At 42.5% G+C, this 72,089-nt stretch overlaps 1 protein-coding gene and 1 pseudogene across 1 annotated transcript; both read right to left on the minus strand.

Annotated features, from left to right (window-relative positions):
- Positions 1-22,987: 22,987 nt before the first annotated feature.
- On the minus strand, positions 22,988-52,974 carry LOC126456192 (prostaglandin reductase 1-like). The gene is made up of 3 exons (XM_050091949.1): positions 52,750-52,974; positions 30,235-30,582; positions 22,988-23,440 (listed from the first exon to the last, which is right to left on the minus strand). The coding sequence occupies exons 1-3, from the start codon at positions 52,948-52,950 to the stop codon at positions 22,988-22,990; spliced, it is 1,002 nt and encodes a 333-aa protein (XP_049947906.1). The 5' UTR covers positions 52,951-52,974.
- On the minus strand, positions 37,539-37,656 carry LOC126426552 (5S ribosomal RNA; annotated as a pseudogene).
- Positions 52,975-72,089: the final 19,115 nt, after the last annotated feature.

The following is a 72,089-nucleotide window of genomic DNA, read 5'->3' on the forward strand; positions in this document are numbered from 1 at the left end:
GGATCAAAATAACAAGAACAATTAGCATTTTATCGATAAAATTGTCTTAGAGAAATAACAGTCAAATCAGTATGTGACGAAGGGGAGACTAGGCCTGCAGAACTTAATCAAGACTGTAACAGACCAGATGCAATAAACAATAAGGCAAGCAGCTTCTTGGAGAATGAGAAACGAATAAGTTATTACACGAAGCATTAAAGGCTCAAGGCCAGTTTCCAACCACAATGAACGACAACTTACCTTTACAGATTAGGTGCGTGGACTATTTGCAACAGGCACGTTATGCAGGCGGAGTCCCTCTGGAATGGTTGCACGCGACGATCTGTGTCGCCCGATGTCTGGGTGTCCTTTCCGGATGGCAGATGTGTAGACCTGACAGCGCGAACCTCTCAGCGACCCAAGCAAGGGTAACTAACACAAGCAAGGAAGCCCAAGGCAAGAAAATATATTAACAACTAGGATTGGAGGCAGACCTAGGATACACAAAAACTTATTGGTCTAATTCAGGGGAGGTATACAGCAGTCTGTCACAATCCCATTAGTTTTTATTATATTTGCAAATCTATATTTCGGCTATAGATAACCATCTTCAGTGCAATTTCGTTACAGACACCTTCTGCCTATATGTCTGCAAGAACAAAATACCGCGAGTCTGTTAAGTTGTAATTAAAATGAGCTGAAGATCGCTGTTTATTGCTGCAATCTGGATTGCTAGAGTAACAAAAACCAATGGGATTTCGACTGTGTGCCTTTCCTTTGTTACAGTCTACGGTCGCTGTGAACAACGATTCCTGATGAAATCAAACTTGCCTTGTTGGTCTAGATACAAGAGGGAAAATCGTGTTAACTGCACGGTGGGGTACGTCAGATTTGAACTACACTGCGCTTGCATGTGACACAAATTTGAACAATCGCCATAAATGCCTGGACGTTACTACCTGGAAACCTCAGTAAGGTGAACAAGCTCACAAGCACGATAAAGCGCAATTATTCTGCTGACTAGGCAACAGAAAACATTTACAGAAATCTGAAATACATAACTTGCAAAAAAATATTAGCTACGTCACAAATTCACACCACTAAGACCTGTGATGCTGCGCAGAACGTTACATGTAAAATTCCACAACGTAAGGCAAGGCAAATTAAGCTTCTAAAGCTTACAGTTTACCACAGTTCCAGGAGGCAGTGCAGGAGGAAATGACAGGTCATGTGAACCCAGCGGAAGAAACTTTGATCAACATTAAAAATACATTTACAAATGGCCAGATAAAACGAATGACACAGAAAATCCAAAAGCACCCGTTCAAAATTCGCTACCGGAATAGCGCAAACAAAATATTTCGATAAGACAAATCATTAACTTGTATCACATAGCACAATATACACGCCCATTATTAAAGAAAATGTATACTTTTGAAAACAATAGGAACCTGGAAGAGGTAAAGGAATTCATAAACAGAATCAAGAACATAGGCCTACCAGACACAGCATATCTTATATTAGTTGACCTCACATAAATGCACACTTCGATTCCCATAGACAGGACTATCAACATCTTCATACAAGGACTAAAACAACAGAGTAGCACACCAGACAGACACAGTGATGTAATAGCAACCATATTCATGACAAAATTACTCTCTGTTCAACAAAGAATTTTACTACAGACAAGGAGGACTGCTAATTGAATCACTGTTTCAAGCCTCTTAACCAATGCATTCATGAACAACTTAAGGAACAAGACGTTCACACATTTAAAGATCCTAAAAAATAAAAAGTTATGTACTGGTACCATTATGTCATTGACATAATATGCCTGATCTATGAACCACATACACACATGAAAGGTCAACACAATGAAATTAACTACATAAAAAAATTCACATGTATCAGTAACAAAAACAGACAACACACTACAGTTTTTGGTTATCACCATACAACATACAAACAACTCTCAAGACTTCACAATGTTCAGGAAACGAACAAGTATGAGCAGCATCATTCATGGTCAATCAAACCACCCACTGGCATACAGACAAGGAAATTCCACATTGATGCTCCACTGATTAATCCCACAAGTAAACTGTACAGCACATAGGTACTAAACACAATAAAACACATAGCGAGGAAAATGGTTATGGTAATCATATGATAGACAAACTGAGCCAAAAAATATACGTATATATTGAAGTAAAATGAGTGAACAGGTCATATGATAGCTTACAAACACAAAACCCAACACTCAACAATGACCATGTACCAGACACAACATTACAACAACCCACACTCACCCACACCCAAAAATCCGTATATTCACTTACAATAATATAATAGTTTACAGATAGGCAACCATTTAAAGAAACAAGGACTTCACATAGGATACAGGAAAGGCAACACAGCACAGGAAAAGCTCAGAATACAGACATTACCTGCAGATAAAGTCAACGGATCAGGCATACATGAACTTACGTGCAACCCTTGTAAATATACATAAGACAAATATGCCTGATCTTTGAAACAAGATATTCACAGCTCTTTAAAGCTCTAAAAAGGAACAGCTCCCTTAGCAGATTTGCTGACCATGTAATAGCACACGGTCATCACCCAAGTAAAATACAAACACATTAAAAAACACCGATGTCTATAAATTGCAACAGAAAAAAATTTCCACGTACCGAAAGCATTAGGAGGAGGAAAGCAGATTATGAACGACTTCACCACACTAAGCAAAGAAATACTGTTTAACACATTAAAGGAACTCTACAGAAAATGAAACACCACAGGTGAACACGAGCACACACACACCCACTCAAAAACACACACACACACACACACGGAGAGAAACAGAGGAATTTGACGCCAAACTCTCTTTAAAACATGTGAAAGCTAACTGGGACAAGGTTCGCGATAACAACCTTTACACTGTGTTTTGTCGAAGTGAAAAGTTTATTTAGGAACGAAAGTCGGCCAACCCATGGGATTGCTGATGAAAGAGGATTTGCCAAAGCAAAATCCGAGTCATCGCCAATATCGGCGCGAAACATCTTCACACGACAGAATTACGTTTATATACAAAGTGATGTGTCAGCTCACCAACCAAATTCATATTAACATCATTTAGTTGCGAGTGACACTCTTACTATTACCTAATATTGTACAGAGCGTTCTCAATAACCCTATATCGTAAAATAAAGTTAATGACAACAATGGACAAATACTGGTTTTATGGCTACTTTTATAGATAAGTTATCGCTTAAAACATGTTCACGTTTCACAGATGACACTAAATAAAACCCACAAACGATGACTTGAAGGTACTGGAACGTGATTTGATCTATGTGAAAAACCAGTGTTTTGCACATCACGCAGTCAAGTAATTTTAACGGCAGAATTTGTGAACCAAATTTGAAGTAATTACTACGCTTGGCCATTGACGCAGCGTCAGTGTAGGGTAGAAGTGTTGTGAATCACGACTGATTTGACGTTATGCTTATGGAGTTTGGTGTTTAACAGTCCATTATGTTAAGCGATGATTATGTAGGGAATATTTAATTTGTAGAAACAGTACTCAGATATGTGTCAATGTGGTCTCGATTCCTGCAGGATAAGCTACAGTGATATCATAAGAGAGCACACTTTCTAGGTTGGTGCCCATTTCAACAAAAGCGTACTTGGCATGTGACCGTGTCCCAGGTTAAAAAACTACCAACGTTTTACTTGCTGCTACGCATTGCTGGAGGACGCTGTCCTAGCGAGTGGAACGTTGGCGGTGTTACGTGTAAAGCACGATAGCCGTTAATCTGTGGCAAGTCTGAGACACAGTCGGAGCACAACTCGGGGCTCCACAGCAGACGACGGCAAATGATCTCATGTAGACGCAACGACGCCGTCAATGTTGTAACACGAGGGCCTATTGCAAGGGGAAGAGAGACTTCATTCAGGGACACACACGCGACCGCGGACGCACAGGCTGCGGCTAAGATCGGGTCACATTGGTGTTGACAGCTGAAATCAGCTTGACAGGAGCACGTTGAGAGCGGGTTTCACACTGTGCTCCACAGATGGGGTTGTCTCTGGACGTTCACCATCCGCTGTGACCGCGAGATAGGGAAAAACTCCTGCCTTAGCAGCACAACAGCTGCTCGTTTTTCATGGGCGATTTTTGCGTCCAGTGCGAAATTAAAGTTTACCCCAAAATTAGTAAATATTGAACCATATGCTTCACTGACGAGCTAGCAGGATCATTTGAAGTAGGAAAGATGGAAGATTTTGCATGTCAAGACGCACCTTCGATATCCGCATTACTTTATAAGTTAGTGTAAGTTAAATGTTATAAATAATTCATGAACTATTGAAGTGAATATCTCGGCAACACATCATGCGATTTCAGCAACCGAGAATTCTATGGATACATCTGGTAGAACTGTATGGTTCTGTGAAAGTAGATTTATTAAAAATTTTCACGTATTTCAATGAGAAGCCTAAAAGTTGATTTTGCGTAATTAAAAGCAGCTTTTCTTACTAAATAAATACAGAAATATTAATAGCAGCAGCAGTACTGTAAACTTCAGATATCTAGGAAACTATTTACGGTATAATTTAGATTGTTTGTTAGTATTTACATTTATAAATCCGAAAATGGAGGAATACCTTAGAAATTATTGTTTATAAATGAACTATGTCTGGTGAAAGGAAACAGAATAATATTTGCCGGAAATTTCTGTGTGATTTGATGTAGCGTATGTGTATAAAAGGTTAATTAAGGTTTTCAGCCATTTTCATGTTCAGTAGTTTAACTGACTTTAGTGGTGCGTGACCGAGGTTTCCTGGGTGAACAGCGGCGTTTTGGATGGGAGTCTAGGTTCGGATGCCATTGGAGACTGTGTTAGTGTGTCCAGAAAGTTTTATCTGATGAGTGGTTGTAATGGTTCTTTATTTACGTGACCATTACGGCACTCCAACCTCAGTTCTCGATACCAGTAATATCGTACTACTTTTCTGTGAAGTAGCAGACATATCTTTGTGACAATATTCACGTTTGGTTTTATTAATGTATAGGTACTCCGATGTATCGATTTATTACAGTGATATGGTTCTTGTGTGTATTCATTTCTGTGAGACTGTCATAATCTTTGACTTACTTGTAACCGTTTTGGCGCGAATGCGCACAGAGCAGTCTTTGTTTCACTTTGCAGAAGTTAAGTTGTTATTTCGCTTTGTAAAAGAATAGTCAAGTCTTGTGTTTGGTTAAAGTGGAAATTAAATATATGAAGATTGACACAAAACTGTTTTCTTGACGATGTGACAATTAAGAAGAAGTATATGTGAATTTACAAGAAGTTTAATAAAAATGTGGATCGTGAACACTAAGTCAAAATTATTTCTACCATACCATTGTTCTGACCTGGGACTGTTTGATCATTAAGAATTTCCTGAAAAATGCATTTGTTGGGTCTTCAAATATTGCTAAAATACAAATATAGACCTTCTAGCAGTCAAAGTGGAATCACCCTAGAATCAACAAGATGAGCCATAACTACTTCGACGAAATCTATGTGGGAAATCATTCAAGATAAGCGCCAAAATTAATGACTTTTTTTCTACACTGACTTCATTATTTCCATTCTGACGATACCATCCACATTCAATAACTTTGTTGTTGCCCAATAAAGCGAACATATGCTGCGTGAGCAACATTATTAATCTGATTTCTAACCGACTTTGCAAGTGGTGGTATTGTTAGACGGTGAAACAGCCGTTAGTTCACATTTATGATTTATTCAGAATTCCTACTTACGGACATGGAAGTTTTTCTGCATCTAACATACTTATTTTTCTGGCTGCATGTGATGCAAGACGTACTTACAAGGTTTCAGTGTGCGGCCATTGCGGAATTTATACTTTGAGACACTGTGGAACTTCAATCGTTTTGTACAGATAACTAACGCAATTAATCATGGTTTATTCAACCGCATCCAAGATCATAAAAACTTGGTCAGGGTCTGACATTAATTTATTGTGAAATGTGACTTCCGGTTTTTCTATGTTCTTACTGGAAATAAGGCCAAATTTGTGGATCTCAAAAAAATACGCGAGTGCCCATGTGATTTTTCTGTGTGAGCTTCTGCCTGCATTTATATTAAATACCTTCGCGGTAGACTGACTAAATGGATACATTGCGCCGAACATGCCGGCACAGTAACTCAGCGTGTTCGGTCAGACGGCTGCGTGCTCTCTGTAATAAAAAAACTGAGTCCAAGAATCAACGATCAACTTGAACGGATGTCTTGTGACGTCCGTCCAGACCAAACGCAACGAACTATATCGAACAAAATGAATAAAAAAAAAACCGTGAGTTGGCGCCCCGTAGACGAAACATAATTAAACTTGTTAGTCCAACCACATTTACGGGGCCCATTGAAGTGCTTTTGTTGTGTAATGTGTGGGCAAATCTTATTGTGCATACGGAATCACCGACATTGTACTGTGATTGAACGGAAATGTGTCGCTTGGTCAGATGAATCACATTTCTTGTTAAGCAACGCTGAAAGTCCTGTCCAGGTACGCCGTCATTCAGGCGAATGGCTGTCCAAAGCTTGCAGCGCACGAGAGACATAAGTTATTTACTACGTTTCTCTTTGGTTGACTATTCTCGTTCACTCAGAATTTAATGGTAGTCATATTTAGGCGGGAAAGGTCCTGATCAGCTTCTGTAATGTGATAGGTGGAATAATTTTTGGAATTGTTAACATTTTAGCATTTTAACAGAGTTAATACTGAGCATGACGCTGATAAAATATATTTGTTTCTTCTTGAGGGTCTTTTGCGTATTTAAGTTACTCAGAAGTCACTTTGAAGTCCTGCATTATGAACGGTGCATCAAGGGGCTTGAATTTGCCTCCTCCCTTCCCTTGCCCCTTGCTATCAACCAATGCATGCCGTTTCATAGTTTACACCCAGCTGTGTAAATCTATCTCCTTGAGGATGACTATGCTAGTAAATTGTCAAACATATCGACGGTATTCACCCCGACATGTGACACATTTTCACACATCCCGGGTGACTGCTCCTACAACAAGTAACTTTGCTGCAAAGTACTGCGTGCCTTGCGAATCGATAGACCGGCGGAGGAGGTGTCTATGTTGCGTCGCACGTCATATCTTGGTCCGTTCAGTCTGCGAGAGCCAATGACAGCACAGGCTAACAAAATTCACTGGTACACCTACACGCTCTGAACGTCGAAATTACGCATTGGTTTCAGGGTACTGCTTCGATGTGGGTCAGATGTTCTGGTGGAGGATGATGGTCTTTTGGTGCTTCATCATGCTGTACGGTAAAACTGGGTAAGACTGATGCCTGTTGCAGGCGCTAGCCATGCAAATAAGTCCAATTACTTTCGTTGGTCTTGTGTTTCAAGTATATTTCCAAGCAATGCTTAAGATTCTCGTCACGCGTATTTGGTAGTTTGCACTGAGACATCGTTATCCTTTTTGTAACCGGTTGGAATCGACGTATACATGTGTTTGACGGTAGCCCGTTTTTCTCTATAATTACAGAATTTGGCCAATTATAGACCACTTAAAACCTAAGACAAAGCTAGAGTCTCTTTATCTTCCCAGAATTTCTTCATGGATTACATACGGTATTGCGGTACTTGTGTTATTCCGAACCACGATGGAACATTTCGTCGTATTTCGGAATAACACAGGCGCAGCAATATCGTATTAATCCGCCGACAACGAGCGAGCTTGTTTCAAGTAAAGTGTCTCCCCTGTATGGGATTATACATAATGGATGTACGTATACAGGTTGTAGACACATGCATGCACATCCGAAGGAACGTTACATCGTAATTCGGAATAATACGGGCACTGCAATATCATATTTATCCGGCGACATCGATCGAGTGAGCTTCAAGTAAAATGTCTCACCCGTGGGAGAATATACATAATGTATATGCGAGTGCAGGTTGTAGAAAGGTGGTCGACGACGTATGGAAGTTTGGCTGTGGCTCTGAGCCGTGCTCGGATAGCCAAATTGTAAGGCGGGAGACCGCTTGCGATAGATGGGAAATCCGGTTTCGAGTTCCCGTCCGACACAAATTTTCTTTGTCGTCATTCTATTCTACAGCTTATGGTTTTCCATATTCGCAACTGCAAATAAATTTCATGTATGACCTTCATATGTTGGCTGATGTCCTGCCTCTACTCACTGGAAATCACCCCTCCTCCCCCCTCCCCCCTCTCCCCGCAAGGTTGAAGTTTCTCTTGTTGGACAGGAAATTTTGCTGTATTCATCAGTAGCCTAAGACTTTCTATGTCTCGTACGGTGTCTTCTGTTAAGTACTCTCAACTCCCTTCTTCTCGCTTCCAGCTGTCGTGTAGTGTTTTTGAATTTGGAAATGAAGTTAAAAATTTTCTTCGTCTGATTATTGTTAGTCATTTGAAACATCAGAGATTTAAGGCTCGATTAATTTATTTGGGTTTTTGTTTTATTTAACATTCTGTAGTTAAACTGTTGTACATATTATTTGACTGTATCGATTCCATAAGAGTGTTTACTTTTTTCTTTGTAAAAACTTTGATGTCCTGGTAACGACATATATAATGTATTGTCTTTATTAGTTAAATACTTTGCCTCACTTGGACGGAAACAAAAATAATTATACATAACTGAAAATTTGTTTAAATAAAACTGTCAATATGAGCAAATGTTATGTTTTCTTTAAGATGTTTGTTCGCTACTTTGTGTTTGCTGATCCTCACTTAGGGTTTTTGTGGGATGAAAAGTAGTTGTGGTTCCCCCCGGGAACGGAATCATGCCGCGCTCAAAATGTGGTTGGCATGAAGGAAGAGGTGGACAAAGAGTTCGTCGGAGACGAGCTACCGAACCACCAACAGCTTTATGTTCTGACAGTGAGTTGTGATGGTGCTAAGAGAGGCTTTTGTGCTGGTTTCCACCGTGCCAAAGCCTCGGATGGATGGAAAAATAGCTGGCTCTATTCTGGAAATGATACGTATTAATCTGAAGATCGTCGCTACCAAGAAATGTCAGAGCTCAGCATTACCGACTGCAAATCCACCTGTCAAGACGTACTCGCCACCACATTGCGCAATAACTGCAACGGAATGAAGGAATCGTAGAAATGTATAGTGAAGGATCAGCTTATGTGGATGTGTTATTTGTTTCCAATAATAAGGTAAATTAAAAGCTAATTTTGAAAACCTACCTTGATTATCCCCAGTCACATAACTACTGAAGGCCCTTCCTATGCTAAATATGATTACCGAGTGTCCATGTTGTGAAAATAGGAAAGCCCAATTATTAATTTAATAATGCCACTTGAATATAGTAAGAAGAAACTAATCAAAGTTTAAGTTAATGTGGCAAAAGTGTGTGATATAGTAAATGATGCTTGCTGAAAATAATTTTGCAATTGAAACTGATTATTAAAAATTTGTGGGCTTTCAAAAACCTAAAGTGATTAATTGAATTTAAAGTAATAAAGTAGTACACACAGGCATTAAAACAATTTGTCGTCAACTTCAAAACATTTGCTTATAGAGTTTTGCATGGTAAATAATCATAATGCAGCCTGTTGAAAATTGCAAAAAGGCGAGTCATTGTCCTATAATCACGTCAATTTGTGTCTCACTGAAGTAAAAGTTAAAAACTATCATTGTTGAAAGCTATTTACTTCAACTTGCTAAATTCTTGATTCTTATATTTGTTGAAAGTGCATATTACCAGTGCAACAGAATCCATGGTTTGTCTATTGTGCTCACTGATAGAAAATTGTTAACAGACAGATCATTTTCTAGGAAAAAAATTCTATTATTCAGATGACAGTGAGAATGTGTTCGTTAGTGAACTCTATTTAATTTTCATGTCAAATAGAAAAGCACCTGTTAAATTAAGACTAAACCTTCAATTCAGCAGTGAATGTCAACAGTAATATTATTAAAACTAGTTAGTATGACTAAGCCTTGAGTACTTAAGTGTGTCAGTATCTGTTGTGACCATGCACTTAGGTTTGTTCTGCTATGACTGTCAGTACTTTGATTAACATTATCATATGCGTGTGACTGGATTAATTGCATTCTCAAACGAGAAAGTTTAGGCAGTGCCTTTCCACTGAAGTACTTATATCTATTTCTTGAACAGGAATGTTAAATATTTCTATGCCTAATTACAAAGGCGACCGTTTTTTTCTTTATTAGTTAGTTTAAATAGGTAAAACATTATCTACTACCTGTTGAATAATTACGTAATCCTGACTTTCACGTCCGATAGGCACATCACGGTCGAATCAACAAAATTCCTTTCAGAGGGTAACATTGAACCGTTTTCTACACCATATTTGGTTAATAAAATAATTTAATTACGTAAATAAGAGGCAGCGTGGGTTTCATACGTAGTTATGCTTTCTGGAACAGTACTACATGTAAGTTGTAAAGAGCAGTAGAAGTAAATGATAATGATACCGCATTTGGTAGTACGTACTGCCTCCAGTCTTTGAAGTTATGGTATAACAGTAGCAGTGTTAGTGTTATACATTCTGTAAAGATGACCTTAGAACTTTAATCCCCGCATCAGAATTGTGCCTGTGAGTGTTTCTACGTTTCTGAGTAGATCTTCAAATCATCTCTTCGTCTAGTTGTTATCTTTGTTCATTTGTGTTCCTAGAATATTTCTGAGTATTTTCCTTTCTATCCTTACTAGCTTTTGTTCATCTCTTTTATTCAGTTTTAGGCATTCAGGTCCGTATAGAGCTTCCGGCTTAATTGCTGTTTCGTGGTGTTTAATATTTTGTCTGGAATGGTACTGATCTCTTATATCGGTTTTGGGTGAGTTCGTATGCTAGCTCCAGTTTCTTCGATCTTTATTTATCTAACCCATTTGATTGTATCCATTCTTCAAAATACTTAAATCTATCAACTCTTTTGACGTTTCCGTGTTGTGTTTGTGTGTTTCTTGTCTGTTGTGTTTATATCCAATGTATTTAGTTTCCTCATACGACAGTTTTAATTCGGTCTTATCCGCAATTTCGTGGCGTGTTTCCATCATTACCTCTGCATCTGCCTTTCCCTAGAAACAACTGCAATGTAGTCAGCAAAAGTGAGACATTTCACCTCAAATCTTGCTCTTCCTTGTCCTAGATGGATCCCTTCCATTTTTCTCTCTTGCAGTTCCTTATCCCATTGTCTCCTGACCTTTTCTTAGAACGTACTGAAGAGAATCTCTGAGAGCCAATCGCCCTGTTAATTCTGAAATGTTCAGAAAATTCCCCTATAGATTTAATTTCCGAAGTTGTCTGTAAGTCTCTCCTCCACTTATTGTCTCCTGTTACTTTGATACCTACTTCTTCCAGTGTTAGGAATAATGTTAGTCTATCTAATCAATCAGTGTAACGACAGTGTTAAGTTTCCGCTTTATTCCGCTCCTGAGGGTTGTTTTCGAGTTAAAAATTTGCTGTATGCACAATCTATTTTTTTCTAAGTCCCGCTTGGTACTCGCCAGTTGTGTGTCCTGCTTGGTCTTCTGTCTTATTCAGTACCGTTAGAGTGTATCCAATTACAACATTCCATGAACTAAGAACTTCTTGCTAACAAGCCCCTGAGGCCAAGCGATACCGACCTACCGCGAAGTTTTTCGCTCCCAAACGCATCGTTCGATGCGGATATGAAGTCTCGTGTGTTCAGCACAGACGTCAGGTTTTGTGTGCTGGAACCACTACTTCCAAAAAAGTAGCTCCTAAACTGACCTCACATGGGCGTCACACCCAGTTTGCCAATAGCCCACGGTATATCTGGATGGTCACACATGCAACTGCTAGTCACGCTTAACGGTGCATAACTTCGGTGACCTGACGGGAGCCGTTTTATCCACCGAGACAGGTCTCGCTCTTGAGACTTTCTTTTATTTCCTTCAGTGCTGCTTCGATGGATAAATTGAACACTAGGTGAGAAAGACTGCATCCCTGCCTTACACTCTGCGTATTTGGTTCTTGGTCTCCCACTTCTGTTGTTCCCTCTTGGTTTTTGCACATAATACTTATTACTCGTTTTTCCCTACTTCTTAGACCCACTTGTCTTATAAATTCAAACATCTTGCACCATTTTATATTGTCGAATTGTTTTTTCCAGCTCGACAAATCTTACGAACGCCTCTTGATTTTTCTTCAGTCTTGCTTCCATTATCAGCCGCGACGACAGAATTTTCGCTCTGATTCTTAAACCTTTCCTAAAGCGGAACTGATCGTCATCCAACGGATCCACAATTTTCGCTTCCATTCTTCTCTATATTATTCTTGTCAGTAACTTGGATACGTCAGCTGTTCAGTTGATTGTGGTATAATTCATGCACTTGTCGGCTGTTGATATCTTCGGAATTGTGTGGATGATGTTTTTCCGAAAGTCTCATGGTATATCGTCAGCCCAATATATTCTACACGCCAACGCGAATAGTCGTTTTATTGCCATTTCCTCCAATGATAGTACGAATTCTGATGTAATGTTATCTAGCCCTCCTCTCTTCTTTGATCTTAAGTCCTCCAAATTGTTTTAAATTCTGATTCTAATGCTGGATCCCCTATGTCTTCCGTATCGACCACTGTTTCTTCTTCTCTTAAGTCATCAAATAAGTGTTCCCTCTCATAGAGGCGTCCATTTGTACTCTTTGCACCTAACTGCTCTCTCTTCTGATTTAACAGTGAAATTCTCCTTGCTTTTAATATCTCTTTTCTTTTCTACGTGGTGCGTCAGTCGCTAAGACCATAGTTTCTTTTGGATTTCTTCACATTTTTCCTGAAGTCATTTCTCCTTAGTTTCCCTGCACTTTCTGTTTATTTCAATCCTCTAACTTGTATTTCTGTATTCGTGAATTTCCCTAAACGTTTTTGCACCTCCTTCTTTCATCGATAAAATGAAGGATATCTTATTTTAACATGATTTTCTGCGATTATCTTCTTTGTACCTACGGTTTTCTTTCCAACTTATGTGATTCTCCTTTTTAGAGACATCTATTCATCTGCAACTAAACAGCCTACTGATCTATTTCTTATTGCAGTTCTTATTGCCTCAGAGAACTTCATTCTGTAGTACTTTTGCATCCCACATTTTTTGGCAATTATTCTTTTTGGCTGAACCCTTAAACCTCGGGCTACTCTTCGTCAACTGTCCCCTGAGTGTATGCTTGCTCCTGGGTACACTTTGGAATCTAAAAACTGATTTGGGAATCTCTGCCTGGCCATGATGTAATCTAACTGAAATCTTCCCGTATCGCCGGCAGCGGTGCCCGAGCGGGTCTAGGCGCTTCAGTCCGGAACCTAGAGACTGTTACGGTCTCGGACATGGATGTGTGTAATGTCCTTAGGTTAGTTAGGTTTAAATAGTTCTAAGTTCTTAAGTCCGATAGTGCTCAGATCCATTTGAACCATTTGAATCTTCCCGTATCACGCGGCCTTTTTTAAGTATATCTCCTCCTGTTGTGGTTCTTGAACAGAGTATTGGCTATCACCAACTGAAATTTGTCTCAGAACTCAATTAGTCTTTCTCCTCTCTCATTCCTGGTACCAAGTCCAAATTCTTCCATAATCCTCTTTCCTACCTCTTCCCCTACAACTTCATTCCAGTCCCCACGACTACTACATTTTCATCTCTCTTTACGTCAGAATTACCCGATCACTATCTTCGTATACTTTGCGCACTTGTGTCTCTTCTACTTGCGACGTCAGCGTGTATAGCTGAACTATCGTTGTCGTTGTTGATTTGCCGTCGATTCTGATGAGAACAACTCTGTCACTGAACTGTTCGCAGTGACTAATTCTCTACCCTACCTTCCTATTCATAACGAATCCTACACTCGTTACCATTTAGGTGGAACAACTGGTCTCACCCGATAATATTGTTGCGACTGTGGCAGTCAAAGAATTCTCTTTCAACCAGCAGTGCTTTCTGACAGCTAGAAAAAAAAAGTCATTTATAGGAGGCCAGACGGTATTCTACAAATTATAAAACAGATAGGGTTGGTAAAAATTTTGATATTTTTTCCGAAGTACAAATTTAAATGCGAGGTAGCATGTTAAAAAATAACAACCGTTATTTCACCATAATTAAATCAAACGTAGCATGAAAATGTCTTCCTTCGGTTAAAGGGAAATGAAACAAGTAACTGAAACGTAAACGAGCGTCTGAATAACACGTTCAGGCCCTGGTTAGAGAGAGAGAGAGAGAGAGAGTGCACTGAGAGTTACTTTAAAATGAGTAGTAGCAAAGAGAAATGAGCTGATTAAAGCCCAGGAGAAGGGCAGTAGAAATTACCCGTAGCGAAAGCGTGCTGAGCTTTACCGCGCCTACGGGTCGGGATGCCAACGGTTGCAACATGACGGAATAGCAATGGAAATATTCACGTTTGTGTCACAGTCAAAGATGCACTAACCCGACCTGGGCGGGCCATGGCTCCTACGATATGCAGGAAGCGTGCACACAGACGTGAAAATGGCGGCGGCATCCGCTCTAGTGGAGATAAACACTTGCTCCCACCAAGAACTGCGAGCGACAGACAAGGCGAGTGACACTTTTGTGAAAGCGTTCACCGCAGCACCGCAGTACGGAATGCGCCCGCAAACATAAAGATGACCCTGTGGCCAACCTATACAGAGTGGCCGCGACGATTTGTTCCCGCCAGCGAAGTTAAACCTCGTAGCTCATAGACTGGTCGTACTGGAGTGGCGAAAATTCTGAGAAGAGCGCGGGAGTCCATTGTGTGCCCGCCTCGAAGTATCTGTGACATGAATTTCAACGTAACGGTTCGGCCAGACTTTTTGGATATCCAGCGTCTTTCAAAATTTCAGGAACTGTACACGTCATTCTTAACGGAACAAAGTCGACAGATATATAGGTAATACTCGGAGTACCACAGGGAAATGTGAAAGGACCGTTATGGTTAGAACGTGTATAAATGATCTAACAGAAATCGTCGGATGCTGTTTAAGACTGTTCGCAGATGATGTCGTTGCCTATAACGAAGTAGCGTCGCCTGAAGACAATATTGATTTGCAGAAACGACCTGGAGCGGATTGACGAAAGGTGCTGACTCTGGCAGTTGACCCAGAACTTAAATAAATATAATGTTCTACGCGTACATAGAAAAAGAATTCGAGTACTTTACAACTGAATTATAGCTGAGAACCTGCTCGAAACACTGTGCATCGTAAAACTTCTAGAAGTAACTATCCAGAGTAACCCTAAATAAAAAGACCACATAAATCCAAATAGTAGGAAAAATAAACGCCAGACTGAAATTTACGGGAAGAATCTTAAGCAACTGCAACTCAAATAAAATGGTTCAAATGGCTCTGAGCACTATGTGACTTGACTTCTGAGGTCATCAGTCCCGTAGAACTTACAACTACTTAAACCTAACTAACCTAAGGAGATCACATACATCCATGCCCGAGGCGGTTCCAGACTGTAGCGCCTAGAACCGCTCGGCCACACCGGCCGGCAACTGCAACTCATCCACGAAGGAAGTGGCTTAGAAGGCGCTTGTTCGATAGATTCTTCGATATTTTTCATCAGTCTGGTATCTTTACAAGGTAGGAGTGATTGAAGAGTTGGAGAATTTCCGACGAAGGAAGACGCGTTTCCTGACGGCTTCGTTTAGTCGGCGAGATAGCGTTGCGGAGGTGTTCAACGAACGGCAGTGGCAGACGTAACAAGCGAGGTTTTGTGCATCACGGAGAAGTTTACTGCTGGTATTTCGAGTGAGTGCTTTCCGGGAAGAGTCGGAGAAATATTACTTCAATCTCTGGTGGACAGGAAACATCGGCTGGTTAAGTAACCGTCCATGTCAATGAAATTCTCCAATAGCCGTGTAACTTAAGATGTTATTTTATTTTGTTTTGAAGGCTATCAGTTTCAGAATTTTACTACGCCACCTTCAGGCCCAATATGCATCTTTCCAAATAAACGAAAATGTCATATAGAGCCATAAGTCTCTGGATATCATGATTTCGATCGTTTGACTAGTGCTTCGTCCGAAAACTTGACAGCAACTGGGTTGCATGGACAATTACATATTACTTCATCCCACAGACATCTCGCGTAAAGAACGCGGTGGAAAATGCTAGAAATTGTATCCAATACAGAGGCTTACCGGCAATCATTTCTCCCGCCCGCCACTCGCGAGACTAACAGGTAAGCAGGCACCAGTTAGTGACCTCAGAAGTACCCTCCGCAACACACCATTAGGGGGCGTACGGAGTTTGATGTAGACGTAGACACATAATAATTAATCCGGGGTTCAGAAAATTACTCCGGCCAATCGAGACGATTATCCTTTGTTTATGCAAGCTTGCAGAGGTCTGTAACTGGCGGGGAAAACTGTATTGATACCATTTATTTAACATTCATTTCTACTGATGTCTGACATTAAATCTGTTCAACCGGTGACCTCTCCCAACCGATTCGTAACTCTATACTCAATACGAACCGGCGATCAGAAATGTAAATTATCCCTCATTTTGTGCATTTGCGTATGCACACTTGAGATTTGGAAGCCGACAGGTACTCTCTACTGTAGATACGTAGGGCGCTACAAATGAAACCAACAGTTGGCTAAGGAACGCAGAAGAAGACGCGGAAAGTTTTAAATCCAAGGCTTTTCTGCCATGCGTTGGAAGCCTATAGTACAAAATAGGACGGATCCTCAGCAAACACTAAGTAATTTTCCGCCCTCCACCAACAACAGCAGCACTCCTGGGTTCCGTTAAAGATGATTTGGTGCATCGGAAGCCTGGGATTTACAAAATCCTCTGCGGGTATGGCAGTTCATACATCGGATGGACGACACGTACAGCTCTTGAGTGATGCACAGAATACCGCAGTTACATCCGGCTCTTACAACCTAGTAAGTCGGTGGTGGCACAGCACTGTATTGCCACTGGGCACTTTACGGTGTACGACATCGTCGAAATTTTAGCCTCGACTTCATCTTTCTGAGACTCGGTAATGAAAGAAGCAGCTGAAATTCCGTTGGCGACGAATTTAATTAGCTCAGGTAGCGGCTTCAGCTTGGACAAATCATGGAATCCAGAACTTTCTGTGATAACTTCACAAAGACGTGGCGACGGTGCAGTCCGCAGTGATACATTGCATTACTGGCCTTTAAAATTGCTACACCACGAAGATGACGTGCTACAGACGCGAAATTTAAGCGACAGGAAGAAGATGCTGTGATATGCAAATGATTAGCTTTTCAGAACATTCACACATGGGTCGCACTGGTGGCGACACATACAACGTTCTGACATGAGGAAAGCTTCCAACTGATTTCTCATACACAAAAAGCAGTTGACCGGCGTTGCCTGCTAAACGTTGTTTTGATGCCTCGTGTGAGAAGGAGAAATGCGTACCATCACATTTCGGACTTCGATAAAGGTCGGATTGTAGCCTATCGCGATTGCGGTTTATCGTATCGCGACATTGCTGTTCGCGTTGCTCGATATCCAATGACTGTTAGCGGAATATGGAATCGGTGGGTTCAGGGGGGGTAACACAGAACGCCGTGCTGGATCCCAACGGCCTCGTACCACTAGCAGTCGAGATGACAGGCATCTTATTCGCATGGCTGTAACGAATCCTGCAGCCACGTCTCGATCCCTGAGTCAACAGATGGGGACATTTGCAAGAAAATAACCATCTGCATGAACAGTTCGACGACGTTTGCAGGAGCATGGGCTATCAGCTCGGAGACAATGGCTGCGGTTACCCTTGACGCTGTATCACAGACAGGAGCGCCTGCGATGGTGTTCTGAACGACGAACCTGTGTGCACGAATGGCAAAACGTCATTTTTTCGGATGAATCCAGGCTCTATTTACAGCCTCATGACGGTCGCATCCGTGTTTGGCGACACCGCGTTGAACGCACATTGGAAGCATCTATTCGTGATCGCCATTCTGGCGTATCAGCCGGCTTGATGGTATGGGGTACCATTGGTTACACGTCTCGGTCACCTCTTATTCGCATTGACGGCACTTTGAACAGTGGACGTTACATTTCAGATGTGTTACAACCCTTGGCTCTACCCTTCATTCGATCCCTGCGAAACCCTACATTTCAGCAGTATAATGCACGACCGCATGTTGCAGGTCCTGTACGGGCCTTTTTGGATACAGAAAATGTTCGACTGCTGCCCTGGCCAGCGCATTCTCCAGATCTCTCACCAACTGAAAACGTCTGGTTAATGGTGGCCGAGCAGCTGGCTCGTTACAATACGCCAGTCACTACTGTCGTTGAACTGTGGTATTGTATTGAAGCTGCATGGGCAGCTGTGCCTGCACACGCCATCCAAGCTGTGTTTGACTCAATGCCCAGGCGTATCAAGACCATTATTACGGCCAGAGGTGGTTGTTCTGGGTACTGATTTTTCAGGATCTACGCACCCAAATTGCCTGAAATTGAAATCACATGTCTGTTCTAGTATAATATATTTGTCCAATGAATACCCGTTTATCATCTGCATTTCTTCTTTGTGGCAATTTTAATGGCTAGTAGTGTAATAAGTCGGCGGTGGCAGATCACGTTATTGCCACTGGGCACTCTACGGTTTACGATAACGTCGAAATTTTAGCTTCTACTTCATCTTTCTGGGACTCAGAAGTGAAAGAAGCAACTGAAGTTCGGTTGGCGATGAATTTAATACTGATGTAGCGGCTTCAGCTTGGACAAATCATGTAAACCGGGACTTCTTGTGACAAGCTCTCAAAGACGTTGTGACAGTGCAGCCCGCAGTGATACATCTATATCACCGTGTGAATCGACCGTGCAGCCATAGATCTAATTTCATGCATTTGTGGTACCTGTTAGCTACTGATCAAAGTCTCTGGCGGCTTGTGTATGCTTGGCCGAATCCACAGTAGCGCGGTCCGCACGTTTAAAAGGACGTAGCAAGTGCTAGAGCGTCAGTCACCTCTTCTCACTCTGATGATGGCCGGATAATATACAAATTATTGCAAGAAGAATTGAAATGTATGCGGCTGTACGCCAGAAACTTTATGGGACTATCTTTTATTTTATAACTCTGTCTTTGTCAGGAAGTTGGACAGGGCTACTGTGCCGTGCGCCCGCGTTTAGTTTGGCGTAATTCCCGTGAATCTGGAATGCCTCTGGCCGCAAGAGAGCACGGAGCGTTACTGTCGCCAGTAGAGGGCAGGTCGGAGGAGAAGGTAGTTAAGGGCTGCGACGCCCTAGAAAAAAGGAGTATGATATGGGCGATGAGGAGCGCAAGTGAGGCGCAGTATTGGTGCGGCCAAGCGTCTGCAGTGGTTCGCCGGCGAAAGTTGTGCCTTTGCTGACTGCGGGTTTGGCGGGGCCGAGTGTTGGCTGCAACAGGGAACATGGCTCGTTAAAAGCTACTTCGGCAGGACAACCAGTATTTGACGTGTCCTCTGCAATTGAAGTTGCAAGTAGTTTGTGTCCATTGTGGTGCTGGGTTGGAGACCGATGTGACCTTTGGTGGCGACTGCTGGATGATAATCTTGGTACTACGAGTAACCTTCGTTACGTCCTTCTCTCAGCGCTCTCTGAACAAGCGTTTGCCAAGGGGCGCTGGATTTTACGAGAAATCACGGTGAGCATCGGGTTAGTGTGCACGTCTCTTGCTGTCGTGTCGTGGCTATCTTAACTCTGTATCGTGGTTGCCCGTTTTTATGTTGATCAATGTGTTATATATGAGGATTTTGCCTGGTACTACAAAAGTCCAGCTCTGTCAATGTGTTTGGGGTTGTGGCTGTTACTGGCCGGCCGGTGTGGCCGTGCGGTTCTAAGCGCTTCAGTTTGGAACCGCGTGACCACTACGGTCGCAGATTCGAATCCTGCCTCGGGCATGGATGTGTGTGATGTCTTTAGGTTAGTTACGTTTAAGTAGTTCTAAGTTCCAGGGGACTGATGACCTCAGTAGTTAAGTCCCATAGTGCTCAGAGCCATTTGAACCATTTTGTGGCTGTTACTACCCCAAAATCATTTTAGAATCTAAGAGTATATAATGCAGATGTAATTTTTCTGATTTAAGAATTGTACTTTGTAGACAGAGAAAATTGTTGAATCTAGCTATCTTACTTCTGAAGCATGTCTACAGTTACCTGTTGGTTGGTATCACGAGCTCGAGCTGTTTACTAAATTGCGTCCATACAGAAAAAAATGACTAAAGAGGAATTTGTAGTGTGTTAATCATTACTAAATAATTAACACGTTGTCTATAGATTACAAGATAAGTGATCGTATCTCTTGTTAAATATGCCTGAGTACTATGATTGAAATTGGTAATGTAAGTCTCTAGTACTGTGGTAGCGACAACCGCCGTCCTAGTTTGGTAGAGAAGGAGGAATTATTGCTAATGGCATCGCCTCTGCCAGGCTCTGTCACAATAAATTTCAACGACTTTCGATACTCCTTTTGATAATTACTGGCAATAGTCGATGTTTGATATTTGTGACATAACCATTTGATCATATGTTTTGCTGTTTGTAATGTAAAAGTATTTTTTTAATAATCTTTAAAAAAAGGAATTGATTTAACCGTGCTGCAGCTCGCGTTGTTGCTGTTTGTAGGTTTCTGCCCTCTGTTACAGGCCAGACCGTATCGTGTAGTTCACCTGGTTGCAGTTGTTTGACTTCTCCTCGTGTTGACTGGCGCCAGTCGTTTCGCAAGCGTTGCCTGTCCGCTGGTGGCAGCAGCAGGGGTTACCGATATGTAGTAACTGTTGCCCTGTTTTTTGGGAGGCGTCGTTGTTTTCCCGGGTCGTGTGAGTGGACCAGTTCTGTTGCCGCTGGCGGCACGCATGGACTGCTGGATGGAAGGGCTGTGGTCACGAGGGTGTACGACATCGTCGTAAACCAGATCCTGCAGGCTTTAAGATGAGTGCATTTCAGTTCAAGTAGAGAAACCTCCACCATTGTGACACCTTGCGATTCTCCAGTGACTTGGTTTCGTGTTGCTGCTTGTAGTTTTGCCAAGGCGAAGAGCTACGACAGCAGTGCTTGGGGAAGGCGGATCTGATTAGGTTTCCTCGACTTCTTATTGCTATTTACTGCGTTCAGCTTGTTACAAATTGTTAAGTTCAACCAGAGGTATTTTTCCTGCCCGGTGGCCGGTAATGCCCCAGTTACCTGCCGTGTATGTAACGGCAGTGTACATTTCCTCGCCTTGCCACTGCTGTCCGGTAAGGCTTTTTTGATTGTAGGACGTTTATGACTCTTCTACTCCGGAGGTAGTGATTCCTTTCTCGTTCCAGGCGCTCTAAGCACAGCATTCTGGAGGGCGAAGTGCAGTCCGCCAGTTCCAGCTTTGGTGGGTTGTTCCATCCTTGCATTTGGTTTATTGGACGTCAGATAACTGCGGCCAGATTATCATTCGTTAGACTGCCACTAGGCATCTTGCGAAGTCAATGTAACTCTTTGCTGCCTATCTCATCGCTCGCGAAAGTGTTTGTTGCCAGACGTCTCAGAGGTTGATTAATGGAGCAACGTCTGTGACTGGTCCTTGAGTTTTGTTATTGTATTATTTATTACCGTACGTTGTAATGCCTACATAAAAGGTATACACGTCTAGTTAATAGTTCCGGTCGCCTTATGGAATAAATAAAGCAGTGTAAGGGTTGTGTTACAAGGTTACGATCATCTTATTTTACCTGTTTGGTGGTCAGTTGCCTGTTCCTTTTAATTAAACTTTGCTTGTATTTGCTGTTTTACGGCGGGATTCTAAATTTTTTATATAATTGCAGTTCCTGGTGTGTAGGACCTTTGGTCGTGATTGTGCTAATTTGCTTTAAAAAAAATCAATGTTTGTATTTTAGCAGAAAGCCTTAAAACCTTATTTACTGCCATTCCTGGCGTCTGATAACTTCTGCTGTGTTTGTGGCCACTTACCTTTTAATATTTCAACACCTGTAAGTTGTACTTGCAGCGAGTTCTTAAGAAGCCTTAATTTTATTGCCATTCTTGGCAGTAAAATTTTAAACATTATTTGTATCTGTATTTTCTGGTGATTTGCTACATTGTAATGCACTGAAAACACTATTATATACACAGTTGTTTATTCCTTTATCAATAACATGTGGTATTTTTTATTTATTGTTGAGTCTGGAGTTACTGTTTTAAAGAGAAATCTGTGTAATGTGTGCAACTGTAAAAGGCAACTAATAGTAACTGATTACTGCCCCGTACACAATCGTAACCGAATCCTACCTTCCCTTGATTACCAGGTTTCAGTGATTTTATACTGCCTCCCCTTGTGAGGTGTTTTCCATCAGTCGGTTATTGGAATTTAGTCTTCTCGGTCAATTCTATTCTTGGAGTCTTGCTTTGAAAGTGAATTCATTAGAGTTTTTAGAACCGTTAATAAATTTATTATGGCTCGGTATCTTTCCGCTCAACATCAGCTCCCTACCGCATATCAGCGACAGTGGTACTGTATAATCATCATGCCTTGTGGTACGTCACAGAAAAGTCCCAGCTTTCATTTGTCAGACATAGTGTTTCCGATCAGTGCACTTTCGATGCACCAAACGTGTCTCGTAATCAGAATGAGATTTTCACTTTGCACCGGAGAGTGCGCTTATATGAAACTTCCTGGCAGATTAAAACTGTGTGCCGGACCGAGACTCGAACTCGGGACATTTGCCTTTCGCGGGCAAGTGCTCTACGAACTGAGCTACCCAAGCACGACTCACGAACCGTTCTCACAGCTTTACTTCTGCCAGTACCTCGTCTCCTACCTCCCTGTGGGGACGGGGCGTGAGTCGTGCTTGGGTAGCTCAGTTGGTAGAGCACTTGCCCGCTAAAGGCAAAGGTCCCGAGTTCGAGTCTCGGTCCGGCACACAGTTTTAATCTTCCAGGAAATTTCGTGTCTCGTAATGTTCACGGTCACTAAGCTGTTGGCATAGAGCGAGCTGAGGCAGCTCACATTCGGGGAAGCGGCGCCGTGTCACACTTTAACGACCGCCTTGCCAAAGTTCTCCCCCTTCATAAGGCCGACGAAGGCCTGTGGCGTCTTCTCGAACCCGTCGGTCACCGTCTCCCTGTACTTGAGCTTGCCCTCCCTGATCCACTGTGCCATCTCAGCGAAGGCGCCGTCCCGGCGTCCCCACCGGGAGCCCATCTTGATCCCTTCCATCCTGAGCTGGCGGTCCTGCACCTGTGTCCCGGCTACGGGCGCCGTGGGGACGCTCTCCTGGTTGTACGTCGAGATGCTGCCGCAGAGGCAGACGCGGCCTCGGGGCCGCATGTTGCTCAGCACGGCTTGACTCAGGGCGCCGCCCACGTTGTCGAAGTAGGCGTCGACGCCCGAGGGCGCTGCCGCCGCTACCGCCTTCTCCACGTCCGACGTCTTGTAGTTGATCGCCTCGTCGAAACCCAGCTCCTCCTTCAGCCAATTCACCTGTGACCAGAAACGCAGTATAAGGTACAACTCAATTCAAAAACATTCTGTATGTCCACTCTTCTGACTGGAGCTCTTGGGTCCCCAAGGCCGTTCACTCCTATAACAGAATGAAACGGCTACAGCCGTCCTTATGATCTTATTTACCCTACTGGCCATTAACATTGCCACAAAGAAGAAATGCAGATGATAAACGGGTATTCATTGGACAAATATAGTAGAACTGACATGTGAATACATTTTCACACAATTTGGGTGCGTAGATCCTGAGAAATCAATACTCAGAACAACCATCTCAGGCCGTACTAACGGCCTTGATACGCCTAGGCATAGATTCAAAAACAGTTTGTATGGCGTGTGCAAGTACAGCTGCCCATGCAGCTTCAATATGATACCACAGTTCATCAAGAGTAGTGACTGGCGTGTTGTGACGAGCCAGTTGCTCGGCCACCATTGACCAGACGTTTTCAGTTCGTGAGAGATCTGGAGCATGTGCTAGCCAGGGCGGCAGTCGAACATTTTCAATATCCAGAAAGGCCTGTGCAGGACCTGCAACATGCGGGCGTGCATTATCCTGCTGAAATGTAGGGTTTCGAAGGGGTCGAATGAAGGGTAGAGCCACGGGTCGTAACACATCTGAAATGTAACGTCCACTGTTCAAAGTGCCGTCAATGCGAACAAGAGGTGACCGAGACGTGTAACCAGTTGCACCCCTTACCATCACGCTTGGTGATACGCCAGTATGGGGATGACGAATACACGCTTCCAATGTGCGTTCACCACGATGTCGCCAAACACGGATGCGACCATCATGATGCTGTAAACAGAAACTGGATTCATCCGAAAAAATGACGTATCGCCATTCGTGCACCCCGGTTCTACGTTGAGTACACCATCGCAGGCGCTCCTGTCTGTGATGCAGCATTATAGTCCACGCTGCTGCAAACGTCGTCGAACTGTTCGTGCAGATGGTTGTTGTCTTGCAAATGTCCCCATCTGTTGACTCAGGGATCGAGACGTGGCTGCACGATCCGTTATAGCTATGCGGATAAGATGGCTGTCATATCGACTGCTAGTGATACGAGGCCGTTGGAATCCAACACGGCGTTCCGTATTACCCTCCTGAACCCACCGATTCCATATTCTGCTAACAGTCATTGGATCTCGACGAACGCGAGCAGCAATGTCGCGATACGATAAACCTCAATCGCGATACGCTACAATCCGACCTTTATCAAAGTCGGAAACGTGATGGTACGCATTTCTCCTCCTTACACGAGGCATCACAACAAAGTTTCACCAGGCAACACCGGGCAACGGCTCTTTGTATATGAGAAATCATTTGGAAACTTAGCTCATGTCAGCACATTGTAGGTGTCGTCACTGGCGCCAACGTTGTGTGAATGCTCTGAGAAGCTAATCATTTGTTTATCATAGCATCTTCTTCCTGTCGTTTAAATTTCGCGTCTGTAGCACGTCATCTTCGTGGTGTAGCAATTTTAATGGCCAGTAGTGTATCTTATATATATATTTAATTCTAGCAGATACGTCATCCATCAAGGGACATGTTTGTTTTTTAATTATTAACATTCTGCAAGGCTGCATTGATGATATTCATATCTGGTCTCCAGACGGAAGACGACGACATCTCAACACAATATTTTTTGAGTTGAGGAAGCCTTCGCGCTAACTCGCTGAAATTGAAACGAAACAGCAGCGGCGGCTGTTTTATACACCACTGGTAGGTCCACCGCACGTGCGCGAACGTAACTGCCCTTTAGCGCAAGCAGGGCACCGGTGGTGAAAACTCGCGGAAACAATAAATCGATATCGAACTCTGCTGACATCCTCTGATGATGAAAACAAAGACCGTTCTTTTTAAATATCAAACAAAAGAGGGTGCCAAATATATCTTAAAGGATACTTCTTATCTTTGTGTATAACATTGTCAGATAGCCAGATTACAATAGCTTCGGTAACGCGACTCAGGGCAACCACTTGTGTCTCATCACACAACATTTTATGTTCTCCAATAAGCCAATTTTCCACAACCGCATATTTTTCTGGCTGAAATAAACGCATATGGTGATGGTGCTTCACGCGTCAGTCTTTTGTCCTATACACACTTTCTCGCAATGGCAGGGAATTTTGTAGACACCGAGATTCCTCAAACCCGGATCGTCCTTTACTGAACCCACCAGAGCTCTAGTCTTAACTGGAGGACGGAATACACTTGTAACATCGAACCTTTTTAAAATTGTTTCTATTTTTCAATATATGCTATCCGTGAAAGGTAGGAACGCCACCGATTTGCTTGTATCTTATGTTGGTTCCCACGGAGGTCCAATCCGTCGAGCATGACGGATATATCTCTCTTTATAGCCATTCTGCTCGAGCACTGTTTTTAAATAATCCAGTTCTTGAGCCAAACTACAACTGAGATGGCATAAGCTCTTCTTATCAATATACGTAGAACCCCTTTGTGTTGGCTTGGTGGTTGACAACTTGATGCACGAAGATATCGGTCCATACGATTGGGATTACGATAAACACTGTGTCCTAATGTCCCATAACCCCCCCTCTAGACCAATACATCTAGAAAAAGTTTTCCGTCCTTTTCAATTTCCTTCATAAACTTAATACTGGGATGCAGATAAGTAACATGATCGAGGAAAGTATCCAGAGCATCCCTTAAGAGAGTAGGACTAGCAGCCTTGCAACCTATGTCCTACTTTATTTGCTAGGTGTATTCCAATTTCTGTTTTCCTCTATAGTTCTTACCCTCTACAGCGCCGTCTACTATGTAAGTTATCCTTAGGTGTCTTAAGTGCCCCTTCGTGTCACCAGTGTTTTCCACATATTCAATTCCTTGCCTATTCTCTGGAGGTGCTCCTCATTCCTTAGCTTATCGGTCCATATAAGGTGTTATAAGACGTTACTACTTGATTGTGAGAAAAACGTAGAAATAGATGACAGCATAGGCTGTCTTGTAACGTATCCTAAAGTAGATGCTGACTCACACCGTGTGGCTCAAAGTATTGCTCAGATGTTCAAGTTAAGATGGGGTGCTGTTGTAGATAAGTTGGTGGCCGTCCAAGAATGAGGGACTCAATGACTTTCTGAAACACTCCCAGCAGGACACCACCAGTAGTGCGTTCTAAACACATTTTCATATTTCTAATGTTCTATTTTCCATCTTTTTAATTTTAAGTATTCCATACCTTAATTGGCGGAACGGAAAAACTGGTAGAAGCCGACCTCGGAGAAGATCAGTTTGGATTCCGTAGAGATGTTGGAACACGTGAGGCAATACTGACCCTACGACTTGTCATAGATTAAGAAAAGGCAAACTTACGTTTATAGCATTTGTAGCCTTATCGAAAGCTATTGACAATGTTGACTGGAATACTCTCTTTCAAATTCTGAAGGTGGGAGGGTTCAAATACAGGGAGCGAAAGGAATCAGTGGTTGAGAAGGGAGTGAGACATGTTTGTAGTCTATCCCCAATGTTATTCCATCTGTATATTGAGTGAGCAGTAAAGGAAACAAAAGAAAAATTCGGAGTTGGAATTAAAATCCGTGGAGAAGAAATAAAAACTTTGAGGTTCGCCGCTGACATTGTAATTCTGTCAGAGACAGCAAAGGACCTGGAAGAGCATCTGAACGGAATGGACAGTGTCTCGAAAGGAGGATATAAGATGGACATCAACAAAAGCAAAACGAGAATAATGGAATGTAGTTGAATTAAATCTGGTGATGCTGACGGAATTAGATTAGGAAATGAAACACTTAAAGTAGTAAAGGAGTTTTGCTATTTGGGGAGCAAAATAACTGATGATGGTCGAAGTAGAGAGGATATAAAATGTAGACTGGCCATGGCAAGGAAAGTATTTATGAAGAAGAGACATTTGTTAACATCGAGTATAGATTTAAATGTCAGGAAGTGGTTTCTGAAAGTATTTGTATGGAGTGTAGCCATGTATGGAAGTGAAACATGGACGATAATTAGTTTAGACAAGAAGAGAATAGAAGCTTTCGAAATGTGGTGCTACAGATGAGTGCTGAAGATTAGATGGGTAAATCACATAACTAACGAGGAGGTATTGAATCGAATTGGAGAGAAGAGAAATTTGTGGCACAACTTGACTAGAAGAAGGGATCCGTTGGTAGGAGATGTTCTGAGGCATCAAGGGATCACCAATTTAGCATTGGAAGGCAGCGTGGAGGGTAAAAAATCGTAGAGGAAGACCAAGAGATGAATACACTAAGCAGTTTCAGAAAGATGTAGGTTGTAGTAGGTACTGGGAGATGAAGAAGCTTGCAGAGGATAGAGTAGAATGGAGACCTGCATCAAACCAGCCTGTGGACTGGAGACCAAAACAACACCAATTGGTTTTAAGTTTACAAGTTTTTAGAGCTGCAAGATGGCTAAATTTTATTAAAATAAAGATGAATCAAATAAGCATAATGTTCTAAGTATGTACAATTTCATGTTGTGAAAACGCAACATGGCTTAGTAATTAGATGGCATGTCACTTGTGAACGGCAGCAAACAACAATCAAAACAGTAAAAAATATAAACCAAATTCTTGAAAAAGTAATGTATTGTAGAGTAGCTTCACACCTCTGCAAAAATAAAGTTTAACAAAATGTCAGTTTGGTTTCCAGAAGGGGTTTTCAACGGAAAATGCTATATATACTTTTACTAATGAAATATTAAATGCTCTGAGTAACCGGAAGTCACCTGTTGGAATTTTTTGTGATCTATCAATCTTTTGATAGTGTAAATCATGGAATACTTCTAGATAAGGTCAAGTAGTGTGGTATGAATGGGACAGTGCTCAAATGGTTGAAATCATACCTAGCTGGAAGAGTGCAGAATTTTCAAATAATCAGTTCATATGATATGCAAAAAACTGGTGATTTCTCAAACTGGGGAACAATCAAGAATGTGGTGCACAAGGTTCGGTCTTGGGTCCTCTGCTGTTCTTAATATATATTAATGACTTGCCATTCTATATCCACAAAGATGCAAAGCTGGTACTTTTTGCCAATGATACAAGTACAGCTATCACACCCAACAGACAAAAATTAACTGGTGAAATTGTAAACGATGTTTTTCAGAAAATCATTAATTGGTTCTCTGCAAATGGGCTCTCATTAAACTTTGACAAAACACAGTATATACAGTTCCACACTGTAAATGGAATGACACCATTAATAAATATAGACTTCGACCAGAAATCGGTAGCTAAGGTAGAATATTCAAAATTTCTAGGTATATGCATTGATGAGGGGTTGAACTGGAAAAAACACACTGAGGATCTGCTGAAACGTTTGAGTTCAGCTCAAAAAATGGTTCAAATGGCTCTGAGCACTATGGGACTCAACATCTTAGGTCATAAGTCCCCTAGAACTTAGAACTACTTAAATCTAACTAACCTAAGGACATCACACACACCCAAGCCCGAGGCAGGATTCGAACCTGCGACCGTAGCAGTCCCGCGGTTCCGGACTGCAGCACCAGAACCGCACGGCCACCGTGGCCAGATTCAGTTCAGCTACTTATGTTATTAGGGTCATTGCAAATTTTGGCGATATACATCTGGGTAAATTAGCTTACCATGCCTATTTTCCTTCTCTGCTTTCGTATGGCATTATTTTCTGGGGTAGCTCATCATTGAGTAAAAGAGTGTTCATTGCACAAAAGCATGTAATCAGAATAATTGCTGGAGCTCATCCAAGATCATCCTGCAGACACTTATTTAAAGAGCTAAAGATCTTCACTGTAACGTCACAATATATATCTACATCTATACCCCGCCAGCCACCTTACGGTGTGTGGCGGAGGGTAGTTATTGTACCACTATCTGATCCCCCCTTCCCTGTTCCATTCACGAATTGTGCGTGGGAAGAACGACTGCTTGTAAGTCTCCGTATTTGCTCTAATTTCTCGGATCTTTTCGTTGTGATCATTATGCGAGATATATGTGGGCGGTAGTAATATGTTGCCCATCTCTTCCCGGAATGTGCTCTCTCGTAATTTCGATAATAAACCTCTCCGTATTGTGTAACGCCTTTCTTGAAGTGTCCGCCACTGGAGCTTGTTCAGCATCTCCGTAACGCTCTCGCGCTGACTAAATGTCCCCATAACGAATCGCGCTGCTTTTCGCTGGATCATGTCTATCTCTTCTATGAATCCAACCTGGTAAGGGTCCCATACTGATGAGCAATACTCAAGAATCGGACGAACAAGCGTTTTGTAAGCTTATGGAATTTTTAATTAACAATCCGAACGAATTCAAAAGTAATAGCAGTGTACATGGCTACAACACTAGGTGAAAGGATGATCTTCGCTACTCAAGGTTAAATGTAACTTTGGCTCAGAAGGGGGTAAATTATGATGCTGTAAAAGTCTTTGGTCACTTACCTAATAGCATCAAAAGTCTAACAGATAGCCATATAGCATTTAAAAGGAAATTAAAAGAATTTCTTAATGGCAACTCCTTCTACTTATTAGATGAGTTTTTGGATATAGTAAGTGGGTAATTTCCCAACCACAACCAAAAAAAAAAAAAATATTGAGTGTCATGTAATATTTTGTGTAATGTAATATCTTGTATGGACACCTTTTATTAACCTGACACGTGCCACATCATTACGAAGTGTTGCATCCATGATCTATGGAACAAGTACTAATCTAATCTAATCTAATTTCTAATCCCCTCATCGTGAAACGCCCTTCAGGCAGGAAGAGACAGTGGACGAGTGAGCGTGGGTAGTTGCGGGATTACCTTTGCGTCGGAGCCAGCGATGCCGATGACCTTGCAGCCCTTGATGCGAGCTATCTGCCCGACTATCGACCCTACAGCGCCTGCTGCGCCACTGACGACCAGGGTCTCTCCAGGCTTAGGGTCGCAGATGTCGAGCAGTCCGAAGTAGGCGGTGGCTCCTGTCATGCCAAACACCCCCAACGATAGCGACATGGGTAGGTCCCCGTAGTCCGGCACCAGCATCGGCGGCAGGATGTCGCTGCCGGTGTCTGCCAAGGTAACCACCGTGCGGTCGCGCCAGCCCCAGAAGCCGACCACATATTGTCCTGCCGCGTACCCTGGTGCGCGGCTCTCCACGATGCGTGAGAGCTCAAATTTTGTCACTCGTGAGACTCAAAACCGTCATTTGAGGACGACACAGCAGTTTGTAATGTCTGTTATAAATTGTAATGGCTTCGATAGCAATATAATGTAATAACAACTAGATGATATAGTTGCAGTAACAACTAATATTGACAACTAAATCATCTAGCTGCTATCACTTTAATAACATCGCGCAGGTGGCCAATTCCCCAATTTTCTATTAGAAATGAAACAAGAGGTTAACTTAATTTTTAGTGCAGTAAAAAAAATACATCTTTACCGTGAATTCGTGAAACCGCCTTTGAAACTATGAGACAATAGTTCAAAAATATGCACAGTGTACAAATATACAGGGTGAAAAGTATTTAAACCGACAATCTCTGGGAGGTTGTATGGGACATCAAAACAAATATTTTTCCCTAATGTAATTTTTTCCTATGAGGATTATTTAAACAGGTGGAGGCCGTATTACGCTCTTCAGTTGTTAGAGGGAGTATTACGCTCTTCAGTTGTAGGCAACTGCTGTCCACCAGTGTAGTAGTGCATTATCTCTGTTTACTAATGGAACTATACACCTGGCGTGATTACACTGATATGGTTGGTGCGTACTACGTAGCGCATCACAACGGACGAGTTGCACAGCTGGTTTATCAACAGCAATATCCTAATCGCCGTATCCCGCATCATATGACCTTTGCTGCTGTGTACCAACGTCTGCATGAGACCGGGTAATTTAGCAGATTACCTGGACAGGGAAGCCGTCGCACGGTAAGACCGCTGCAATGTGAGGAAGCTGTCTTGTAGCATGTGGAGCGGGATCCTACAATCAGCACTCGTGCAATTGCACGTAACATGGGGACGAATCAGGCGAATGTGAGAACAGTCCTTTGGGAGCAATTGTTACGTCCATTTCACTTACAGCGTGTCCACAACCTGGAACCAGTTGATTATCCACCCAGAGCAGAGTTTTCGCAGTGGTACCTGGAACAGTGTGAAATGCATCCTACATTTCCATCCTCTGTGTTGTTTACCGATGAAGCAATGTTCGGGTGTGATGGAGTCTTCAACATGCACAATTCGCCTGTTTGGAGTGAGGATAACCCACATGCCACAGTTACTAGCGCTCATCAAGTGCGGTTCTTCGTTAGTGTGTGGGTCGAAGTTGATGGGTACTGTTTACTTGGGCCGTATCTGCTACCTAGGCCATTACGTGGCAGGTACCATTACAATTTTCTCGCCAGAGCATTGCCAGAATTGCTGGAAGACGTCCCGCTCCCTACAAGACAACGCATGTGGTTCCAACATGACGGGGCGCCTGCACATTTCAGTCGTCGTGTGCGTCGATTCCTGGACCGACGGTTCCTAGAAACATGGATTTGGAGAGGTGGTCCTCTACCATGGCTTGCTCGATCCCCAGATATGTCCCCTCTGGACCTTTTTTTGGGGAGAGATGTGCAACCTTGTTTACGCAACTCCTGTTGCATCAGAAGAGTATCTAGTTGCCCAGATAGTAGCAGCAGCAGGAGCAATTCAGGATACTCCTGGGGTTTTTGCCCTTGTTAGACAGAACATGATCCGACGGTGTAACCTTTGTTTACGTGACAATGGAGGCATTTTTGAAAATCTGCTGTAACTGAAATTGGGTTGTGGTAATGTGTTGTCTCTTGGTCATAAGAAAATGGAAAAGTATTTGTTGGTTTAATTAATTTGCCGCCAGAGAAATCTTCCTCTGCTGGCTTAAATACTCCTCATAGGAGAAAATGACAATCGGGAAAAATATTTCTTTTGATGTCCCCTACAACCTCCCAGAGTTTGTCGGTTTAAATACTTTTCACCCTGTATAAGTGCAGTAACTAAGTTAGGAAACAACAGGCTTTCTGTATGACTGCCGGAATTGCTTTGTTTGTTTATCATATGATTCTGTAAACGTCTCTATGTCAAGGCCTCTACATAACTCTACAGACAGCCGTTCGTGCATCGCAGTTGGATTCTGACAGAGGCTGCCTGGTGTCTGGGATTTTCTTAAGGTGACTTGACTCTAGGACATTCTTAGTAGTGAAGAATAACTGTGTTAAAACTTCATGTGCGGTACGACATTTTCACCCCTCTCAGTGTTCATGACGTCGTATATCATGATATATGTGTCATGTAATGATACACATTCGTAGTTACATTCGGCAGCATAAGTGCTTAGGTCTGCAAAATGTGTTGCGAATAGAATCAGTAGCAAAGAAGTAATAAATTTATACATCATATACAATGTGCAGTTTATCATGCACAACAGTGTTTATGATGTCGTATTTCCTCAGCTTTGTGTGGTACGATGACATAATTATGTATGTGAATTTAGCGGCAGCTGTGGATACAGTCTGTTAAAAGTACTGCGAATACAAAAGTAATAAATTTAGACGTCATACATGATGCAGTAGTTATTTACATTTCGTTGTTACTGACGTCATATCTCCTGATCTATGATGGGTAGGTGCCTATTACTCTCGCAGCTATTGACAGTAAGGGATATGTGTATCAAGTTTGGCTGTAGTCGGTCAAGTGGTTGAGGAGAAAAAAAACACACAGAGATAGATCAATATTCTATAATATGTGTGGATTAAGAAGACTGTAGGCTTTTAAAATAGTAGATGACAGTCTGCCAGAAAAAAAAAAGATTCATCACCATCAACAACTGTCTTTAGAGAGATGATGGTATCATAGATGCATAATGAGGGCTTGTAGTGTTACTGATTCGTTTGTCATGGTCATTGGCCATCAGATGGCGCCAGGAGATCTGCTTCGACAGAGCAAGTAGTAACTATGCTGTGTTTAGAGGTGAACAGTGTTTTCAAAATGGTTCAAATGGCTCTGTGCCCTATGGGACTTAACTGCTGAGGTCATCAGTCCCGTAGAACTTAGAACTAATTAAACCTAACTAACCTAAGGACATCGCACACATCCATGCCTGAGGCAGGATTCTAGACTGTAGCGCCCAGAACCGCTCGGCCACCCCGGCAGGCCAGTATTTTCAAAATCCATTCTAGGATACTACTGTGTACTCCTGATGAGTACATATAGTCCTGTTGGACAAAATGAGCCATCTGAATGGGGTCGCACTGTGGCCACGCAGGTTGATGGACAGGCTTATCAAAGGGTTGCTGTACATGTTGGGCACAGTGTATCGAATGTCTGTCGCAGCTTCCAGCAGTTGTCTGTAGGATGTTCCCAAATATGTCGATCATCTTCTGGATGTCTGTTTAGTACAGGCGCACTACAAGATCATCGTATTGCGACGGTAGCACAGGCTGACCAAGAACCAAGCAGGGAAACATTCTGGTGACATGTTGCCCGGGGAAGTACCTACTGGCAGCAGCACTAACAATCACCTGCACTCTGGTGACCCTACTACTGACTTCATGACACGCCAAGCATGGGTACCCTGGCCTCCTCAAAGATCCGGCATCCGGCTGGGGGGGGGGGGGGGGGGGGGAGTGGAATGGTGTTCCATTGTCAGTGACGAGTTTCTGAGTTTCTGTCTATACGTGAATCAGATGTACACCTGTACGGCGTTTACCTGGTGCATGCCTTGCTCTTGAGTGCATTCCCCCACGACACACAAGTTCCTCCCCCAGGTTTCATGGAGTGGGACGATATCATATAAGACTCGCAGTCACATTTGGTTAAATTAACCTGAGCACACAGGTTCCCTTCAGTGTCGCCAAAACCTCCACCATAACATCACTTTTGCTGACGTCTGGGTCCCATGGTCCACGGATACCAATTATCTAGGTGTCCTGAAGGATAAAAAACTGCTCTCCCATCGACATGCAGAATACGTCACCCAAATTTGGCAGAAGCTGATAAAAGCATTGTACCCGCTCTTCAGCAGCAGGGAGCTGACTCTAGGAGCCAATCTCCGACTGTACCAGATGGTTGTCCAGGTTGTCCACCCTTTCCTCACCTATGGCTCCTCTGCAGGCCTCTCCAGCGCCTGCAGAGTAAGGTGCTTTGGTGGAGCCTACATGCCGCTCCACTCATGAAGATTGTTACCCTACATGAGGAGTCCAGACGTTCGTTCGAGAGGAAGTGAGGCTTCTCTACAACGAAGTGGATACCCTGCACGATACAGTCAATGGATTGCAACACATTGGTAGAATGATTGCCCAGCACTGGCACAGCCACCCTGTCGCTCTTACCATCCTCAAGGACTCAGTTACGGACCATGTTTAATGGTAGGCCTGGTACAGTCACTAATTATGGGTGTTTCAACACGTCCACTCATTTCATGATGTCCCTGTTGCGAGTAGCTCTGCAGTTGTGTCCCATCTTCTCAGCAACCTTGAACTTCCACCGTCAGAGGGTGGTGGGACTACAAGTTCCACTGCCACACCTTCAACGTGCAGTAAAAAAAAAAAATTTTAAAAAAAAAATTACATCACAGGCTGTTATCTCTGTGCCATTACAATTCCTTGGAAAGGATTACAATTCCTTGGAAAGGAAGCTGATGTGCTTTTACAGCATTACAATACAGGTTCTCAGGTGTGCAGCAAAATCACAACATCTCTTGCCAATTGAAAACGTATATGGGATATGGTGAAAGAGGAACTTACTCATTTTCCAAAGCCGGCACGAACAATTGCCGAACTGCAAATAAGGTGCAAGATCCTCATGGTAGCTTATCGCAGTATGTCATTCGGTACATTTACGATAGTTTTCATTCGAGAAAAGACGAATGCGTTGCCACAGGCTGGAGGCACTGTGCACTGATGCGACTGTTCGGGCACCCTTATCTGTGATATGTGTTTCATTTTCTCTGATTTTGCTATCGCATTCTCCTACAATGGTGAAATAACTGTATGTGTGTGTGTGTGTGTGTGTGTGTGTGTGTGTGTGTGTGTGTGTGTGTGTGAGTGTGTGAATTCCTAAGGGACCAAACTGCTGAGGTGATCGGTCCTTCGACTTACACACTACATAAACTAATTTGAATTAACTTACGCTAAGGACAACAAAACACACACCCATGCCCGCGGGAGGACTCGAACCTCCGGCGGGAGGGGCCGCGCGATGCGTGACATGTTGCCTCTATCCGCGGCATGAAGTAACTGTCACATCATTAAAATAAGGCAAACGAATTAAAATTCATGTAGAAGAATTTAACACTTTGAAGTTCGCCGATGACATTGTGATTTTCTTAGAGGTGGAAAATAACTAGGAAGAGCAGTCGAATGGTGTGGGGAGTGCCTTGAAAAGAAAAAATAAGTTAACAGACTCGCTGTCACATTAACCCGAGCACACTGATTCCCTTCAATGTCGCCAAAACCTCCACCATAACATCACCGTTGCTGACGTCTGGGTCCCATGGTCCACGGATACCAATTATCTAGTTGTACTGATGGATACTTCTTCAGCACTTTTTAAAGACATTTCTCGTGAAGAAAATCAGTAGTTTGGATAAACTACTTCAAAAATGCACAGCAGCATTTGCCATGGCTAGCGCTTTTGGTCATAGTAGGTGGTGGCGGTGAACGGAACTGCTGACGTTCGTAGAGTCACAACACCTGTTCCATTCACCACAGCCACCTACTATCTTGGTGTAAATGGTCTGAAGACGGTAACATTCTACCAGAGCATAACGTATTAGCGAGTTTGTTCCGTGTACGTAGTTAGACAGTAACAATGTATCGCAGACAGGTGCGTGAACAATGTATGTAGATGACCTTGGAGACTTGCTCCTCAACTTGGTCCTATGGAACCAGACCTGTAAAATAAAAATAAAAACAAAAAATGTCAGCATTCGAGAGGGGACGTGTAGCTGCACTCAGAATAGTCGCTTGGATTAAAGCTCGACATTTGAATGGGAGCGATGCCACTATTCGACGATGTTGACTGGAATGGGTGAACCACGTGTGCACAAAATGTCAAAAGGGGAACTGTCGTCCTAGAGACATAACAGATCGTGGGGACCGAGCAATCGTCAGAGAGGCTCTCATAGCGCTGGATTTATCACTATCATCGATCTGCCATGCAACTGATGCTTCACTGACCACAAGGACCATTAAGTGGAGGTTCACAGAAAAGTGGCTAAGCTCACCAATGATATCTGTCCACTAGCTAGCCCATTTGCAGTGGTGTCGGGCATGTTCTGCCTGGAATTTCGTTGACTGGTATGGGACTGTCTCCAGTAATGAGTCCCGTTTCCAAATGTCCCGACGACCAGCGAAGAAGTATCTGGAGACGCCCCAGACAGCAGTGTTATATGAACCTGACTCTCACCCGTCATAAGACGCGACAAACAGGAGTCATGGCCTGGGGTGCCATTCCGTTTCACTCATGCATAGCAAACTTACAGCGCAGCGTTGGGTCGATGATATTCTACACCCCGTCTATCTGAGCTTCATGGGAAGCTATCCGGGGCTTACATATCAACGAGATAGTACCAGACCGCACACGTCTCTGTTGCTTGTCTTTCTGCTTGCCGAACACTGCCTTGGCTAGTAAGTTCACCGTATCTCTCCCCCAGCTGAAAACGTTGGGATCATTATGGGCACGACTCTCCAAACTACTCGGGATTTTGACGATCTAACGCGCCAGTTGGATAGAATCTGGCACGATGTGTCTCTGGAGGACATCCAGCAACTCTATCAGTGAGTGATAAGCCGAATAACTGATTGGAATAGGGCCACAGTTCAGTTTGTGAAGTTTTTTGTCTTGAACAGCTAATACAATTTTTGTGAGATTTTAATTTGTTTGCCAGTACATGTACATCACACTCCCTCCGTCTTCAGGCCACGAGTGGCCTACCGGGACCATCCGACCGCCGCGTCATCCTCAGTGGAGGATGCAGATAGGAGGGGCGTGGGGTCAGCACAGTGCTCTCCTGGTTGTTATGATGGTATTCTTGACCGAAGCCGCTACTATTCAGTCGAGTAGCTCCTCAATTGGCATCACGAGGCTGAGTGCACCCAGAAAAATGGCAACAGCGCATGGCGGCCCGGATGGTCACCCATCCAAGTGCCGACCATGCTCGACAGCGCTTAACTTCGGTGATCTCACGGGAACCGGTGTATCCACTGCGGCAAGGCCGTGGTCCCACATGTACATCACACCTACCGATTTCCGTCCCATTCGGATAATTGGTTGGTGGAGTGTCTTTCTTTTGTCTAATAGTGTATTTAACTTAGCGGACTAACACTCTTCCTGTCGACGCAGCCGTCAGGAAGGAGGAAAGTCGGTTGTGCCCCCTGTCTCTGAATTGTTCAAACTTTGTTCTGCGTGCGGCCGTATTTCAACTGTTTGTGCATCGCATTTTCTGAGGCGGAAGTTGGGTATCAGTCCAGAAGATGCCTAAATGAGCGTGAGAAACAACCCAAACACCACACACGGAGTGGCCAGCCATAGTCGCTAACCCCCTCGCGAATTCTGTTGTGGTCTGGACCACCTCCCTGTATTGCAAGCTAGCGCGCTGCGCGTTGTGCTGCACGAGCAGCTAAAGCCGAGTTTTCCTAGATGCAAGAATTTTCCTCAGCTCAGCACGCAATGCGCCCAGCAGAGTGCGTCTTCCCCCTTCACTGCTGAAAATAGTGAAACTGTTTCGTCACAGAGCGCAATACGCTTCAGGAGTGACAGGCCGACTGGTTCTGGACAAATCTCATGCTTTCTAATAAAGCATTCGCTACAAGTCAAGTTCAGTTCGTGGGCAGGATGGTTACAAAGGACACGAGAAAGCTATAAGGACGTCTCGGTGCCTAGGAACATGAACTGTAAAGTTACGCGTTGTCAGCAACATATTATTGATCTTTCTCTTTGCCTTGCCTAATTCTGGAGGAATCCACTTTTCCATCATTCATTGTATGCTTACTCATCAGAAAACCCAGGACTTTCTTTTATTTCCAGACCATCCATCAATACTGTACAGTACGTTAACACTTTGGTTAAAGCCATAACACTTTCGCTACGGTCGCAGGTTCGAATCCTGCTTCGGGCATGGATGTGTGTGATGTAATTAGGTTAGTTAGGTTTAAGTAGTTCTAAGCTCTAGGGGACTGATGACCTCAGAAGTTGAATCCCATAGTGCTCAGAGCCATTTGATTTGAACCATAACACTTCGTTTGAAATCTCTTCCTAGACACCACGTGTGAATTAAATAGGCAATGCGCTTCTGATTTCATCTTCTAAGAAACCACAAGTGTGCAATGTAAAACGACGCAAAACGCAGAGAAAAATTCCTGTTTCTAGGATAATCCGGCTTAAGACTAGCAGAAACTAGCGTAATTAAAGCAGGACCTGTGGGTGAATCAGACTGAGAAGTGAGGTACTAAAATTAAAATATGGGGTGTTTTGTTTGCTCACCAAAATTACTGACGGTGGCCGAAGTGGAGAGAATATACAAAGTAGACTGCCAATAACACTTAAAGAGTTTCTGAATGGAAGTGGCATGGAATGTGAATCTGTGTTATGATGTCTTTTCTGGAAGTGTTCATCTGGAGTATAATCTTGTAAACAAATGAAAACGACGATGAACAGTTCAGTTAATAGAAGAAACCTATAGGTAATAAGAAGATACTGTACCTAACCCTGAGAAAGTACATTTATGGTCCAACTAGATAAAACGAGACATCGGTTAACTGGGTGCATACTGAAGCATCAAGTATCCGCAAGTTAAATAATGTAAGAAAGTATGGGCGATAAAATTGAAAACGTATAAGAGCTTATACATAACGCCAATTGTGTCACCATTGTGACACGAATATTCTAAAGTAATTCAGTAATTCATAGCAGCGTCTGATAGTTTCTGAAAGCTATCCTGGCAGACTAGCAAATGACGACACTTTTGAATAACTTCCTTACGATGACGACACATATTGAAACGAGCAGTGAGAATACTGTTATCAAATGCTTTGTAAGCATTCGTTGCGGAATGAGTATCTGTAAATATAAATCGAGATAACTATATCTGTATCTCCAGTTTTTCCTGATATGATAGTGTTACAACAGAGATACAAAAACATCAAGGGATTATTCAACCATCATACTTTTTTTTGTCATCAGTCTTCTGGCTGGTTTGATGCGGCCCGCTACGAATTCCTTTCCTGTGCTAACCTTTTCATCTCCGAGTACTACTCGCAACCTACGCCCTCAATTATTTGCTGCATGTGTTCCAGTCTCTGTCTTCCTCTACAGTTTTTGCCCTCTACAGCTCCCACTAGTACCATGGAAGTCATTCGCTCATGAATTAACAGATGTACTATCATCCTGTCCATTCTCCTTATCCGTGTGTTCCACTATTTCCTTTCCTCTCCGATTCTGCGTAGAACTTCCTCACTCCTTACCTGATCAGTCCACCTAATTTTCAACATTCGTCTGTAGTACCACATCTGAAATGCTTCGATTCTCCTCTGTTGCGGTTTCACTACCATACAATGCTGTACTCCAGATGTACATTCTCAGAAATGTCTTCCTCAAATTAAGGCCGATATTTGATATTAGTAAACTTCTCTTGGCCAGGAACGCCTTATCTGCCGTAGCTAGTCTGCTTTTGATATCCTTCTTGCTCCGTCCGTCATTTGGTTATTTTACTGCCTAGGTAGCAGAATTCCTTAACTTCATCCTGATTTTAAGTTTGTCGCTGTTCTCATTTCTACTGCTTCTCATTATCTTCATCTTTCTTCGATTTACTCTCAATCCATACTTTGTAATCATTAGACTGTTCATTCCGTCCAGCCGATCATGTAATTCTTCTTCACTGTCACACATTATAGCAATGTCATCATCGAATCGTATCATTGATATAGATGTACAGATTGAACAATAGGGGAGAAAGGCTACATCCTTGTGTTACACCCTTGTTAATACGAGCACCTCTTGCTTGGTAATCCGTTCTTATTATTCCCTCTTGACTGTTGTACGTATTGTATATGACCCGCCTCTCCCTATAGCTTACCCTTACGTTTCTCAGAATTTCGAACATCCTGCACCATATTACATTGTGGAACGCTTTTTCCAGGTCGACAAATCCTGTGAACGTGTGTTGATTTTTATTTAGTCTTGCTTCCATTATCAGCCGCATCGTCAGAATAACCTCTTTCGTGCCTTTACTTTTCCTAAAGCCAAACTGATCGTTACCTAGTGCATCTTCAGATTTCTTTTCCGTTCTTCTGTGTATTATTCTTCTCAGCAACTTGGATGCACGAGCTGTTAAGTTGATTGTACGACAATTCTCGCACTTGTCAGCTCTTGCCGTCTTCGGAATTGTGTGGATGATGGTTTTCCGAAAGTCAGATGGTATGTCGCCAGACTCATACGGCCGGCCGCGTCATCTGGTTGTCGCTCGAGTCTGATTTCATTCTTCCCATCTCCACCTCGGACGCCCAATCACCAAGCTGGAGGTGTGGCACGTTAGGCGACGCATGACTTCATCCGATGTCTTGGCGGCAAAATCACCAGAGGGCGCGTCGGTGAGCTGAGCGTCGTCAACTTGGCTTTGTCATTGTGCGGACGTTTCCAGCAGCCAACTAGGAACCGTCGGTGTGAGGTCCACAGCCCTGGCAGCAGATGGATTTTCCTCAGCCTCCTGCAACTTGTCATCATTTCACGAATCATTTTCTGCAGACATCCATCTCTTCTTTCGTCGCTTGGGCGACTTCTGCTTGCGGGAACACATGACCGCGTCCTGTGGATCACTGCAAACAGTAGGCACCTCCCGCATCTCCGTGTCCGAACTCTAACCGATTTGCTGATGCTCTCCTTCCTTACACGGCTGGGATGCAGACGTGGTCGCTCTTTCTCTTAGTACTTCCCTGTAAGACCGTAGCGCGTTTACCACAAGCGTGGCCGGAACTTCAATCGGCAGCTTGAAGATTCGTATGTTCCGAACGCCGAGTCCTGCATGGTAGACAGTTACTCCATCCACGTTTCCATCCGAGTGGTGGAAACGATATCCATCGGTGGAACGGCGAAGAAGTCGTTCACACGCACTTTCGCCGACAAGTTTCAGGTAAAGTGTGCTGGAGACGATCGAAAGATGTGTATCGATAAGTTTCTGTGGATCGACGTACATTACTTCATGCAGGAAACTCTCTACTTCGTATGCCTTATGCCGTACGTCCTGAGAATTGAGCGTTATTTAATCGTGACCTTTCCATAAGAAAGCGCCATCGTCGTTCGAGGTGATATATTTACACTGCAATACCACTACCTGCGCGCATAAACAACGACCCGCTGGATGAGAGCCGTACAGAGCCCCGCGCACGTCCGCTTCAAAACACGGCTGGGAGCCGACTGACCTCTATACGAGTGGTACTTCCGCCATCATACTACCAACGTAAATGTTGTGTTTGACACTCAGACGTTACTTTCCAATTGTTACGTTTTGGAAGTCCGAAGATATTTTCTTCCTAAGTAACACACACTCAGGTATATCATATTTTCTTGCTATCAACAGATGCCATTTTCCACAAATGCCATTTTCATCCAGGGGCTTTACTTGCAAAATTTACGTCATTCAAGCATTGGTCATAAAAAGCATTTATTGAGTCATCATTGACATTTTTCCGTTGTTCCTACTTGTATTCATTTTTTTCTCTCTGTTTCCTGAGCGTGAGCATGAATATCGCTAGTTAATTGTGTCGAAATAAAGAGTCAAAAATAATTATTTAATACGGTGCATGCCTATTTCTACCGGAAAATGTTTTAGGCAGCTATTTCTGACAACAGCGGCCTATATTTCCTTCTTCCCTACTGTATAGCAAGAAATTTTGTGATAGTGTGATTCAAGATAAGGTACGAACCTTCATTGTTAATTTGGATGCTGCGTTCTTGAGCATACAATCAACAAATAATCTGTACTTGCGACAGTAGAACTTTTCTTTATAACGCGTATGATCGTTGTAGAGTCGCTTAATCGAGAGTGTGTTTGTCAGTACAATGCAAGGGAGATGGAAATGTGACAATGGGGTTCCCACTGCAATGATTCTTTAATTACGTGACCATTACGGCACTCCAACCCCAGTTCTCGATACCAGTAATATCGTACTACTTTTCTGCGAAGTAACAGACATATTTTTGTGACAATATTCACATTTGGTTTTATTAATGTATAGGTACTCCGATGTATCGACATATTACAGTGATATTGTTCTTGTGTGTATTCATTTCTGTGAGACTGTCATAATCTTTGACTAACTTGTAACCGTTTTGGCGCGAATGCGCACAGAGCAGTCTTTGTCTCACTTTGCAGAAGTGAAGTTGTTATTTCGCTTTGTAAAAGAACAGTCAGGTCTTGTGTTTGGTTAAAGTGGAAATTAAATATATGATGATTGATACAAAACCAATTTCTTGATGATGTGCCAATTAAGAAGAAGTATATGTGAATTTACAAGAAGTTTAATATAAATGAGGATCGTGAACACCAAATCAAAAATTATTTCTGCCATACCATTGTTCTGATCTGGGATTGTTTGATCATTAAGAATTTCCTGAAAAACGCATTTGTTAGGTCTTCAAATTTTGCTAAAATACAGATCTGGACTTGTAGCAGTCAAAGTTGAATCACCCTAGAATCAACAAGATGAGCCATAACAACGTCGACGAAATCTACGTGGGAATACATTCAAGATAAGTACCAAAATTAATGACTTTTTTACAGTGACTTCATTATTTCCATTCTGACGATACCATTCACAGCCAATAACTTTGTTGTTGCCCAATAAAGCGAACATATGCTGCGTGAGCAACATTATTAATCTGATTGCAAGTGGTGGTATTGTTAGACCACCTAATGTTTTATGCGCAGGTTGGTGGCAGGGGGGGAGAGGGGATGGGGACCGTGAGAGATCATATAAATAATTTACAGAGAAATAATGCTGTGTTTGTTCAAGTCTTCATATGTTTTCATGCTTCTCTCCGCGTTAGTCTATCCAGTGCAATCGATGCATATTTGCTGCAATCTACAACCATTTGAACCATCGTGGTATCCGATAATTTTTAACTCTTGCTCACCACTTCTGTATATTATTAGAACCATCTAGGTCTCCCTTCACAATTTTTAACCCTTTCTCACAACTTCTAACCATTATGAAGCAGGTAATTCTTTCATACTTCAGATAGTGTCCAAGCAATCGATATCTTCTTTTAGTTAAGTAGTGTCATAAATTTATTTTTTCCTTGTTTTACTGACTCCGACTTGATTTCTTATCCGATATGCCCATCTAATATACATCCATTTTTCTGCATCAGCGTATTTCAAAAGTTGTACTCACTCTGATGAGTGTATCGTCCACATTTTTCTTTCATACAAAATTACACATGAATTAATTTTAGAAAGGACTTTTGAACATTTAAATTTATATCCAGTATTAAAAAAACATTTATTTATTCTTCCAATTTATATGTGGCATTTATATGTGGCATACCAAATTAATTTGATCTGTTTATACATACTTTTAGGTTATCCAGGTCTGCGCAATGCGATCGAGATTCTTAAATAAATGTATTTGTTCTGTTTTCTATGTAGATAACCTAAAGATGCCTAAATAAGACGAAACGCGTAGTTGAAAACTAAAAAACTAAAACTGCAACCAAGACTGTTTTTAACAAATACTATTTATTTATTCATTTTTCGAAAACAGAATTCTTAGTATTGTCAATCTATGTTTAAGGTACTCTGTTCTTCAGCCATCGTCAGATATTTTGCTGCGTACGGAGAAGAACTTATCCATTACTTTTAGTGTTTGATTTCCTCATCTAACTTCCTCAGCATCGCTTGACTTGTGATCCGTCCGGCTTGCTTTCATGAAATTCATTTGCAATGGTATTTCTGCGCTTTCTAGGTTATTGGATGATTCAATAGTTCTGTCGAAACTTTCTCTGTCATGGGGTTTCTTGAGAAGCAAGTGTGAGATTCTTTGGGCTCGTGAGCATTGCTTTGGGAGCAGCGCTTTGGGGTATATGGTGGATCACAGCGAGGTGCCGCGAATGACTCGGACGTCGACGCCAGGCGCTGGGGTAGTGGCTGTAGCGTGTCTAGAAGGTGGCTGTTGCCTGTGTAGTGGCGTGGCCCGGCTTGCCACTGATAGACGAAAGTATCTCTAAGTGCTCTACTAGCATAATGAACAACAGATCAGGAAGCTGTGTGCTATTTTGGAATTCTGTGGAGCGAACTCTAGTGTAGCCTGCAGTGAATTGCTGACACTGTCAAGTACTCTTACTTTGGTATCCTATCGCCACCATATTATTTCTAGCTAGGCTAGAGAGCTAAGTTACGTGTTGACGGTTTTCTTTTGCCGAGTCCTCCAGAAAGCGGCGAGAATTTTTGTACTACCTGCACTGTTCCCGGACTCTGATTACATCAGATAGCCGAGTTACGTTTATGCTCATGTCAGCGTTTGAACAGCGCTGTGACCTCAAGTCGGTCGTGTTTTTTTAACATTCAAACCAGTAGCTATTGCACGTAAACAATGCGTAAGTGCCATTCCTCATGTTTTAGTTATGGTGGTTGCTTGTGGTAACAAATCTATATTTCAACACAAATATTCTTTTGTGTTAACCCATTGTGAAGGCCGCCTTGAAGGCTGTTGTTTCGTTAAAAACCACTTGACAGTGAGGCTTGTACCTGTGTGTTATTCTTTGGAGTCAGGCTCTTTGGTTAACTAAAATAGGTTTTAATTTGTCGCGTTATAAACTAGTCAATGTTTTAATTCGTCGTGCTCTAAGGTGGTCAATGGTAATTATTACTTGTCGTTAGTTATAGAAAACGGCAATTTAATTCTAAGCTGTCACTACTGTTTCCCTGGAACTACCACTGTTTCTAAAGAGATGTACCAACTACTATAGGCAAATACTGTTTGATAAGGCTCTGTGCCTCGAATTACGTTATTTGGTATTTCGGTATTTAATTTTTATATTTGAAAGTGTTCGCTAGTTGAAGCTATGCCATTACTATTGCTCTTTTTAAAATCTGTTCACTGCAGGCAACTTTACAACATTTAATAATGTATATGGTAATTGCAAGTTCATTCTTCTGGAAGCGAATTATGTCACAATTCGCCAAAGTGCGACTACGTTTTCTGACTCAGGCTTTAACCTGTTTAGTCGTTATCTAAGCTCTATGAAACTGGTGTCAGATTTGAAACCTTCTTTTTCTGTCTTTCGTGTGAGGAACATTATTATTAATATTATGTTTTAATTATTTTTTCTAAAATACCCAAAGTAATTTAGGCTCAGTACCTAATCACCTCCTCACCGCTCCAACTACAACGATTTGATTTACTACATTCTGTCATCCTTGTTTTACTTTTGCAAAGCTTCATCTTAAAGCCTCATTTCACGATGATATCCATTCCTTCCTCTTGCTCTTCCAAGACATTGCCATCTCTGAGAGAATTACAGTGCCGTCGATACACCTCAAAGCTTTATTTTCCTCTTCCATTGATGTAATTAACCGCTCATTGGATTCCTTTACTGCTTGCGCGAATTACAGAATGAATACGGCTTCAACTTTGTCACTTACCGTTTTAAAGCATTACCTTCCTTTCATATTCTTTGATTCTTATAACTGCAGTCCGGTCCTATACAGGTAGTTAGAGTCGTACAAGTACAGTAGGCTACCGTAGAACATCGTAAGTAAGTGTAGGCTATGGCAGTTTTCCTAGTAACCTTCGGCACTTAAGATCTGAACCACGTTACCTGTACGTTAGGTGTGTTGCATACCTACCGCGCGTTAAGTCATTTCGAGCCTTTTTTTCTTTTTTGCGTATGCAGTTAAGTGTCTCACAAGGTCGTCCTAGAAACTGGAAATGGTGAACACTCTAGAAAGTGAGTGAGGATATATATACACTACTGGCCATTAAAATAGCTACACCAAGAAGTAATGCACGGGTATTCATTGAACAAATATATTATACTAGAACTGACATGTGATTACATTTTCACGCAATTTGGGTGCATAGATCCTGACAAATCAATACCCAGAACAACCACCTCTGGCAGTAATAACGGTCTTGATACGCCTGCGCATTGAGTCAAACAGAGCTTGGATAGCGTGTACAAGTACAGCTGCCCATGCAACTTCAACACGATACCACAGTTCATCAAGAGTAGTGACTAACGTATTGTGACGAGCCAGTTGCTCGACCACCATTGACCAGACGTTTTCAATCGGTGAGAGATCTGGAGAATGTGCTGGCCAGGGGAGCAGTAGAACTTTTTCTGTATCCGGAAAGGGCCGTACACGACCTGCAACATGCAATCGTGCATTATCCTGCTGAAATGTAGGGTTTCGCAGGAATATAATGAAGGGTAGAGCCACGGGTCGTAACATAGACTGAAATGTAACGTCCACTGTTCAAAGTGCCGACAATGCGAACAAGAGGTGACCGAGACGTGTAACCAATGGCACACCATCCCATCACGCCGGGTGATACGCCAGTATGGCGATGACGAATACACGTTTCCAATGTGCGTTCCCGCGATGTCACCAAACGTGGATGCGACCATCATGATGCTGTAAAATGAACCTGGATTCATCCGAAAAAATGACGTTATGTCATTCGTGCACCCAGGTTCGTCGTTGAATACACCATCGCAGGCGCTCCTGTCTGTGATGCAGCGTCAAGGGTAACCGCAGCCATTGTCTCCGAGCTGACAGTCCATGCTGCTGCAAACGTCGTTGAACTGTTCATGCAGATGGTTGTTGTCTTGCAAACGTTCCCATCTGTTGACTTAGGGATCGAGACGTGGCTGCACTATCAGTTACAGCCATGCGGATAAGATGCCTGTCATCTCAACTGCTAGTGATACGAGGCAGTTGGCATCCAGCACGGCGTTCCGTATTACCCTCCTGAACCCACCGATTCCATATTCTGCTAATAGTCATTGGATCTCAACCAACGCGAACAGCAATGTCGCGATACGATAAACCGCAATCGTGATAGGCTACAATCCGACCTTTATCAAAGTCGGAAACGTGATGGTGCGCATTTCTCCTCCTTACACGAGGCATCACAACAACGTTCCACCAGGCAACACCGGTCAACTGCTGTTTGTGTATGAGAAATGGGTTGGAAACTTTCCTCATGTCAGCACGTTGTAGGTGTCGCCACTGTCGCCAACCTTGTGTGAATGCTCTGAAAAGCTAATCACTTGGATATCACAGCACCTTCTTCCTGTCGGTTAAATTTCGCGTCTGTAGCACGTCATCTTCGTGGTGTAGCAATTTTAATAGCCAGTAGTGTTAGACCATGAAACCAGTGGGACATTATTTTTTCTCCATAGTCTTCCCCGTCTGTGACATAAAAGTAAACAGTATTTATAGTAAAATTGAAATTGTCAATGTTTAATGCAGGTTCTACTCGATAATTGTTGATCTGATACGTCAAACAAAGGGATGTTTTTATAAATATATAAAAACGATACAGCACAAGAAAAAGCAATTCACTTCAAGAAACGAATATTTTTTTTAGAAAAAAGAAAAGAATCCCAAACAAAAACATTATAAATATCGCCCCAATACCACGTGCTTTCCAAGGCCTACCATAGCCAGAGAGACTGTCCAATCTCTCCCCAATTGTTAATGTTTGGAGCATTCTGAGTAAACCCCCGCAGGCATCTTGGGATGTCGATGATGTAACACGCCATTTGGGCCGAATTTGGCACGATATACCTCAGGAGAACAAACAATAACCATGCCAAACAAAACCAAGCCCAATAACTACTTGCATAAGGGTCAGAGGTGGACCAACGCAGTACTGACTTGCTCAATTTGTGAAGCTCTTCCTCTTCAATAAATCATCCTGTTGTTCTGAAGCTGTGATGATTTATTAGTCTGCACGTCTACGTCTTATCTACCGGTTTCCTTCCCATTCGGATAATTCCTTCGTGTTGCATCATTTTCCTTTGTTTGACTTAGAGTGTATTTTAAGTTGAGTAACTACTTGATCGTAATTAGAGTAGTAAGGATAGGGGCTCCATTATTAGAATCAGAATGTAGGAGAGCTTTGGAGGAGGAGGGGATAGAGAAATTCCATCAGAATTTCTAAAATCATGGAGAAAGTGGCGACAAAACGACTATGTACGTTGGTGTGTAGAATGTATGAGTCTGGCGACATACCTTCTGATTTTCGGAAAAATACACGATTGTGAAGGCTGCTAGAGCTGACAAGTGTGAGAATTGTCGCACAATCAGCTTAAAAGCTCATGCATTCAAGTTGCTGACGAGGATAATATACAGAAGAATGGAAAAGAAAATTGAAGAAGTGGTAGATGACGTTCGGTTTGCGTTTAGAAAAGGTAAGGGCACCAGAAAGACAATTCTGACGTTGCAGTTGATAATGGAAGCAAGGCCAAATAAAAATCAAAACACGTTCATAGGATTTGTCAACCTAGAAAAAGCGTTCGACAATGTAAAATGGTTCATGATGTGCGAAATTCTGAGAAGAATAGGGGAAAGCTATGGGGAGAGATGGGAAATATACACTATGTACAAGAGCCAAGAGGAAATTATAAGAGTGGACGACCAAGAACGAAGTGCTCGAATTAAACAGGGTGTAAGACAGGGATGTAGTCTGTCGCCCATACTGTTCAATGTGTACATCGGAGAAGTAATGATGTGAATAAAAGAAAAATTCAGAAGTGGAATTAAAATTAAAAGAATATCAATGACACGATTCGCTGATCACATTGCCATCCTGAGTGGACTGAACAGTCTAACGAGTACAGAATACGGATTCAGAGTAAATCGAAGAAAGATGAAAGTAATGCGAAGTAGCAGAAATGATAACAGCGACAAACTGAACATCAGGACTGACGCTCATCGTGTGGATAAAGTTAAGGAATTGTGCTTCCTAGGCAGCAAAATAACCAATGACGGACGGAGCAAGGAGGAAACGAAAAGCAGACTAGCATTGGAAAAAGGGCATTCCTGGCCAAGAGAAGTCTCCTAGTATCAAACATAGACATTAATTTGGGGAAGAAATTTCTGAGAATGTACGTTTGGAGCAAAGCATTGTTTGATAGTGAAACGTAGGCTGTGGGAAAACTGGAATAGAAGACATCGAAGCATTAGAGATGTGATGCTACAGACGAATGTTGAAAATTAGATTGACTGATCAGGTAACGAATGAGAACTTTCTGTGCAGAATCGAAGAGGAAAGGAATATGCGGAAAACAGTGACAAGGAGAAGGGACAGAATGATAGGACATCTGTTAAGTCATCAGGGGATCACTTCCATGGTATTAGAGGGAGATGTAAGGGACAAAAATTGTGTAGGGAGACAGAGACTGGAATACATCAAGCAAATAATTGAGCAAGCGCTACTCTCAGATGAAGAGGTTGACACAGGAGAGGAATTCGTGGCGGGCCGCATCAAACCAGTCAGAAGACTTGTTCTCATATGTGTTAATGGTATTCATCGTTTCAACATTTTATTGTGCGCAGAGTTTACTACGAAGGTGCGGCGCGAATAAAATGTTAAGAATCGGTAACCTGTCTGCATTTACAGAAGGTATACACTGCTGTGAAAAACTTAGTGATGAACTAGATAAAGTAACAATGAAATTGCGGGACCGGGAATTTGAAAGCGATCCCCAAACAGAGCGCAGAAAGTTGGCGTGAGGTCAACGTGACGTCACGAGGCAGTAGAAAGAACGGGAAAAGAAATGATGGCAGCGACAAACTTAACATCAGGACTGACGCTCATGGGCAGTGTATGTGGATCACCGAACAGTTTCGGTAAGCTGAGATGGTCTTATTTATTGCAATATGGCCTGCAGATAACGTATGGACGACGTCCCACGAGGAAGAATCACCGGAAAATTGAAAGAAGAATGAAATGTGACCAGTTTGGTCCAGGAGCTCGGTACTGCCCACAGCGTTGTTTTGTGTGCATCGGGAGCGTTCAGGATCACAGGCACTGCTGGCCGAAAGAGAGGATGTGGTCGATCAGGATCAACTACAACAGCAGGTGACTACTTCATTGTGCCACGGGCAACAATGGACGAACGTCATACTGCGAGTGCAGTTGCAACCATATTTAATAGGATTGCATGGCACGCAATCTCAACGCTCCACACTGGCTCGGCGACTGCATGACGAATGGTTTCTTTGATCGATGTTTAGTACGTTGGGTTCCAGTGACACATTGCCAGCACGGTTTACAATAGTACCAACAGCATAGGAACTGTACTAGCGGGGAACGGAGTCGTGTGATCTCGTCGGATGAGACCAAAGTCCCTGCGAGTAGTGATTCCGCACGAACCCTCATTCAGCGAGAGATGGAAACAAGTATTGCACCCTGGGACATTGTCGATCATGATCGTTTTGGTGGTCGAGTTGTTATAGTGTGCGGAGCATAATGTTGCAGAGGACTCTTTTTTTCTTTGTTGATCATCAGTTTTCTAACTGCTTTAATGCGACCCGCCACAAATTCCTCTCCTGGGACAGCGTAACCAGAAATATTTCGAGGTATTAAATTAGGTTGGCAAGGTTATGGAAGATAGTTCTCATTTATGAAGTCCAAGACGTCGACTGGACCGAAGAAAACAGTTTTTGACCAATTTTTATTGCAGTAATAACTTTGGATGTGACATGTGGGCATTAAATGAGTCCATTGTCAGAAAACTAATGGAAAAATCGATGTTGGGCAAAACAAAGAGAGAGACAGAAAAGAAAGCAGTTGATAAAGGTCAGTGACGTAATGGAAAGAATGAATAACTTGAAAATGCAGTGAGCTGGTCATGTCGCTTGAGGGGAAGGTTGCAAGTGGTCAAAAGAAGTACTAGACTGGAGCACAATTTACCAAAAACAGGCCAAGGGGAGACCACCAGTCAGATGGAACAAAGACTTAAAAGAATACTACTGAAGTAAACTGGCAACGGTAAGCTCAAGATTGGCAGAGGTGGAAGAATATCTGACTCAGAGAGGCCACGTCACCAAGTGATTGTTGGATGAACCATTCGCAGAAGTGTACCTGTGGAGGCCAATCAGCTGCTGATAGTGCCTGCACACGCTGTACATGGTACGGAAACAACTGGTTCTCCCATAGCACTTTCCATACAGTGACGTGGTCAACGTTACCTTGTACAGCAGCAACTTCTCTGACGCTGACATTAGGGTTAACGTCAACTGCACCAAGAATTGCCTCGTCCATTGCAGGTGTCCTCGTCGTTCTAGGTCTTCCCCAGTCGCGAGTCATAGGCTAGAATGTTCCGTGCTCCCTAAGACGCCGATCAATTGCTTCGAACGTCTTCCTGTCGGGACACCTTCGTTCTCGATACAAACGTACCGCGCCACGGCTATTGCCCCGTGCTAATCCATATATCAAATGGGCATCTGCCAACTCCGCATTTGTAAACATGGCACTGTCTGCAAAACCACGTTCGTGATGAACACTAACCTGTTGATGCTACGTACTGATGTGCTTGATGCTAGTACTGTAGAGCAATGAGTCGCATGTCAACACAAGCACCGAAGTCAACATTACCTTCCTTCAATTGGGCCAACTGGCGGTGAATCGAGGAAGTACAGTACATACTGACGCAACTAAAATGAGCTCTAACATGGAAATTAAGCGTTTCTGGACACATGTCCACATAACATATTTTCTTTATTTGTGTGTGAGGAATGTTTCCTGAAAGTTTGGCCATACCTTTTTGTAACACCCTTACAGTATATATTCATATAGATATATATTGCCTTACTTATTTAGCTATATATATATATAATGCATTACTGTATATGTTAATAGGGATGTATATTGCTTTAGATAATTAGCTTATGTGTATTATATACATAATGTCCGCAGCTCGTGGTCTCGCGGTAGCATTCTCGCGTCACGAGCATGGGGTCCCGTTTCGTTTCCCGGTGGAGTCAGGGATTTTCACGTGCCCCGAGATGACTGGGTGTTGTTGTGTCGTCTTTATCATCATCATTCATCCGCATTACGATGTATATATATATATATATATATATCCTTACTTAGTCTATATAATATATATATATAATTGCGTATATATATGTATATATAAATAGACTGTTGTTTAACCTATATATGCATATATATCAAAAATGCCTTACGTATTTAGCCTATAAGGGTGTACATATATTTTTTGTTGTAAATAAGTAAAGCATTTTGTGAGAGAGACAGATCCGTTACTCGAGGTAAATTGTTTAGAGTGAGTTCTGCTTGGTACCTGCGAACCGACCATGGTGCTTCCAACGGGTAGCCGTATCGCGGCTACCCGCTGGTAGGGGTCCACGCTGATGTACCTCGTCTCACACAACATCTGTCCATCCTGCAGAGCTGGCAGTCGTTCCGTCTCGACCCTGAAGTCGGTTACTTTCGGCTCTCCCTCGAACCTCTTGGCGATGACGATCTTCCGCGCCTCCGTCATGACTGCCTGTTTTGGTCTTGTGTGATGGTAGCGTCAGAAGACAACACAGGGAGCCCGCTGTTTGCAGGAGAGTATGCTGCTCTCTGTTGTGCCAGGCTGGAGTATTCGCGAATCACTAGCTTTTGTGAAGAGCTCCGCGTGACTTTATCCCCAGCGGTTGGTGCGATAACACGATGACGTGCAGAAACTCAGCAAACGGCGAGCTGAGTCTGGCTCTCTCCGTAACAACACACTACTGCACAGGAACTGCCGCGTAATGCTGACCGTCGCACAGCGTTATCAGTACATGTTTCGCCTCCACACAGATTAACCGCAAAAGCTATAAAATACGAAGCAATTTAGTTTGATGTGACGCCTTTATTTACGTGGTTACACAGGAATAAGCGGGCAGATCATCGTGTGAAAAACGAGCAAGCGTGTTATCTACATGGTTTACGTGGCATAAAAAGGCGATTGTGGTTGCTGGGCCATTAGTATGTGTGTTCAAGTTCTGCTTTAGGTATTTTAACAGTATCACGATTACTTACATAGTAACAAGGAGACAATACAACTGAAATGCCGCAATATCAGAGTCTTCACTGGTCTCATACAGATATGATTTCATGTATACAGACAGAAGTGGCTCGTGAAAATTTGTGCCATGGCCGGGAATCGAAGTCGGGTCCCCTGCTGACGAGGCAGGTGCTTTATCAGCTAAGCTACCTTGGCACAGCGGTTCAAATTCTCACTACCGGCCCAGTATATGTTAAATGCCCCATCCCTAATACACGAACGGAATTGCCGTGGCTCTCCATGTTCTGGAATTCGGGAATTGGCACCTCAGCAAGGAACGTAGATGGGGGATGCAGACTCAAACCCAGCCGCAGGTACTTACACAAATTAAATTACACAATTCACAGACTTTACATGTCTGATACAGATATATAATTTGGATCGAGGAGGAGAGGTGCCAAGGTAGTCCTAACAGTTGTGTGAATTGCTGTGACAAGGTGGCTTAGTGGCTAACGCACCTGCCTAGTATGCAGGAGACGCTCGTTCGATTCCTTGGTACAAATTTTCACTCACCACTTCGATATGTATACACGAAAGCAGGTAACAATCCATGCAGCAGCATGCCCCTACCATGACTGTTCCCCAGATGTCACTGCAGCTGTCCAAATGCACTTTAGCACGTTACACCGAGCAAACGATCGGTAAAGAATCCTCCAAGATGTTGACTTTATCCCTTGCGATCGTTTCATTATAAGTTTATTTCTCTCGACCGAAGTATAAAGAAGCAGTAAAGTTACCACTGTTGAAGAATTAGTTTCAGATCTTCTGTAACACTATCACGCTATCCCAGTTACCAGAACCTGGAACCCGGAAGCTGGTACCAGTTGCAGTACAGGCTCAACAAAACACCGATATCCAGTATATCCTGTAATTATTGGCAGAATTAAAAGAAATTAAAATGCTTTCGCAATATACTCCTTAACAGGTGTAATCTTTTGTTAAAAGCTAAACGACAAATATCTCAGATATAAAGCATGTATTTGGCTTGAGGCAAGTTCACTGACGTCACGCAAATACAAGGAATTCACGCACCCAGTATTTGACTATGAGAGAGTTTAGCTACTTCCAGCAAAGTTTAAACGTAATTTCAAGCCTTTGAGAAACTTTTATCGTTGACACCTCTCAACCCCACACAAAACGACGGAAGAAAAAATTATCGGTTATTATACTTTTGCTGTTCCCGCAGTCAAATGCAGTCGAAGTTTGGCATCAGGCATGGGATTTTATTAGTTCTTTACCTCTAACTCAGCTCGCAATACATTTCGCTTATTGTACCTACGTACCTCACTTGGTATACCTGCGCAAGTCAAAAAGTTCGGGAGATATGACGTCATAAATATTGAGATGCGTGAAGAATTGGCTTTTTCTTAAAATGGAGCGTAAATTACGCTCGTTATATTCATGCAGCGTTTCATGATGACAGCACCTAGCGATCTCCAACAAGTTTGAAGCATACTCTTTCCTAAACATTTTCTCAATTACTTGTGTTGGATGTCAAATAATTAATACATTAACTTATTTGTGAAGTAATCAGGTGGTTGAAGCCCTTTTATGCTTGGGAGTTCGAATCTTTGAAGAATCAGGGGTTTACTGGTATCTCCAAATGTCAGAGGTATCATTAAGCTCTTTGTGAAACTAACAGATAAGGGTGTACTGTAAACAGCACCTTGCCAAGACACTCGAAATGTGTCCAGTGCACTACGAACACGATAGAGAGCTGCCACAAGGCTTGTACTTACTACAGTGTTGTTTTGTCACACTGATGTTTTACAACACATGCATCACCTATTGGCTATTAGCAGAGACTGCGGAAAATCTCCTCCATCTCGTTCGGAACCCACACCCTGCGACACATGAAGCCTGTATTCAAGGAGAAAAGAGTGTCTATTGCTTAGGGTAACATAATTTGATGCATTCGTAAACTCCGAACATGGCGAGTGCATCAGTTTTAGCTGAATGCTATGCTTTGCAGCCTAAAGCCCTAACACGTCCTGAAACACAGAATGTTTCAAAAAGTTTATTTCCATTTCATAGGATCGTATAGATATGCACGCTACAGCAAGCACTACCAATATGCTCAAAACGTCACGCGTAGGAACAGGATTCACCCGGGGCTGATACCTCCGATTCAATTGATGACAGTAAGCAGGAGTCAAATGGCTCTGAGACTATGGGACTTAGCTGCTGTGGTCATCAGTCCCCTAGAACTTAGAACTACTTAAGCCTAACTAACGTAAGGACATCACACACATCCATGCCCGAGGCAGGATTCGAACCTGCGATAAGCGGGAGCCAAGTGTTTTGTATAGCTTTGGGCTAGAGACCATTTTATACATCCAACAGAAGGATTGTCTTACTGTAAGCATGCTACACTATAGCATCACAGTTTGAACGCTACACACTTCCTTCAGGTTAGGCAATTGGAGCAAATCGGATTGTTCTTTTTGCATGAAATGTAGTGTATGGTTCTCCTTAGGGGTCGCATAAAGGCAGCACATGTTGGGTTAGTTGAAAAGTTCGTAGGGTTCCTCCACAAATTTAATAAACGCAACAGATACACATAATAGAGCCTTTCCTCATCAGTAATGTATCCTCTTTCACTATTTACAACAGTCTGCCAACGCTGGTGTAAATTTTCGATTCCGCGACCGCACAAATCACGTGGTTTTGGGGCAGAGAACCCGTCAAGCAATGTTCGGAGAGCATTTACATCAGGAAAGGAAGTTGCTTGAAGGTTGTTCGATAGAGAGTAGAAAAGATGAAAATATGATGGCACAAGATGAGCTGGGTAAGATGGGTGTGAAATGACTTCCCAATCGAAATCGTGTGTAGTGTTTCTTGTCATTCTAGCGGAAATCGGGCGGGCGTTACCGTCGAGTAGCTTCACATGACGCTGTCCTCCTGATCGTTGTTCTTGGACTGCATCTGCAAGACGCCTGTTGTTGAGAATAAATGTCATCAGTGATGTTTACACCTCGGGAAACAATTCATAGTACATAACACCGCCACTGTGCGGTGGTTCGTTTTCTTTTCGTGCTTTTACCTGCACCTACCTGTGAACTTGTTCCAGAAGATCGCCGGTGGGAAAGCCGAGCAGCGCCGGCCAAAGTGGCCGTGCGGTTAAAGGCGCTGCAGTCTGGAACCGCAGGACCGCTACGGTCGCAGGTTCGAATCCTGCCTCGGGCATGGATGTTTGTGATGTCCTTAGGTTAGTTAGAACTAGTTAAACCTAAGTTCTAGGGGACTAATGACCTCAGCAGTTGAGTCCCATAGTGCTCAGAGCCATTTGAACCATTTATGAAAGCCGAGCAGCAACCTACCGTACTGTAAGTCGCAGCATGCAGCATACAACGTAACTATTCTAAGAATCGGGAAAAGGTCTTAATTTTGAATGAGACGTGGAAATAATGGCAAAACTTCGGTGTATTCTGAACCTTGAGATGTACACGTTCACTGCCAAGCCAGTGTTAATCTTAACCCAGTCATGCACAAACCCGTTCATTCACTTTAGCAAGTTTAAGGTTACGTATTTCCTGAAATCGCAACAGCTACTAAACACAGATCGTTCTTAAACGAAAATAATCGCCGTATTATTAGGTCTATCAGTGTCTAATGGGCTCAAGTTTTTAGTCGCCGATCTGCTCAATACGCCACGCGGAATTACTGTCCTTTTCTCATACACAAAATTACTTAATTCCCGTAGTTTCTAAAAACAAACAGCAATAAATATGCCTTCACTTTAAAACACTTTTGAAACATGTGTCCCAATTAAAACAGGCAAATTACAATTTACTTCGGATATCATACGACACTCGGCCGTACCATTGAAAGACTGTGCTCCGAACCCCTTAAGACTGCGGTAAACATTCTATATGTCCAAGAGAAAAGACGTGCGAAGAATACTTTGTTCTGATTGGTCAGTTTTCTTTAAGGTCAATAGAAAAACATTATTCTCCCGCGTTAGTCCGCGCTTTTCATGACAAACCAATCAACAAATAGCACGCTTTCGAACAGTACTTTTTCCCGAAATAAATATTTAACATTCTGATATTACGTTTATACTTTACGTTATTAACCATTTTCATTTGGACTCGAATTCGCTTTCCTTTTACCATAAACTTCCATAACATACTATGATACAAAATTCCCCATCGTCTGCATTCACACCGTCTTAAAACTTTCTCACACTTTTTCGTACAGCGTTCATCACTAGAATAATGATCTATATATTTACTTTAGACCACATTCACGCATCATTCACACTGTTAAAAGCATATACAAAACAGTACAAACATAAATAAACAAAAAATATTCAAGAAATAAACAGAACAATTCACAAAAACATTCTCTTTGCCTATTTCTTAAATATCTCTGTGCACTACTGGACTCTGGTGGTCAAAATTCTTAACTGCATTATAGTTCTTTCTGTTTAGTCCTGTCCAGACGAAAATTAGAACTGCGTACTCTACTGAACCCACTTCACCTGTCACTGTGCACATGTGAGTCATTCCCCCGATACACAGGTTCAAGACAGGAGCGATACAAGGCGCCACGCCTCAAACACACCACTAGACGCATAAAATTACCTTATGCAGAAGCGCACGTATCTTTGTGCGGAGAGCTGCTGCTTTGTTCGTTTTCAACCATTCTTTTGTTTACCCTGTGTTAGCATAAAGACACTATTTCTCGTTACCAGTAGAGATGCTGGATAAGTGTGGCCGATGTTGCAGACGGACAAATTGATGACGAGTAAGCAGAGATGCTCATATGGCCATCTGCTGATTTTTGTGATTCTGGCTTAGAGCAGTGGTTCCCAAATTTTCTTAGACCACTACCCCTGAGTCCAATTAGCTAGTACCCCCCCTTCCCAACACCCTCTCCGTGAAGTCTGTTGTCCCTATCCTCCACATTATAACGAAATTTAACACCTAACTAAACTGCAGAATGAAAGACTTCTCTTGGAACACTTTTATTTTCAAAATGGTGCAAGGTCAATGACATTTAGTGTGTGTGTGTGTGTGTGTGTGTGTGTGTGTGTGTGTGTGTGTGTGTTGTGTCTGTGTGCGGGTTTGTGTGCGCGTGTGTGTTTTAGATTAATGATCTGCGGTACATCGAAAGTTCTGATCACAACACAACCTCAGATAAGAAAGCTAACTGTCTACAGTGAGGGTAGAAATTTGTTACAAAACATGCTTTCCCTGCATTACTCCTCTCCATTGCGGCACTTGCTTGACCTGCACGTTGCAACCCCACTTAAAATCAAACAATTTCAGGTATGTGCATTACATTTACTGTTTGTGAATCACTTGATTGCAGGACTCCTTAATTCTGAACAGTACTAGTTAATACGGGTAAATGCAATGTTTGCTTAAAAATGTTTACTTGCTTCTTTGTAACTGCTGATCCACACTTAGGGCCCTTTGTTCACGTTATGGTAAAAGATAGAGTGGTTCCCCTCTAAAACGGAAGTTATTTAGCGCGCGCAAATTGCGGTTGATGCGAGAAAAAAGGTGGACATGAGAGCCAGTCGGAAACATTGTGTGCTAAAAAGTGTAATATCAGTTTATAAGCACCCACTCACTGTTTTATTCTCACTGAAGGTAAAGTTACTACGAATAACATTATCCATGAATACATTTACTTCTTTGCTTTTAAAGAAAAGTGTGAATAGTTATGCAAGTGAAATTTAATTGAATTTGTGCTGCGTAGAAAATATCTGACAAAATAAGACTACACCCATGCCCAATTTCCAGTTTAGCGTCGGCCTGAATTTTGTAGTTATTTAAAATTGATGAGTGTAACAATCTCTTGTCTTTCTGAGGACAGGCATATTGTACAATAACTCCTAGTATCCACTTTACAATTTGCTTTTTTTCCCTTGTGATTTGGTTCATTGCACTTTCGTACGAAAGAAGTATAGGCTGTGTTTTACCACTAAAACTGTTTACTTTTTCTATAAAAGAAATGTTACACATTTCTATGCCTAATTAGGATGGCACCCGTATTCTATTTTATTTGAGCGAGTTTGATTAATTAAAACAATTTCTAAATAGGATCAGTTAGTTTTAGTGTGTTTACGTAACTTCAGTTTTATGCCCGATAAACTAAAACCCTTTACGCATTTCACGGTCAATTCTGAAAAAATCCTCACACAGGGTAACATTATACTGCATCTAAATACCATAATTGGTTACAAATATAGTATCAGTACACAAACGGAGCAGCGTATTGTGTTATCGTGGCTTTTCCCTTGACAGGACTACGTGTTCTGTAGGGGCATAGTGCGTAGTAAATTTGGTATTTGATAGCACACGTGTAGGTAGTTAATGATATACACAGAACTATCAAGGTGAAACTTTTATAAACAGTGGACAAAATCGAAATTCTCTGGCCAGAAAGACAGACTGTCTGAGCAAAGGGCCATTTCTAAGTTATATTCTGATGTATCAGAATTTCAGGTAAGTTTTATGGAACAGAGATGTGATTTCTATTTCTAAATTAAGGTCATTTTTACAAAAAAAGTATGTTCCTATTTGGTGAAAGAGTCCTGTTAAATTGTCAGTCAAAAAATAATTGTTATTTTCCCACTAATAAACTAAAGAATAATTGAACTGAAATATTAAGTACACCTACATCTACACAACGAATGCTTAAACTTTTCTGTGTGAACTGTGATTTCTCTTATTTTATGATGGTGATCATTCATCCCTAAGTAGATGGGCGCCAACAAAATATTTTCACACTCTGAGGAGAAACTTGATGATTGAAGTTTAGTGAAAAGGGTCTGCTGCAACGAAAAACGCCATTGTCTTAAAGATTGGAACCCCAATTCAAGCATCATATCCGCCTCTACTTCACGATAATGCCAAACGAGTTGCCTTCCTTGACCTTTTGGACGTCGTCCTGCGATCCTATCTGACGCAGATTCCACAACAGACAGCAATATTCTAGAAGAGGACGCACAAGCATAGTGTATACAATGTCTTTAGTAGACCTATTACATTTTCTCAGTGTTCTGCCAATAAATCGTACTATTTTGCTTGCTTTACCCACGACATTATGTAGGTCATCATTCCAACTTAAGCTGTTCAAAAACGCAATGCCAGAGTATTTAGTTAAATTTATAGCCTCTAGATTAACCTGATTTATCGTGTAACCGAAATTTAGTGGATTCTTTTTGGTACTCATGTGGATAACTTCAGCTTTTCATTATTTAGCAATTGCCGCTTTTGGCAAAAATATCTTGTCTAAATAGCTCTACAATTTCTTTTGATAATCTGATGACTTTAAATATAACACGGCAAATGACAGCATCATCTGCAAACCTTTTATAGAACAGGAAAAGCAGTGGACCTACAGCACTACCTTGAGGAACACCGGATATTATTATTGTTTTACTCGATGAGTTTCCGTCATTTAGTACGATCTGTGATCTTTGACAGTAAATTACGAATCCAGTCGCACAACTGACGCGATAGTCCACAGGCACGTAATTTGATTATAAGTCGCTTGTGAAGTACAGTGTCAAAAGCCTCCTGGAAATCAAAAATGTTGTTGTTGTTGTGGACTTCAGTCCTGAGACTGGTTTGATGCAGCTGTCCATGCTAATCTATCCTGAGAAAGCTCCTTCATCTCCCAGTACCTACTGCAATCTACATCTTTCTGAATCTGCTTAGTGTATTCATATCTTGGTCTCCCTCTACGATTTTTACCCTCCACGCTGCCCTCCAATGCTAAATTTGTGATCCCTCGATGCCTCAGGACATGTCCTACCAACCGATCCCTTCTTCTGGTCAAGTTGTGCCACAAACTTCTCTTCTCCCCAATTCTATTCAATACAACCTCATTAGTTCCGTGATCTACCCACCTAATCTTCAACATTCCTCTGTAGCACCACATTTCGAAAGCTTCTATTCTCTTCTTGTCCAAACTATTTATTGGCCATGTTTCACTTCCATACATGGCTACATTCCACACAACTACTTTCAGAAAGGACTTCCTCACACTTAAATCTATACTTGATGTTAACAAATTTCTCTTCTTCAGAAACGATTTCCTTGCCATTGCCAGTCTCCTGTTATATCCTCTCTACTTCGACCATCATCAGTTATTTTGCTCCCCAAATAGCAAAACTCCTTTACTACTTTAAGTGTCTCATTTCCTAATCTAATTCCCTCAGCATCACCCGACTTAATTCGACTACATTCCATTATCCTTGTTTTGCTTTTGTTGATGTTCATCTTATATCCTCCTTTCCATACACTGTCCATTCCATTCAACTGCTCTTCCAAGTCCTTTGCTGTCTCTGACAGAATTATAATGTCATCGGCGAACCCCAAAGTTCTTATTTCTTCTCCCTGGATTTTAATACCTACTCCAAATTTTTCTTTTGTTTCCTTTACTGCTTGCTCAATATACAGATTGAATAACATCGGGGATAGGCTACAACCCTGTCTCACTCCCTTCCCAACCACTGCTTCCCTTTCATGCCCCTCGACTCTTATAACTGCCATCTTATTTCTGTATTTTACCCCTGCCACCTTCAGAATTTGAAAGAGAGTATTCCAGTCAACATTGTCAAAAACTTTCTCTAAGCCTACAAATGCTAGAAACATAGGTTTGCCTTTCCTTAATCTTTCTTCTAAGATAAGTCGTAAGGTCAGTGTTGCCTCACGTGTTCCAACATTTCTACGGAATCCAAACTGATCTTCCCCGAGGTCGGCTTCTACCAGTTTTTCCATTCGTCTGCAAATAATTGGTGTTAGTATTTTGCAGCTGTGACTTATTAAACTGATAGTTCGGTAATTTTCGCATCTGTCAACACCCGCTTTCTTTGGGATTGGAATTATTATATTCTTCTTGAAGTCTGAGGGTATTTCGTCTGTCTCGGACATCTTGCTCACCAGATGGTAGAGTTTTGTCAGGATTGGCCCTCCCAAGGCCGTCAGTAGTTCTAATGGAATTTTGTCTACTCCCGGGGCCTTGTTTCGACTCAGGTCTTTCAGTGCTCTGTCAAACTCCTCATGCAGTATCGTATCTCCCATTTCATCTTCATCTACATCCTCTTTCATTTCCATAATATTGTCCTCAAGTACATCGCCCTTGTATAGACCCTCTATATACACCTTCCACCTTTCTGCTTTCCCCTCTTTGCTTAGAACTGGGTTTCCATCTGAGCTCTTGATATTCATACAAGTGGCTCTCTTTTCTCCAATGGTCTCTTTAATTTTCCTGTAGGCTGTATCTATCTTACCCCTAGTGAGATAGGCCTCTACATCCTTACATTTGTCCTCTAGCCATGCCTGCTTAGCCATTTTGCACTTCCTGTCGATCTCATTTTTGAGACGTTTGTATTCCTTTTTGCCTGCTTCATTTACTGCATTTTTATATTTTCTCCTTTCATCAATTAAATTCAATATTTCTTCTGTTACCCAAGGATTTCTACTAGCCCTCGTCTTTTTACCTACTTGATCCTCTGCTGCCTTCACTACTTCATCCCTCAGAGCTACCCATTCGTCATCTACTGTATTTCTTTCCCCAATTCCTGTCAATTGTTCCCTTATGCTCTCCCTGAAACTCTGTACAACCTCTGGTTTAGTCAGTTTATCCAGGTCCCATCTCCTTAAATTCCCACCTTTTTGCAATTTCTTCAGTTTTAATCTACAGTTCATAACCAATCGATTGTGGTCAGAGTCCACATCTGCCCCTGGAAATGTCCTACAATTTAAAACCTGGTTCTTAAATCTCCGTCTTACCATTATATAATCTATCTGATACCTTTTAGTATCTCCAGGATTCTTCCATGTATACAACCTTCTTTTATGATTCTTGAACCAAGTGTTAGCTATGATTAAGTTATGCTCTGTGCAAAATTCTAACAGATGGCTTCCTCTTTCATATCTTAGCTCCAATCCATATTCGCCTACTACGTTTCCTTCTCTCCCTTTTCCTACTGTCGAATTCCAGTCACCCATGAATATTAAATTTTCGTCTCCCTTCACTACCTGAATAATTTCTTTTATTTCATCATACATTTCATCAATTTCTTCGTCATCTGCAGAGCTAGTTGGCATATAAACTTGTACTACTGTAGTGGGCATGGGCTTCGGTCTGTCTTGGCCACTATAATACGTTCACTATGCTGTTTGTAGTAGCTTACCCGCACTCCTATTTTTTGATTCATTATTAAACCTACTCCTGCATTACCCCTATTTAATTTTGTATTTATAGCCCTGTATTCACCTGACCAGGAGTCTTGTTCCTCCTGCCACCGAACTTCACTAATTCCCACTATATCTAACTTTAACCTATCCATTACCCTTTTTAAATTTTCTAACCTACCTGCCCGATTCAGGGATCTGACATTCCACGCTCCGATCCGTAGAATGCCAGTTTTCTTTCTTCTGATAACGACATCCTCTTGAGTAGTCCCCGCCCGGAGATCCGAATGGGGGACTATTTTACCTCCGGAATATTTTACCCAAGAGGACGCCATCATCATTTAACCATACAGTAAAGCTGCATGCCCTCGGGAGAAATTACGGCTGTAGTTTCCCCTTGCTTCAGCCTTTCGCAGTACCACAACAGCAAGGCCGTTTTGGTTAATGTTACAAGGCCAGATCAGTCAATCATCCAGACTGTTGCCCCTGCAACTACTGTAAAGGCTGCTGCCCCTCTTCAGGAACCACACGTTTGTCTGACCTCTCAACAGATACCCCTCCGTTGTGGTTGCACCTACGGTACGGCTATCTGTATCGTTGAGGCACGCAAGCCTCCCCACCAACGGCAAGGTCCATAGTTCATATATATGATTCATGGTTGATATATAATCAACTTTACATCCCCTGTCAATAGCACTCATTACTTCGTGAGAATAAAAAGTTAGTTGTGTTTCACAAGAACTTTATTTTCTGAGTCGGTGTTGTCTGTTTGTCAAAAAATCTTTTTCTTCGAGATAACCCACAATGTTCGAAAACAGTGTATGTTTCAAAATTCCTCTTCAGATAGACGTTAGCGATATGGGTCTGTAATTCTGCGGATTACTCCTATTTGCTTTCTTGGCTATTGGTGTCACTTGCGCGACTTCCCAGCTTTTAGGTATGTATATTTCAACGAGCTATTGGCTGTACATGATTGCTACATATTAGGCTATTATATCAGCATACTTGGAAAGGAACCTAACTGTAAACATTCTGGACCGGAAGTTTTGCCTTTATAATGTGTTTTAAGCTGCTTTGCTACGCCGAGTGTGTCTACTAAGTTACTGATGTTCGCAGTTGTTCTTGGTGCGAATTACGGAGTATCTACTTCTTTGGTGAAAAAATAGTGAAGAACGCTTTTCGAATTTTCTCAGGAGCCGTCCGTGAACTATCAAGTAGTTCGTAGCGTTTTTGTTTTATATGTTGGTATTCCGTATGATATGGGTTAATTTATCGATTGTCATTTTTTATTTGTTGTTCACTGTTGCTATTTGAAGTTACATACTGCCATTCCGTCACTTGGAGTCACTTGGTGGAGCTGTGGCCACTGGAAAATTGACTACCAAGTGGAGAAATCGGAACGTTTCCGACATATTGTTTTGTTTGAGTTTAGTAGAGGAATGACAGAAGTAGATGCAGCCAGAAACATTTGTATCGTGTATGGGGATAATGCCACTGGACAGAGCAAAGAAAGAAAATGTTTTTTTGTTGTTGTTTTTTTTTTCGTTTTAAGGAGCGTCGTTTTAATATTAGAGTCTCTCTACGACCTGGAAGACCTTCTGGGTTTGAAGAAGATCGTTTAAGAGCATTGATACACCATGATCCACGTCATTGTACTTGAGAATTGGCAAATGTCATGAACTGTGATTATTCCACTATCGTGCGCGCATTTGCATTGATTGTACTAGTTATCATTAATTACTTATTCTCAATTAGTAGAATTAATCCGTCGGTGGCTAGAGGTTCCTCACATAGTCCACCCACTACACACGTACACTCCTGGAAATGGAAAACAGAACACATTGACACCGGTGTGTCAGACCCACCATACTTGCTCCGGACACTGCGAGAGGGCTGTACAAGCAATGATCACACGCACGGCACAGCGGACACACCAGGAACCGCGGTGTTGGGCGTCGAATGGCGCTAGCTGCGCAGCATTTGTGCACCGCCGCCGTCAGTGTCAGCCAGTTTGCCGTGGCATACGGAGCTCCATCGCAGTCTTTAACACTGGTAGCATGCCAAGAAAGCGTGGACGTGAACCGTATGTGCAGTTGACGGACTTTGAGCGAGGGCGTATAGTGGGCATGCGGGAGGCCGGGTGGACGTACCGCCGAATTGCTCAACACGTGGGGCGTGAGGTCTCCACAGTACATCGATGTTGTCGCCAGTGGTCGGCGGAAGGTGCACGTACCCGTCGACCTGGGACCGGACCGCAGCGACGCACGGATGCACGCCAAAACCGTAGGATCCTACGCAGTGCCGTAGGGGACCGCACCGCCACTTCCCAGCAAATTAGGGACACTGCTGCTGCTGGGGTATCGGCGAGGACCATTCGCAACCGTCTCCATGAAGCTGGGCTACGGTCCCGCACGCCGTTAGGCCGTCTTCCGCTCACGCCCCAACATCGTGCAGCCCGCCTCCAGTGGTGTCGCGACAGGCGTGAATGGAGGGACGAATGGAGACGTGTCGTCTTCAGCGATGAGAGTCGCTTCTGCCTTGGTGCCAATGATGGTCGTATGCGTGTTTTGCGCCCTGCAGGTGAGCGCCCCAATCAGGACTGCATACGACCGAGGCACACAGGGCCAACACCCGGCATCATGGTGTGGGGAGCGATCTCCTACACTGGCCGTACACCACTGGTGATCGTCGAGGGGACACTGAATAGTGCACGGTACATCCAAACCGTCATTGAACCCATCGTTCTACCATTCCTAGACCGGCAAGGGAACTTGCTGTTCCAACAGGACAATGCACGTCCGCATGTATCCCGTGCCATCCAACGTGCTCTAGAAGGTGTAAGTCAACTACCCTGGCCAGCAAGATCTCCGGATCTGTCCCCCATTGAGCATGTTTGGGACTGGATGAAGCGTCGTCTCACGCGGTCTGCACGTCCAGCACGAACGCTGGTCCAACTGAGGCGCCAGGTGGAAATGGCATGGCAAGCCGTTCCACAGGACTACATCCAGCATCTCTACGATCGTGTCCATGGGAGAATAGCAGCCTCCATTGCAGCGAAAGGTGGATATACACTGTACTAGTGCCGACATTGTGCATGCTCTGTTGCCTGTGTCTTTGTGCCTGTGGTTCTGTCAGTGTGATCATGTGATGTATCTGACCCCAGGAATGTGTCAATAAAGTTTCCCCTTCCTGGGACAATGAATTCACGGTGTTCTTATTTCAATTTCCAGGAGTGTATGTTGTGCTTTTTCCCGTACATTACTCATGATAAATGTGAGAAATGTACGTAACAAATGCTAAATATCTCAAGGAAATGTCTTCTCCGAGTTGTAGATAGTATCTGTAGTCGTCCAGAAATTGCTTCATTATTCGCTTCGGAATAGATAAATGAATTAATTGACAGCACGACACAGCACTGAGCATATAAGGTTGTACACAGTATTATTATTATTATTACTGTCAGACTGGTTAAATACAAAGCATTAACAGCTTCAAGTCGTCCGACAGTACACTGAGTACTGGAGGACGCAGAGGTGTTAACTTTTGCTTAACCACTAATGTTTTAAAGCAATGACATCCAGAATATTTTCATACAATTCATCATGACCACAGACACAAGCAACCGCAAAGTAGCGTCAAGCTCTATTATTAGAGGTGACTGCCGGATAATTTTTGTTTCAAGTTTCCATCTTCTGATGATAAGGAAGTGGTATTTGCAAGTGTTTACTCAGATAAAAATCTCTGTGCTAAAATTTGAGAATATTCTCTAGATAGCGTAAAAGTACAAGATCATGGACTTAGCAGACAAGACCTTGTCTGAAGGTGTGGATGACAAGCGAGGTCAGATGACGAAAGTCGTGGGTGGTTATTCCGTCGACTGTATCACCGCACTGACAACTGATCGAAGTGTCAGTTGTCAGACTGAAGTAAAGCTAAGATTTCGATACAGCCATACACGCTGTAGCTAGAGAAGATATGAATACAAATTTAGAGCTTTTTGGGGAATGCAGGTGCAAGACGTAAGTTGTTTCCGTACCTCTTTCACTGACTGGACGTTCGATTAATCTAACTTGGTTTCACATTACGTTTATGCCTGTTTCAAATTTGGTGCAGTAAAACCGATGCCCAGTGACGGCGTAACCTGCGTTTTGTTTTAATTTTTGTGTCCCATTCCTAATCATCAAATTTCAATTCTACTCCCGCTCACTGTAGTGCATGAAGATGTGCGTTTAGCTGAGTTTTAGGAGGGGTTTATGTTGTGCCTTGGTGAGGGAGCACAGCGAGGTTTCGTTGGTTTTGGTGGCGCAATAGCGTGATGGACAAGCTGAGAAAATCGGTAGGAGCGCCCGTCGGCATTTTCCTGCGAGAGCTACGTGCCTCGGTTGGCGTGCGTAGTTGTAGAAACGGATGTCCCTCTAATATTTTCCGAGCAGGGTGTTCATTGTCCCGGGAGGGGCTTCTACGAGGTTGTGGTAGCTTTCTGTCGATAGAAAGGCACCAAACATGATTTGTTTCTGTATGCTGCGCTCGGAGTCTGATCTGTACCATCGAGCAGAAAAACGTGACAGAGGATTCGTCAGTGACGACTGCTTATAAACGAGGGTAATGGGCGTATTGGTCGCTGGAGAGAAGTCTGATAGCTTTGGGAAGGCGAGGAGGATAGCTGTGTTAGGTTGTGGCGAGCGAAGAGTACAGTGGAGACAGCTTTGAGGTTGCTGCAAGTGCAGTCAGATATTCGTGTAATTGCATAAAGTTCAGTGAGATTGTGTTAGAAAGTTATGCAGATTACGAAGAATAATCTCGGTGCTGGGCATCGTCAGATAAAAGCTGCGAACAACTGGGAGTACATTCAGTGCTGAGGTCCTCAGACCAACTTTGGGCGTTGCAGAAGTCAGAGTTTTCTCAGATGGAAGAGATGGAAGACCGCAGAGGTTGCTGCCGTACGGAACTGTTCCAGCATGCACGCCGAAATAGTAAGAAACATGTAATTTTAAGCAAGGCTAGCGAGGTATTGTGGGTCCTGGAATAGTTGATCTATATTTCATTTTTTTCCTGTTTTCAAGAATAGTTAATAATGAGGCAAATTAGAATAGTTATTTTAGTTCAAGTGAGTTTCCGATATGTTCTTTCAGAAAGACTTTGTTCCGCAGTGGTCCATCCTATTACTGCCTACCGAAACTTTAATTAGCGGAGGTCTAACTTGCCTCTCTCAGTTTTTGTCCTACATGCTCTATTGCTGTCTTTGCTAAACTCTCAGTGTTTACTTTTGTTTACCAGAGTTCCTTTAATGGAGCATGACTCGTGTTTGTACGATTGACATCGCCTCCAATACAGTATTCATTTCCTCAATACACAGCGTATCCCTCTCCGATCTTCCTCCCACTTAGTTTCCACGCAATTGTGAATGTATACGGGACAATTAGATGAAGTAAATTGCCATTCTTTGATAGTCAAATTCCATGTCGATTGGTCAAAAGAATATTAACAAATGTTGTAGTTTGCAATGTTTCTTTAAAATTTACTTGTTTCCCCGTCTCGTGTAGCTGTAATCGGCGGTACAAATTAAAAAGATATCAATTAAATGTAATGATCTAGTAGTCGTCATCCTAAGGCTGCCCTGATTTAGGCTTACTTTGTATAGGGTTTGATTAAGATCTCTCTCTTAAATTCAAGACTTCAAAGATTCGTTTTTATGTGAATAGGACCTGGTACAGCTATTGCACTTATGACTGAAGAACGACTAGAAATTATTACAGAAAAGTTTGGGATGCTTGATTGGAGAAGACGCTGACGTACTAATATAGCCTAGAAACGATCAGCTTTTAACTATTCACAAGTTTCTCTGTTGGTCCATCATGGACAGGGGGACGTCCGCTAGTTAAGTAATTGTCAGTGTCAATGAATTTCTCCAACAGCCCTCTAACTTAAGATGTTATTTTATTTTGGTTTGGAAGCTACCAGTTTCAGCATTTCACTTTGCCATTTTCAGGTCCCATATGCATCTCTCCAAATAAACGAAAACTGTCACATAGTGCCGTGAGTCCCTGGATGTCAAGAACTGAATCGTTTCGCTATTGCTTGACTCGAAGACTCGGTTGCTATCAAGTCTTCGAATGGAGCAATAGCCAAACGATCGAATTCACGACATCCAGTGATTTATGGCGCTATATGACATTTTCGTTTATTTGGAGAGATGCATAGTGAAATACAGAAACTGGCAGTCTTCAAACTAAAATAAAATAACAGCTTACGTTACATGGCTGTTGGGGAATTTCATTGAGATTGACTCTCACAAGTTTTGTCATTTATTACCCCCAGACAACTCCAATAATTTGTACTACCATAAGTCGTAATAAATCAACAAATAGATTACATTTATGGCGACCCTGACTGAGGGTGGGACTTCATGGCATCTCGGTTTTCCACAGTAATAACAGAGAGGTGGTATAACATAGATTTAACTTTATTTATGTAATATGTGCTTTTCTCTTTACAATACGCATCAGGCAATACTGTTTTACCAGGTCTCTGAATTGTTCAGCATTGTGACGCACCGTTGATGAGTATACTGCCTTGTTTGAGATGTTTTTTGTATTACAGCAGCTCTTAAGTCGCTTAGGTAAATCTGAGGTTGAATTAGGTGTCGATAGCGTTTGCTGATTTCAAGAGAGCCATATTGGGTTTTGGTGACAAGCAATGACGTTTAACTATAAATACTGCCACGCTATCGCGAGTGAAAGGTTTTGTGGGCTCAGTATCTGAAGAAGACGATGAGCCCAAGAAACAATGCCAGCTGAAAGCGCCGTGGTCGTGACCCTGGCAGAAACCAGTCCGATAGGTTTGGAACGAGCAGGTGATGAGAGTGGCAGCGTAAGTCATCGAACTGACGCACAGAAGACAGACGCAAGAAACAAGGGTGCAGAGTATTGCTTACCGCCCGTGGCACGGCGACAGGTTGTAACCCATTTCCAAGAACCAACAATGGAAGAGAATAGGTCAGACATGGCACGATTTCCACCAACTGTTTTTGATCTGAATAAGTTGCAAGCCTTCCTTCCAAGAAGAAGATGCTTCGTAGAAAGGAGGAGACAATTCGACAAATAAATGACATTTGGAAAAAAAAACTAGAACATATTACGGTATATTAATAACTTTTAGTTATGGACCGACTGACAGCAACTGAATAAAACACAATTTTAGTGCCATACGCGTTTCGCCTTTATTTTCTGCAAGGCATCATCAGTGGCAGGTTGCGTGGACAATTTCCTACATATTACGCTCCTGTTGCATTTTTGATGTTGTTCTTCTTCTTATGAAGGCCAATTTGCGGTTTTTTTCCCCATTCCACAACACTATGCACTGAACGCTTGTTTTAAAACAAAGCCAATTTGCGTTTTTTTTCCCCATTCCACAACACTATGCACTGAACGCTTGTTTTAAAACAAGCGTTCAGTGCATAGTGCTGTGGAATGGGGAAAAAACCGCAAATTGGCGTTCATAAGAAGAAGAACAACACCAAAAATGCAACAGGAGCGTAATATGTAGGATATTGTCCACGCAACCTGCCACTGATGATGCCTTGCAGAAAATAAAGGTGAAACGCGTATGGCACTAAAATTGTGTTTTATTCAGTTACTGTCAGACGGTCCATAAGTAAAAATTATTAATATACCGTAATATTACACGCAACTGAGGAAGACAGGACTATAAAAGTTGAAGATGTCAAAACTAGAATATACTTTGAAAAACAGAAGAAAATTCCAAGAATATAGAAGATCAGACAGACAGCATTAAACAGAGGTTAGAAGCGTATATATCCGACAGTATGGGGATAATTGAAAACCTTCGGCAGGAAGTCCAAAGCTTTAAATTGGCATTAAACGCGATAAACCAGTGCCGAGACAAAATGAAGAAACACAAAGTGAAGGTAGTCGAAAATCTTGAGAACCGAGTTTCAGTGATCAAAAGTAATGAGGGAGCCAGTGAGCATAATGTTGCATTAAGTTCAGACGTTGTGAAGAATGCTCTGGAAGAAGTCAGAAAAGAATATAATGAAATGTTACACAATGTCTGTCAGAAAGTATCGAATCATTCAAGGTCATAAGCCAACGCGATGTTGTAGCATGTAAGGTAACAAGTCAAACTGAAATCCTCGCGGCAGCAGTTGAGCAGTTATCTGCTCGTGAGCAGAATGATTCTGACAGGATTCGTTGGGTATGTGTAAAAGAAATGGAAGAAGTAAAATCTCTGCTTCGTTTTAAGGAACACGCGAAGCTCCTGACGAATGGCATAAAGTAGCCTTACATGATGGGGAACTCAGGAACCGCAGGACATAGTGCATTCCGATCACGCTGATACAAAGAAGAATCAAGAACAGCTGCCAACATGAGTAACTTAGAAATAGATTTCCACGGAGTAGTGAAGCAA

The sequence above is a fragment of the Schistocerca serialis genome, chromosome 1, assembly GCF_023864345.2.
Source record: "Schistocerca serialis cubense isolate TAMUIC-IGC-003099 chromosome 1, iqSchSeri2.2, whole genome shotgun sequence".
Lineage (NCBI taxonomy): Eukaryota > Metazoa > Arthropoda > Insecta > Orthoptera > Acrididae > Schistocerca > Schistocerca serialis.

Coding starts and splice junctions, on each gene's coding strand:
- LOC126456192 (XM_050091949.1), bottom strand. CDS start 52,950: ATGACGGAGGCGCGGAAGATCGTCATCGCCAAGAGGTTCGAGGGAGAG. Junction 30,583..52,749: donor GCACCATGGTCGGTTCGCAG/GTACCAAGCAGA, acceptor ACAAAATTTGAG/CTCTCACGCATCGTGGAGAG. Junction 23,441..30,234: donor TCGCTGGCTCCGACGCAAAG/GTAATCCCGCAA, acceptor TTCTGGTCACAG/GTGAATTGGCTGAAGGAGGA.